The following is a 72,089-nucleotide window of genomic DNA, read 5'->3' as shown; positions in this document are numbered from 1 at the left end:
AAATATGTATAGAGATGTACGTGCCAAGTAGGGTGTACCTCTCATGCAGTTGGAGTTAAGTGCTCCAGGTTGACTCAGCGGCCTTCTTTGGCCTTGTCTGTTGACGATCAAGCCGAGATCGAGCCGAGCTCGATAGTCGATGGAGATCGAGCCGAGCTCGATTAGTCGATGGAGATCGAGCCGAGCTCGATTAGCCGATGGAGATCGAGCCGAGCTCGATTAGCCGATGGAGATCGAGCCGAGCTCGATTAGCCGATGGAGATCGAGCCGAGCTCGATTAGCCGATGGAGATCGAGCCGAGCTCGATAGCCGATGGAGATCGAGCCGAGCTCGATAGCCGATGGAGATCGAGCCGAGCTCGATTAGTCGATGGAGATCCTGAAAATAGATAAAATATTGAAATTATTTGAAGCCAAAGTGGCGTCCTGTACCTTTTGGAGATATTTTGATGGCTCCTGAGCTCCAAAGTCCCTCAGGACTTGGCTCAGCACCGGCCTTCTTTGGCTCGATTTTCTGGGAGGTGTTCTGCGCTTGGGCTTCTGAGCTCGCGCTTATGAGCTCAGCAGCCTTCTGGTCTCGGCCTTCTGAGCTCGGCCTGCATGAGCTCGGCCTGGATGAGACTACTGCAGGTCGTGGCTGCAGCATGTGGATGACGAGCTCGGCCTTCTGAGCTCGGCTCGGCCTGCATGAGCTTGGCCTGGATGAGCTCGGCTTGCATGATGAGCTCGGCTCAGTCTTCTGAGCTCGGCTTGGCTCTCTGTGCACGGCCGGGGCTTCGGTGGTGGCGACGCTCTGAAGGAGAGCAACGTCACGAGCGCCGTCGTAAGGACTTACACCCATGAGGAGGGAGTACATAACTCTCCTTCTCCAGACCTCAGCTTTTATTTCTCTTTTCCTCCAACTCGTTGATGTGAGACTTGGGCTACTACTTCTCACTAGTTGCCCCCACGTACGTCGTTGTAGCGGGAGCCATGCCTGATTCGAGATGGCTCGGGAGAAAGTTTCTTTCTCTGCTTAACATGAACCCGTGGAGGCGGCGCAGGAGGAGCCTCCACTTGCTGCAGGCTTTGGGCTGCAATGGCTAGCGCTTGGACTTGCTGCACTAGCGCGTCGAAGTGCTCGGTTTGGACTTGTGGAGCTTGATCTGCCGGAGGTCTTGGTGGTGGATTCTGGACTGAGCGCCCGGGGCTTGGAGCATGATGCCGGGAGGTATCAGAGACTCCTCTGCTCCTTAGTTTCATGGCCACAACTCGGGCCCTTCCTCTAGCGCCAACTGTTGCTGGAATTTGGACCCGGGCACCAGCCCGCCACCAGCCGAGCAGGGAAAGCATCCGCGTCCCTTCTAGAGGTATTGTCCGCTTTGGGGATCGGGGATCGTCGACCGCTCCCGGGGGTCCGCGCTGTTCCGGCGGCGCCTCGGGTGGAACCACCCTTCCCACCCCTCACGGTTTTATCCCACAAAAGGGCCCTCTGGAGGAAAGATTTACACCTCCTCATTATAAGGCACAGACCTTTCCATTGATTAGAGCATGATGCCGGGAGGTATCAGAGACTCCTCTGCTCCTTAGTTTCATGGCCACAACTCGGGCCCTTCCTCTAGCGCCAACTGTTGCTGGAAATTGGACCCGGGGGCCGCCACGAAGCCAGAGGAAGGAGGGGCTCCGCCGCAGGGACAGTGGATGACCGTGCGCCGGCTGGTGGCGTCCTCCTGGAGGGGTGCAAGTCCGCCGTAGGAGCGGTGGTCGATGGCGTGCCGGCGGGTGGCGTCCTCCTGGGGGGCGTAAGTCCTGCAAGAAAACCGGTGGCCGGGCTCCCCGACGCCGGCCCTCCGATGCTTAAGTCAGAGGGGGCAAATATGTGGAGAGAGCAGGGAAGCGAGTATGTAGAAAATCCCCTTGGGAGGAAGAGGCCTCCCCTGTTGCTGGAAATTGGACCCGGGGGCGGCCGCGAACCGAGGAGGAGGAGCTCCGGTGGGAGAATCGGCGGATGGCGGTTCGTCGTCTGGCGGCGTCCTCCGGGGGGGCCTGTGAGCGAGAACGGTGGGCGGTGGATCGTCGGCGTGCCGCTCCTTCCGGGGGAACCTGCAAGAAGCCGGTGGCCGGGCTTTCCGGCACCGGCAACTGTTGCTGGAAATTGGACCCGGGGCGGCCGCGAACCGAGGAGGAGGAGCTCCGGTGGGAGAATCGGCGGACGACGGTTCGTCGTCTGGCGGCGTCCTCCGGGGGGGCCTGGGAGCGAGAACGGTGGGCGGTGGATCGTCGGCGTGCGGCTCCTTCCGGGGGAACCTGCAAGAAGCCGGTGGCCGGGCTTTCCGGCGCCGGCCCTTCGATGCCTAAGTCAGAGGGGGGCTTAATTTTGGAGAAGAGAGAGGGACTGTATGTGAAGTCCGAAAAATCCCCTTGGGAGGAAGAAGCCTCCTCCCTTTTAGAGGGAGAAGCTCCGGCGAACACTGGCGGGCGGCGATCCGTCGGCGGGCGGCGTCCTCGGCGAACACTGGCGGGCGGCGATCCGTCGGTGGGCGGCGTCCTCCGTGGGGAGGCCTGCAAGAAGCCGGTGGAGCTCCAGCGAACACTGGCGGGCGGCGATCCGTCGGCGGGCGGCGTCCTCCGTGGGGGGCCTGCAAGAAGCCGGTGGCCGGGCTTTTCCGGCGCCGGCCCTCCGATGCTTAAGTCAGAGGGGGGCTTAATTTTGGAGAAGGAGAGAGACTGCATTTTCAAGTCCGATGCCTCCCTGGGAGGAAGAAGCCTCTCCTATCTCAGAGGAAGAAGCTCCCCTTTTATAGGGAGAGTGGCAGGATTACCTGTGATGTGATTGGGCGAATTAATGGGTTACCGTCACTGTCAGGGAGCTGTCACGATTGATCGGACCCGTTGGGGTGGTTGAACCGCCGACCGTGGTGGGCCTGGGGTCCGTAGATGACAAGTGCATTGATTGCTGAGTGAACCGGTGGTCAGAAAGAGCCGTACGCTTTGATGGTTCAGTGATCCGGAGATCATCTTGAGCCGTGTTCATTTAATGACTGAGTGCATCGGAGGCCTGAGGGGGTCTCATGCATTAATGATAGGGTGTGCCGAATGCCTGCGGAGATCTTGTGCCTTAATGACTTGGGGATGGTGGCAGATTGAAGTGGAGTCATATATTTAGTTGTCAGATCCTTTGGAGGGTTAGGCGGAGATTGGATATTTGGCCAAGGCATGGGCTCGGCGGGGTTGCCTTTCTGGTCGGCGCTCTCTGGTCTTGGCCTTCTGGTCTCGGCTCTCTGGTCTCGGCTCTCTGGTCTCGGCCTTCTGGTCTCGGCCTTCTGTGGTCGGCCTTCTGTGCTCGGCCTTCTGTGGTCGGCAGCCTTCTGTGCTTGGCAGCCTTCTGTGCTCGGCAGCCTTCTGTGCTCGGCCTGCTGTGCTCGGCTCGGCCTATGAGCTCGATCACTTAGAAGAGCCCGATCACTTGATGAGCTCGAGAGCGAAAGAGCTCGATCACTTGGATGAGCTCGAGAGCGGAAGAGCTCGATCACTTGATGAGCTCGAGAGCGGAAGAGCCCGATCACTTGGATGAGCTCGAGAGCGGACGGATTTGGGTGCTATAATTGCATTTGTGGGGTGGTCCATTTTTCCACCAACACTACCCCCCGACTTCCGAGTTCGAGCTGCCTTTTGGCTCGGACGAAGGAAGTAGTCCAGTCGTCGATCATCCTGTAATATAGCCAAATATATATATGGAGATGTGCGTGCCAAGCAGGATATACCTTTCATGCAGTTATAGTGCTTTAGGTCGACTCAGCGGCCTTCTTTGGCTTGTGGTCAACTCAGCAGGGTGCCCCCACTCAGATCGGGGCGTGTTGTCGTAGGAGGCATCGAATGGCGTTGAAAGGCGTCGAATGGCGTTGAATGTCGTCGAATGGCATCGAAATATCGTCGAATGGCGTCGAAGTGTCGTCGAATGGCGTCGAAGTGTCGTCGAATGGCGTCGAATGGCGTCGAATGTCGTCGAATGGCGTCGAATGGCGTCGAATGTCGTCGAATGGCGTCGAATGTCGTCGAATGGCGTCGAATGTCGTCGAATGTCGTCGAATGTCGTCGAATATCGTCGAATGTCGTCGAATGGCGTCGAATGTCGTCGAATGGTGTCGAATGTCGTCGAATGGTGTCGAATGGCGTCGAATGTCGTCGAAAAGTCCGAAAAATCCTCTTGGGAGGAAGAAGCCTCTCCTATCTCAGAGGGAGAAGCTCCCCTTTTATAGGGAGAGTGGCAGGATTACCTGTGATGTGACTGGGCGAATTAATGGGTTACCGTCACTGTCAGAGAGCTATCACGATTGATCGGACCCGTTGGGGTGGTTGAACCGCCGGCCGTGGTGGGCCTGGGGTCCGTAGATGACAAGTGCATTGATTGCTGAGTGAACCGGTGGTCAGAAAGAGCCGTACGCTTTGATGGTTCAGTGATCCGGAGATCATCTTGAGCCGTGTTCATTTAATGACTGAGTGCATCGGAGGCCTGAGGGGGTCTCATGCATTAATGATAGGGTGTGCCGAATGCCTGCGGAGATCTTGTGCCTTCTGGTCTCGGCTCTCTGGTCTCGGCCTTCTGGTCTCGGCCTTCTGTGCTCGGCCTTCTGTGCTCGGCCTTCTGTGGTCGGCAGCCTTCTGTGCTCGGCCTGCTGTGCTCGGCTCGGCCTATGAGCTCGATCACTTAGAAGATCACTTGATGAGCTCGAGAGCGGAAGAGCTCGATCACTTGGATGAGCTCGAGAGCGGAAGAGCCCGATCACTTGGATGAGCTCGAGAGCGGACGGATTTGGGTGCTATAATTGTATTTGTGGGGTGGTCCATTTTTCCACCAACAGAAACAATGAAATTTGCAATTAGAATAATCAAATCCTATATGGATAGATAATGCAGAAAGACAGTGTGTCCAGCTCATGAATGTTCAGAGTCATTTTTTATCCCAACCTTATTAGAATTTACATTTTAATTCAACTAGTTATGCATCCTGATTATATTAGGATCCATATTAGAATATGAGTCTAACTTATGGGTTTAATTAAAATCTCTTAGCTACAAAATTATAGCATAATATCCAGCCTAACTAATAAGAACCTTATTCGACTTAGAGTAGACGATGGAAAAAAAAATAGAGTATTGTTTGACTTGGAGTAGGAGATAGAGTCCTATTCAATTTGGAGTAGATGGACTGATCCTCCATGCCAATTTCTTACAAGAGCTATGAAATTTAGCCTCCAACGGTTATTTAAAGACCCCCACACTTTTTTTCGCCTCACCGTTGATAGGTTTGATTGATCGCCACCCCAATTGATTTCTTTTCTTTCTCCCCTTGACTTCTAACGATCTTGGCTCATGATGCTCATTCGAGATTTCAGTTAAACACTCACCGGAGTTTAGGTTCTAAAAGAGATTGTCGAAATTATTTGGACCTATAATTTTATTTCACTCAAAAAGTAAGTAATGTGACCATTTTTTTAGATTTATCAACAAATTATAAAATTATTATATTAATAAATTGAAATCATACTATTCATGATGCAACCATCCATAAAAATACAAGAAACACTCTTACTCAATCATAGCCCTATCCAATTCTCTCTTATATTCTTACTAATAGGATTCAACCAACTAGCACCCTATATCAACTATTAGATTTATTACTTTTCCACCCTTCATTAAATTCTAACCCTTAAACCACTTCTTTTCCTAAATAAATACCCCTTATTCCACCTCAAAGGTGAAAAGAAAATAAGGAAGATTTGAAAGCCTATAGGTGACTTAGCAAGAATTCATAAAAAAATACTAGACCTTCATCCTTTTCCCCATGTCATATCTTTTATCTCTATTCGGTCCAAAACTCTAATCTTATCACTCATATCTAGCCTTTGCACCTAAAACAGGAAGAAGACCTCCTTTGTTCCCCTTGGTTGGAGGCTTCTTTGATGAAAGGCTTGATACCTAAGAGATAGGGAGAGGAAGAGGTAGCTACAGGCAAGCCTAAACTGCTACATCTTTTTCTCCCCCTCTTTTGGGCTTTTTATTTTGTTTTCTTCTTATTTCTTTATGTTGCCTAGCTATGCAGCCCAAGAAAGGGGTGAATAGGATTGTTCAAAAAATTAAAGTAAACTGCAGCAGACTGAAGATTTACTAAGTGCGATTGGAAATATAAACTATGAGCAAGTAAGAATGCAAGAGAATGATACATACAATCAATCACTACAAACACAAGAATTTATAATAATTCGGTGTCAACCTTGCTTCTACATCCACTCTCCAAGACACCTTTCTTGAGAATTTCAACCTAGTTGATTTTTTCTAAAAATCAATCAAAACCACCACCAGGCCTTTTCTAGGCTTAACACAATCCAATTCCAGATTTGGATGAAGCTTTTTTCAAGTTTCAATCCTGAAAACTTGTTACAACAGAGTATAAGAAGAAAAAGTAACAAAAAGAAATTACAGCCCCTTAAAGACAAATAGACAAAGAATCAATAGAGCTTTGGAAGTAGGTGGTTAGCCTTGAATGAGCATGAATGCTCTACACCAACTCTTTCTGACAATAAAAGATGTGCTTGTTTGCCTCTCAATGAATGTACTTGAAGTTGTTCTTTTTTTTTTCTTATCTCTCTTTTCTTATGTTCAAATTCTTTTCTTGTTGTCTTTCTTCTGTTATTCCTATATGTGGAGTGATTGATTAAAACCCCATTTGATTTTGATGAGCTCAAAGCATTTGAGTATATCTTGTGATTACTAATGAATTCAATTGAGTGTTTCAGTGAAAATCCTGTCCAAGTGTCTCTAGATTTGGTTCATAGTATTTTGGATAAGTTAAGAAGTCTGCTGAACCAAAGTCTGAGACTCGAGTCGACTCCCGAGTATCACGAGTCGACTCCAAGCGTATCAAGTTCACTGGCACGAGCTCGAGTCGACTCCAGACTAGTACGAGTCGACTCCGACTGAGAACAGAAAGAAGAACAGAAAGCCTCATCTCAGAACCTGTCAACGAGTCGACTCCTGAAGTGCGCGAGTCGACTCCAATGTTCAACGAGTCGACTCCAGGGTAGTAAGAGTCGACTCCAAGAGGTACACAAAGAAAAGTCAGAGAGCAGTTTTTCGGGTCTGAGATTCGAGTCGACTCCAGTGGAACGCGAGTCGACTCCGATGGTTGGCAGGTCGACTCCAAAGAAAGCATGAGTCGACTCTCAGCGGAACACAAGGAAAAAGTCAGAGAGCATTTTTGGGACTCTGAGATTCGAGTCGACTCCCACATTGCACGAGTCGACTCCGAGACTCCGCGACCATCGACAGACAGAAAACCATGTTACTGCCTCTGAGATTCGAGTAGACTCCCAGACAGCTCGAGTCGACTCCAAGACAAGCTTCACGTCAAAAGGCAGAAGACCAACTTTCGGAAACTGAGAGCCGAGTCGACTCCAAGGAAGTTCGAGTCGACTCCAAGACTGGATGAGCCAAAAGATAGAGGATCGGGAGTTCGGGCTCTGAGATTCGAGTCGACTCCAAGGACAGTCGAGTCGACTCGAGTGGACAAAATTCAAAATTGGATCCACGGACTTCTGTGGATGAGCCGACTCCAAAATTGCCAGGTCAGCTCCAGAAGTTGGCGAGTCGACTCCGGGTCAAGACGAGTCGACTCCCAGTCGTGACGGCAACTTTAATTCAAATTTGGAACAGTTGCCGAGTCGACTCCGGAAAAGCTTGAGTCGACTCCCGCTACAGCCGAGTCGACTCCTGATCGCGCGAGTCGACTCCAACCCACCAACAGTCATATTGTCAGACTGCGCAGAGTGTGCAGAACGGACAGAAAAAGCAGTGTAACGGCTAGTTTCCGTGGGGGTTGGCTTAAATAGCCACAGAAGACTGTAGCAAGGCAGAGAACAACCATTCCACTCCAAGCATTCAAGCTTTCAAGCTCTGCAACGTGCTCTTCAACGAAAAAGGAGAAGATCAGCATTTACTGCAACCAACTACATCTTCCCAGCAATTAAAGCCTCCTCCTCCTGCATTCAAGTCGACTACTCATTCGAGAGGAGATCGGAGTTCAAGAAGCCATTCCTCTACTTCAGCTTAAAAGCGTTTGAGGGCTTCTAGACTCCTCTTTTGATTATATTGTTTTACATCTGCTTTTGAGAAGCTTATTTTCCTTTCTTTCTATAACTTGTATTTACTTGGTTCAATCGGAGGATTGAATCAAGGGGACTAAGGTTGGTTGGTGAGCCAAGTTAAAAACCAACGTGTGTAAGGGTTTGATTGTGAGCCCGGAAAAACAATCGGGGTTGGTTCTAGTCGGTGAGCCTGGGAAAACCGACCGAGTTCGTTGTGAGCTCGTAAAACAACAAGTTTGGTTGTGAGCTTGCAAAACAACCGGCTGTAATCCAAGGGGGTTATAGTGAATTCCCAAGAGAGATTTGGGGAGTGGACGTAGGAGCAAGGGGTAGCTCCGAACCACTATAAAACTCTGTGTTTGCATTGGATTGTCTCTTCTCTTCTTCCTCTCACATCACTCACAGCACTTAGCATTAATTAAATAACTTGCAATAGTTTTTAATTAATCATCCATAACGTTTTAATTATCCAAATTAAGTTAAAACCCAATTCACCCCCCCTCTTGGGTTGTCTATCTGGGCAACAAGTGGTATCAGAGCCAAAAACTCTTCCACTCAAGAGTTAAAAGATCAAAATGACAACCCCATTTGGATCTTCTCACATTGAGGGTCAGTCCACCCAAAGACCCCCTTTCTTCAATGGATCCGACTACTCATACTGGAAGGCTAGGATGAGAATATTCATCCAAGCCCAAGACTATGAGATGTGGACCATTGTAGTGAATGGCCCATACATCCCATCCACATATGTAGAGGGTGTTAAGGTACCCAAATTAGAAAAGGATTGGGATGAACATGACATGAGGAAGGCACAATTAAACTCTAAAGCTATGAATGTGCTATATTGTGCCTTAGACCGTAATGAATTCAATAGGGTTTCAACTTGTAATTCTGCAAAAGAAATTTGGGACAGACTTGAAGTGACCCATGAGGGCACGAATCAAGTCAAGGAATCCAAAATAAACATCTTGGTTCATAAATATGAACTATTTAAAATGGATTCAAATGAAACAATCACATGCATGTTCACTAGGTTTACTGATATTGTCAATGGCCTAAAAAGCCTTGGCAAGAACTATACTAACAGTGAGCTTGTCAGAAAAATCCTTCGGTGTCTACCAAGGTCGTGGGAAGCTAAAGTGACGGCAATCCAAGAAGCCAAGGACTTGAACAAGCTACCACTTGAGGAGCTTCTTGGATCCCTTATGACGCACGAGCTCACCATGAAATAACACAACGAGGAAGAGTTCTCCCATAAGAAAAAGGTAATAGCTTTAAAATCTACTTCATCTAACAAAGACTTATCTTGCAGTAGCAGCAGTGAAGAAGAAGAACATGAGGAAGATGATGGTGAGGCGCTTCTTGTGCGTAAGTTCAAGAAATTCATCAACCACAAGAAGGCGTATCATCAAAGGAGAGGCCCCTCAAATTCCTATCGAAAGGATAAGGGTAAGGAAAGGGAAAATGAGGGGATAGGATGTTACGAGTGCAAGAAGCCGGGTCACATAAGAGCAGAGTGCCCCTTACTGAAGAAGGGGAGTAAGTACAAGAAGAAGAAGGCTCTTGTCACTACACTATCCGACTCCGACTCATCATCCTCCTCATCAGATGATGAACAAGAAGAGAAGGCCAATTTCTGCTTCATGGCCAACGAAAACGAGGTAACTTCCGATACGCATCTTGATTTTTCTTTTGATGAACTTTATGATGCTTTTAATGAATTAATGGTAGAATATAAGGCTATAAATCTTAAGAATAAAGAACTAAAAATAGCTAATCAATCACACCTACATAAATACGATAAATTAGTTAAGGATAAGGATTTAATCACCAAAGAAAATATAGAACTTAAAACAAGCAACCAACTTTTAACTCAAAAGACTAACACCTTAACTAAAGATAATAAAAAACTAACTAAGGAATTTTCAGAACTTAAAAAATATAAACAAACCTTAGATAAGGATCTTACAAAAGAACTTAATGATCTAAAAGCTGAAAATCAAACACTAACTAAAGAACTTAACAAATACAAACCCTTAGTTGAAAAATTTACATATAGCTCTGAAAAATTAAACATGATACTAAATAGTCAACGAGCCGTATTTAATAAAGCGGGTTTAGGGTATAAACCAAGAAATAAACAAAAACTTCTTAGTAACTTCTTTGTTAAAGCTGGAGAAACTAAAACTAAGAAAATAACTTGCTTTTGCTGTGGCACAGTAGGTCATAAAGCAAATGTGTGTAATTTTAGGAAAAGTATAACTAAAAGAAAAGTTAAAAGGGTATGGGTTCCAAAAGGAACCAACTTGACTAACCATGAAGGACCCAAGAAAACTTGGGTACCTAAGATGACATGATTTGTTTGTGTAGGAGTGTCTTGCAGCCAAGGTCAACAAAAACTGCTGGTATTTGGATAGTGGCTGCTCAAGGCACATGACGGGTGATAAAGATCAATTTTTCACCCTTGAAGCTAAGAAGGGAGGTGCTGTGACTTTTGGAGACAACAACCAAGGTCACATCATTGGTATTGGTAAAGTTCAAATCACCCCTTCTACTTTTATAGATAATGTTAGATATGTTGATGGTCTTAAGCATAACTTGTTAAGCATTAGTCAATTATGTGATAAAGGATATGATGTTATGTTTAAACCATCACTATGCATTATAACAAATCCTAATGATAATAGTTTAGTTTTTAAAGGAATTAGACGTGGAAATGTATATGTTGTAGACCTAGAAGATCTTGCAAAACATAACCAATGTCTAGTTGTAAATGAAACTAAAGATAATGATGCTAGTTGGTTATGGCACCGTAAGTTAGGTCATGCAAGCATGGACACAATAACTAAACTAGTTAAAAGAGACTCCGTGATAGGTTTGCCAAAATTAAAATTTGAAAAGAACAAAATATGTGAAGCATGTCAATTTGGCAAACAATCTAGGAACTCTTTTAAATCCATAAAATGTGTCTCTACTTCTAGGCCTCTAGAATTACTACACATGGACCTATTTGGTCCAACTAGAACAACAAGCCTAGGTGGAAATAAATATGGTATAGTTATAGTAGATGATTACTCTAGGTACACATGGGTCATGTTTCTAGCGCATAAGGATCAAGCATTTTCTATGTTTAAGAAGTTCCATAAGGAAGTAACAAATGCTAGAGAGTCTTCAGTCATAGCCATTAGAAGTGACCATGGTACCGAATTCGAAAATCAATTATTTGACGAATTTTGTAGTAAAAAGGGGATAACCCATAATTTTTCTGCACCTAGGACACCACAACAAAATGGAGTTGTGGAAAGGAAGAATAGAACACTAGAGAAAATGGCTAGGACTATATTATGTGAAAGTAACCTCCCTAAGTACTTTTGGGGAGAAGCCATTAATACCTCTTGTCACATATTAAATAGAGTTTTATTAAGACCCATTATAAAGAAAACACCTTATGAACTTTGGAAAAACAGAAAACCAAAAGTTAATTACTTTCATGCCTTTGGATGTAGGTGTTTTGTACATAATAATGGGAAAGATAATCTAAGAAAATTTGATCCTAAATCTGATGAAGGAATATTCTTAGGTTATTCTACAACTAGTAAAGCCTATAGAGTCTTTAATAAAAGAACCCTAGTTATAGAAGAATCTATACATGTTGTTTTTGATGACTCTAGTGACATCTCATCTAGTAAGAAGGTTAATTTTGATGATGATGTTGAAATACTTGAAGAAAAGATAGATGAGATGGGATTACAAGATGATAATCAAAAATTGATTGAAGAAACATCATCAAGCCAAGAGCCTATTGTGGATCATGGGCTAACAAAAGCTTGGAGGTATGCTCACGGGCATCCTAAGGAACTCATTCTAGATGATCCATCTCAACCGGTTAGGACTAGAGCTTCACTTAGAAATTTGAATAACCATCTAGCTTTTGTTTCACACTTTGAGCCCAAACATATAGAAGAAGCCGAAAATGATGTAAATTGGATAAATGCAATGCAAGAAGAACTAAACCAATTTACTAGAAACAAAGTGTGGGATCTAGTAGAGAGGCCTTCTGAATATCCAATTATAGGTACAAAATGGATATATAAAAATAAGCTAGATGAAAATGGAATTGTTATAAGGAATAAGGCTAGACTAGTGGCAAAGGGTTATAATCAAGAAGAAGGCATAGATTTTGATGAAACCTTTGCTCCCGTAGCTAGACTTGAGGCTATTAGACTATTATTAGCATATGCATGCTCTAAGGATTTCAAACTATTTCAAATGGATGTAAAAAGTGCATTTTTAAATGGGTATATTAATGAGGAAGTGTATATAGAACAACCTCCTAGTTTTGAAAATCATCAATACCCTAATCATGTGTATAAACTGAACAAAGCACTTTATGGATTAAAACAAGCACCTAGAGCATGGTATGAGAGACTTAGTAAATTCCTATTAGAACATGAATTCTCTAGGGGAAATGTAGACACAACATTATTTCTGAAAAAGCAAAACAAAGATATGTTATTAGTACAGATTTATGTTGATGATATCATTTTCGGTGCTACTAACAATCGCCTCTGCGAAGAGTTTGCTGATTTGATGCAGAGTGAGTTTGAGATGAGCATGATGGGAGAGCTGAACTACTTTCTAGGGCGTCAAATCAAACAATCTGAAGGAGGAATCTTCATCAATCAAGCAAAATATATCAAGGAGATGCTCAAGAAGTTTGATATGGAGGAAAACAAGTCAATCAGCACCCCCATGAGCTCATCATGCAAATTAGATCAAGATGAATCAGGTAAATCTGTAGATCAAAAACTTTATAGAGGTATGATAGGATCTTTACTGTATCTTACTGCAAGTAGACCTGATATTATGTTTAGTGTGTGCATGTGTGCTAGATATCAGGCTAATCCTAAAGAATCACACCTAGCTGCAGTTAAGAGAATTTTTAAATACTTAATAGGAACTAAGAACATAGGGCTATGGTACTCTAAAGAATCTAGCCTAAACTTAATAGGATACACAGATTCAGACTTCGCTGGATGTAAGCTTGATAGAAAAAGTACTAGCGGGTCTTGTCAATTTCTAGGAGAAAATCTTATCTCATGGTTTAGCAAGAAACAAAACTCGGTTGCATTATCCACTGCTGAAGCTGAATATGTGGCAGCCGGAAGTTGTTGTGCTCAAATCTTGTGGATTAAACAACAATTAGAAGATTATGGCATTAAACAAGATAAAATTCCCATTAATTGTAATAATACAAGTGCCATAAATCTAACTAAAAATCCAATTCAACATTCAAGAACTAAACACATTGAGATAAGACATCACTTCATAAGAGATCATGTATTGAATGGTGATGTGACACTCCAATTTGTTTGTACTGATAATCAATTAGCAGATATTTTTACAAAACCCCTAAGTGAAGAGAGGTTTAGTGTGCTTAGGAGGGGATTAGGAGTGATTGATCCATCCTAGTGGTGGTTTTCACTAGAATAATTGATTTTGATGATTACAATGTGGTTAAAATAGAGTTTCTTTTCAATGATCATCAAATCAGATCATAATTAGGTGATTTTTCCTCATTTGGCACGATTATAGCATGAGTTTTAGGTGCGTGCCAAAGTTAGAGACGACTCGAGTAAGTTTCAGAGCCGGCTCCTAAGGGGGAGTCGACTCGCGCATTTGCGGGAGTCGACTCGCAAAGATGGCAGCTGAGGGGGAGTCGACTCGCACATTGTCGGGAGTCGACTCGAAGTCTACAGGCGCATAAGGAGAGTCGACTCGCGCATATTCTGGAGTCGACTCGAGGTCGAGTCGACTCGCAACTCAGGGGAGTCGACTCGCAGTCGGGATCCGACTTTTTAACCCTAGGTTTGTCGTTTCGCAAACACTTTTCTTTCAAGCCGCCACTGTTCAAAAAGCCCTAGAGCCGACTCCTAGGTCGTCCCCGATCGTCTCCAACCTCTGTTCGGTCGATTTTTCACCGGTTCTTAGGGTTTTTGTCCGTTCCTAGGTCGTCTCCTGTCCGTCCCGAGTCTCCTCCGTCAACCTTTCTCCGTCCTTTAGGTGTTTCTTCCCGTTTAGGTCAAGATGCCTCGTAAGACCGTGGTTAGGAAGAGGTCCCGTCCCGAGGCCGGTCCCGAGCGGCGCTCCAAGGCGCGGCATGATCCCGCGAGGGAACCACCTCCGGCTCGTTCCCCGCCTAGGGCGGTTCCCGCAAGGCCGTTGGCCGGGAAGGCCGTCACCACCGGGAGGTATGTCGACTTTGACTATCTCTCCCGGGAAGGGTTCACCATAGGTGATAGGCTTAGAGCCCAGGGCCTAGAGTACTTCCTCACTTTGGACCTTCCCACTTACCCTGGCCTTGTTCAAGAGTTTTATAGTACCGTCCATCGGGGAGATGGAGGTATCGAGGGCACAGTAGTAGGTATCCCTGTGCGTGTCACGGAGGATCTCATTGCCCACATCCTCCACCTTCCATTAGTAGGGGTGGCTCCCGCACACCCTGAGGATAGAGTTGAGGCCTTTACGGTCGTCTTAGGGCATCCACCTCAGTCCCCCCTAGACGAGGTATCTGCTAGCTCACTTCCTATTGAAGTGAGAATCCTTTTGAGTATTCTGTCCAGGTCCATCTTCCCTAAGACAGGAAGATTTGATTTTGTAAATGAGAGGGACCTAGCTATTATGTCTTACATTCTTCAGGACACCCCGGTCAACTTCCCCAAACTCATCTATAGGTATATGTGTGAGCCCCTAGATAGACCTAGGCTCAACCTCCCATACGGCATGATTTTTACTCTTCTCTTTAGGGAGTACGAGATTTCCATTCCTGAGAGGGAACCCTCTCGTGCATTGCGATGGACAGATCGCTTGTGTACGGGGACCATGCACAGGATGGGGTTTCGGAAGAGAGAGGGGGTATGGGTTAGGAAGTCTACCCTCACCGCTCAGACCACCAGACCTTCACCCAGTCCTGAGCCCGATTCAGACTACCCAGACCTTCCAGACCATCCAGACCTTCCATCCACTCCTCCTGCTCCTACCACCTCCGCCGGACCTTCCTCCTCGGCACCACCCTCTATGGCGGTCCGGATTGATCCTGAGCAGCTCCGGGAGCTGCGACAGGAGATAGTCAGAGAGGTGAGGGATGAGCTGCTTCGAGAGCTCCGAGGTGCGGTGCTTGCTCCCACTCCTGCACCCGTATCTTCTCAGTTGGTCCCTTCCTTGACAGCCGTGACTGACATGACGGCTCATGTACGGAAAGAGATCTACAATGTCCGGAGTTTGGTCCAGGCCCAGTTCCACAGCATGAGTGAGGTCACGAGCTCCACTCGACAGATGCGAGAGGAGATAGGTCGTGACATGCACACCACCACCGAGGGGGCCGAGCGCTTGTCGAATGTACTCATCGACAAGCTGGACGCACTTCAGACATCGGTGACTGGGCTTCAGGCGTCGGTGACAGAGCTCTCCACTACACATAGCAGAGCCACCACGTCTATCATCACACAGCTTGGCCATGTTACAGATGCAGTCACCCTCCCCATGGAGCAAAGCCGATTGAGTGGAGGAGCCACATCCTCGAGAGGAGGAGCCACATCCTCCAGAGGAGGAGATGCATCCTCGAGAGGGGGAGCTTCATCCTCGAGGAGGACATAGATGTGTTTGAGTTCTGTTTTGTATTGTTTTGCTTTACTTAATGTATGCTCAAATGTATTCACATTCATATCAATACAATGAGTAGACATCTTATCTTCATTTCTGTGCCATTTGATGATTGGTTGTGCCATTTGTGCCATTGATTGTGTGTGATTACCTCCTTTTTGGTATGATGACAAAAAGGGGGAGAAATATGTATAAAATGTGTAAAAGGGGAGAAATATGAAAAAATATGTAAAAGAAATCAATGGAAATAAATAAAAAGATAAACTCTTAAAAACACACACAAATTTGTTCTAAGTGGATTCGGTACCTCGAGGCTCATTATCTCTCTTTTGGGGCTCCTAATGGAGTAATCTCCAGAATCTATTCAAGGGATATTCGGAGATTAGCTGAATCCTACTCAAGAACAAATTGACAGATTTTCCCTCTAAAAACAAAAAATTCAGTTCAAAAACGTCAAAGCATTAAAAGGAAATTCAGAGAATCAAAACATAGTTGAATGCATATGTTGAGGGGGAGAATCTGAATTTCAATCAAGCTAAATCATTAATGACATATAAGCCAAACAATTGATTGCATAATATGAAGGCTTATATAATTCCAAATGAAAGGGGGAGCTTTAACTCCGAAATTTAATGTTTCACTCCTTTCAAACTTGGATAAATTAAATTATCAGACATTTGAATTCATTTATGGATTTTATTTTATTATTTATTGAGCAAGTCATTTTACATATACTCAAAGTTTTGTCATCATCAAAAAGGGGGAGATTGTGGAGTGATTGATTAAAACCCCATTTGATTTTGATGAGCTCAAAGCATTTGAGTATATCTTGTGATTACTAATGAATTCAATTGAGTGTTTCAGTGAAAATCCTGTCCAAGTGTCTCTAGATTTGGTTCATAGTATTTTGGATAAGTTAAGAAGTCTGCTGAACCAAAGTCTGAGACTCGAGTCGACTCCCGAGTATCACGAGTCGACTCCAAGCGTATCAAGTTCACTGGCACGAGCTCGAGTCGACTCCAGACTAGTACGAGTCGACTCCGACTGAGAACAGAAAGAAGAACAGAAAGCCTCATCTCAGAACCTGTCAACGAGTCGACTCCTGAAGTGCGCGAGTCGACTCCAATGTTCAACGAGTCGACTCTAGGGTAGTAAGAGTCGACTCCAAGAGGTACACAAAGAAAAGTCAGAGAGCAGTTTTTCGGGTCTGAGATTCGAGTCGACTCCAGTGGAACGCGAGTCGACTCCGATGGTTGGCAGGTCGACTCCAAAGAAAGCATGAGTCGACTCTCAGCGGAACACAAGGAAAAAGTCAGAGAGCATTTTTGGGACTCTGAGATTCGAGTCGACTCCCACATTGCACGAGTCGACTCCGAGACTCCGCGACCATCGACAGACAGAAAATCATGTTACTGCCTCTGAGATTCGAGTCGACTCCCAGACAGCTCGAGTCGACTCCAAGACAAGCTTCACGTCAAAAGGCAGAAGACCAACTTTCGGAAACTGAGAGCCGAGTCGACTCCAAGGAAGTTCGAGTCGACTCCAAGACTGGATGAGCCAAAAGACAGAGGATCGGAAGTTCGGGCTCTGAGATTCGAGTCGACTCCAAGGACAGTCGAGTCGACTCGAGTGGACAAAATTCAAAATTGGATCCACGGACTTCTGTGGATGAGCCGACTCCAAAATTGCCAGGTCAGCTCCAGAAGTTGGCGAGTCGACTCCGGGTCAAGACGAGTCGACTCCCAGTCGTGACGGCAACTTTAATTCAAATTTGGAACAGTTGCCGAGTCGACTCCAGAAAAGCTTGAGTCGACTCCCGCTACAGCCGAGTCGACTCCTGATCGCGCGAGTCGACTCCAACCCACCAACGGTCATATTGTCAGGCTGCGCAGAGTGTGCAGAACGGACAGAAAAAGCAGTGTAACGGCTAGTTTCCGTGGGGGTTGGCTTAAATAGCCACAGAAGACTGTAGCAAGGCAGAGAACAACCATTCCACTCCAAGCATTCAAGCTTTCAAGCTCTGCAACGTGCTCTTCAACGAAAAAGGGGAAGATCAGCATTTACTGCAACCAACTACATCTTCCCAGTAATTAAAGCCTCCTCCTCCTGCATTCAAGTCGACTACTCATTCGAGAGGAGATCGGAGTTCAAGAAGCCATTCCTCTACTTCAGCTTAAAAGCGTTTGAGGGCTTCTAGACTCCTCTTTTGATTATATTGTTTTACATCTGCTTTTGAGAAGCTTATTTTCCTTTCTTTCTATAACTTGTATTTACTTGGTTCAATCGGGGGATTGAATCAAGGGGACTAAGGTTGGTTGGTGAGCCAAGTTAAAAACCAACGTGTGTAAGGGTTTGATTGTGAGCCCGGAAAAACAATCGGGGTTGGTTCTAGTCGGTGAGCCTGGAAAAACCGACCGAGTTCGTTGTGAGCTCGTAAAACAACAAGTTTGGTTGTGAGCTTGCAAAACAACCGGCTGTAATCCAAGGGGGTTATAGTGAATTCCCAAGAGAGACTTGGGGAGTGGACGTAGGAGCAAGGGGTAGCTCCGAACCACTATAAAACTCTGTGTTTGCATTGGATTGTCTCTTCTCTTCTTCCTCTCACATCACTCACAGCACTTAGCATTAATTAAATAACTTGCAATAGTTTTTAATTAATCATCCATAACGTTTTAATTATCCAAATTAAGTTAAAACCCAATTCACCCCCCCCCCCTCTTGGGTTGTCTATCTGGGCAACACTATACATTTATATTCTCAAAAAAAATGGTTGAAAGATATTTTTAGCCATTAGATAGGGTGAAAGAGTCATTGGGAGGTCAGAACGGCCATTCTAATTTATAGAAAAACTAGTCGTTACTGTTCTCAGGCGTAGATGGATCGACTTAACTTCTTCAGGGGTCGACTCATGATCTTTAGAATTCGACTCATGATCTCAGGGGTCAAAGGTCACAAAAGGTATAAAATTGGGTTCAATTAATATAGCCATAGGATTCATATGGTGAGGAAGCAAGGATCCATTCACTCATCTCTACTTATCGATCGACAAAGCAAATATAGTATGAAATACATACTACAATAGAGCTCTCTTTTCCAAAAAGAGTGTAAGTCTAATCTCTCGCCATACAAATCTTACTCTAGTAACATAAGAACCTAACTTGAGTTCTCTATTTGTTCGCCGCTTAAAGTGCCAAATTAAGATCTCGCATTCAGCTATCTACAGGCTAGATGAATTTTGGGACTATTCATTTTAGTCAACAAAAGAAATGTCCTCATCATGGCTCCAACCAAGAGACATGCACGAACATGTGTCTCATATTTGCTTTGTATGCAAGCACTAAAGACGATCACTTGTGCGAGTAAGCTAATCAATGCCTGTTGAGATATCTTTATCATGGGCCCAATTGCATATCGAGTGTGTGCTAATTTACCAAATAATATCATGCCATAATAATGAAATAAAACATCATGTGCATTAATCATAAAATAATATCTCAATATATATTACATTATGAAATAATTAATTAAAACAAACACAATTATAATCTATGCAGTCCTTGTGCCCTAACTTGAGCCAAATGTATATCTCTTGTTATAGGTTTTGTCTGGGGATCAGCTATCATACAACTCATAGATCTGTGTTCCAAGTTTACTTCATTTTTGTGCCACAATATCTCGAATGAAGTTAATTAATTCCTGTGTTTGATTATTCGATGATATTTGGGGTCCTTTTCATGGGCATTGCCAATGCTGCCATGATATCATAATGAATCTTAACAAGCACTAAAGCCTATGCAAAAATTCATAAGTGCTAAAGGAACCTCCTTAACCAAACAATTTCTTGGACCGCTGCTAAATATGCAATGAATTTAGCCTCCATGGTGGACAATGCTATACATGATTGCTTCTTGCTACTGCAAGTATCAGCATCATCATTAAGTAAGAACACATATCCTATTGTCGATTTGCACTCCTCTGGGTCACTACTCCAGTCAGCATTACTATATCCGACTAAGTGCAAACCCGACCCCTAATAGCAAAGCATGTAGTGTGTTGTCCCTTTTACATACCTAAGTAGCCTCTTGACCACTTTCCAATGAGCATATCCAAGGGTTCTATTGGAGCTTATTGACCTGTCTAACTGCAAAATAAATGTTGGGTTGAGTATACGTCATAACATACACCAGACTACCAACAGTACTTTCAAAGGATACTCGAGCTATCTTTTCCATTTCTTCTGGCGTCATGGGATACATTTCTTGGCCCAACATTTCACCTTTCATAACGAGTGTATATGGGCTTGTATTTGGAAATGTTCAAGGTTCTTCTCAATGTAAGTATTTGGCACTAAACCTGATGAAGTTCCTTTATCTAGCAGGTAAAGGAACTTCATCTTGATTCTCTACTAGGCTATTAGGAGCACCTATGTTTGGATCCTCCATCTTATAGAGATCTACTTCCCTAATTACCACTCCTCTCTTTGGGAAATCCTCCTCTAAGAAATCCACATCCCGTGAACATACAACCCTTAAAGCACTTAGGGTATCAAACAAAGATGCATTTCTTCTCTTGGGCCTAACTTTCTATGACTATGAGAAGTGTTGTGAGCATAAACTATCGATCCCAAGGGCATAATTTGCCTAGGTCAGGCTTTCTACCATTCCATAACTTATATAGGGTGGAAAGTACTGATTTAGAGGGCATACGATTAAGAATATAAGCAGTATACGATTAAGAATATAAGCAACATACAATAATGTGTCCCCCCAAAATGAGATAAGCAGGTTGGTTTGCATCATCATTGACCTCACCATGTCTAACAATGTACAATTCCTCCTTTTAGCAGCACCATTATTGTGATGTGGCTGAAATCGTTAATTTTCTAAGAATTCTTTTTTAATCATAAAGCTTTTTAAATTGCTGAGAAAGATACTCACAACAACAATTAGCTCTAAGAGTTAATATTCTTGTCTAATGGATTCTTAACCTCTTTCATATGTCGTCTAAATCAATCCAATACTTATGACTAATGGAAGATTAAATAGACATGACTATAGCGTGAAAAGTCATCTATGAATGTGATGAAATGGGATGCCTCTTGTCTAGCCCTCATATTCATTGGGCCAAAGATGTCTAAGTAAATTAACTCTAAAGGATTAGATGCCCTTATAGTTGTACCAAATGATTTTCTAGTTGACTTCCCAGCTAAATAATCACATGTTGGTAGGAAAACTTTGGTAAGATTATCTGAAAGGCCTTCTCTAACTAAATTAGCCATCCTATCTTGCCCAATATGGCCTAAACTAGCATACCATCTAACATAACCAATAGCAGCATTATCACTAGACATCAATAGAGAATATGAACTTTGATTAAAACCAGATGGTCAATGTCCTACCATAAAGTCATCTAAAACAAAACCAGAACCATAATACATAGTACCCAAATACATATAAACATACTCAAACTCAAAAATAAACTTAAATCCCAAGCTAAGCATGGTATTTATAAGGAAGAGATTCCACCAAGTTTCTGGAGCATGTAGAACATCAGGAAGAAATAGCGTGCAACAACCAAGCATGTCCAGCTTGTAGGTACCAACCCTGACATCTCTTTTACTAGATCCATTTCCCATGACAAGTTTTCAACTTCTAGTAGGAATCTAGTGCTACTCCATGAACCCAACTCAGTCCCTTGCTACATGTTCTATTGATCCCGTATGTACAATCCACGTAGGGAGAGATTGAGTAATTAATACTTGACTGCATAGCAAACACTATAGCAAAAATGGGTTTTCCCAACTCTTAGCTGCCGACGCAAAAAAGGAGTGTCTGCAATTTGGTCACCGTGCTAAAATTTACCGACGCTTTTTAGTGGCATCGAGTGGAATCCAGATTAGATAATGCTTATGAGTGTTGTCGGAATCCTATAAAAAATTACGCTTATAAGCATCGTTACAGATCAAGCTTTGGCCTCTGACACCAAAGTTGACTATGGAAATGGGGAGCCTGGGACTAAGACGACGCTTATAAGCATCGTCGAAGACCATTTTCCCTCCACCCAAATAAGATATAGGTCGTCCTACTGCCATTTGGTGCCCTAAAGCACAACCCAGCTGCTGCCAGAGAGGAGAAGCGGCGAGTTGAAGTCAGTCGGTCGGTCCCTGTCTACAATGATGACGAGGTCCAGGTCGTACGTGGCACCCACAAGGAATAGGAGGGCAAGGTCGTACAGGTCTACCGCAAGAAGTGGGTCATCCACATCGAGCGTATCACCAGTGAGAAGGTGAATGGATCCACCCAGCTCCTCCAAAGTACAGCCAGCTCCTCTGCGGTGATGCGCTAGGCGGACCAAATCGGCCGCCTCGGTGCTTCTTGGGCCACCGCAAACCATGTCGGATCCGGCCCGGTCATTCTTGGAGGAGGTCCCGCCCTCCCCCCTTTAGACACAAAGGGTCGTCGCCTGTGTTGGCCTCCAATCCGGCCGGCACAATGGCTCTGCGATCCGCCAAGTGTCGTCCAACAAGTGTTTGAAGAAATGCCCACACAGTAGCCCGGTCACACCATACATCTCCCTAACTTAGGATTCTTAGTGTTTGTTGTCTTTGTTATTGTATGTTCTGCAGCTTCGGTGATTGGGAGGACTTTTGAGGGTTTCACTTTTTTCTTCCTATTTTGATCTAGATAAATCTCATGTTTTAGTGCCTTATAGATTATCTCAGAAAATGTGGTTTGGGCATTGGCTTCAGACAAGAATGTGCTTCTATCATATTAATCCTAAAATCGGCTTGATGAGATTGCATTGATAGTGTTCTCTCCGTTTTTAAAGTTAATGCTATGTTTTTTTTCTTTTTTTATCATCCTTGTGGAAGAGGGGATTTTCTGATGTTCTGAAAATTTATTTATTTTGATAAATTTTGATTTTATAGCTACTCTACTGACAGTTAGCGACGCTAACCGCCGACGCTAAAAAGCATCGCTAAAAACCGACGCTGAAGTGTGCCTTCTTTCCATAATTGAAAGAGACCATTTAGCCTTGTGTTTTCTTCCACCATGCGCCCCTCTTGCGCTTGGACTTCACCCTCCTGGGCACATCCCCAGCAGATCCCTCATCAACAACATCTCTTTTGCGCTTGTTGCTGGATGCAACATGAGCTTGATTCCACCACATAAGCGTAACCCTCAAGCTGTGCGGCCCCACGGTGCTCATCCTCCAGCTCAAGATGACGCGCCAGATCATCGAGTGTCTCGATGTTCTCATTATATATGTATGATGCGCATCCTCATATCATCCGAGGAATTGGAAGGGGAATGGCGGATTACTTGGATTTGCTGTTCGTCGGTCAAGACATTTCCAGCTGCCCTAAGATCGTGAATCATAGATAACATAATCCATAGATGCTGTTTCATAGTGTTCCATAAATAATTAATCCATGCCAATTAAATGGAATTAAATCCAGGAAATAATTATGCATGCCAATTATACCGTAATATGCTTATGAAAACATCGAACCATGCTTGCATGGTCATCATAATTAAGCATCAGAAAATATTTGGAGCTTAATATGAGATTATCAAAACATAATTTCATAAACGTGTAAATATAATATGGCTGCTAATCCGGCAATTTTCGAACTTTTCTTTCCCACCCTCCCATAAAGGACTTTCAAATTTATCCATGCACCTCTGTCCATTAATTATCCACTCTTCGTCTGGCCCAAAAGGCACTAAAAATGGGCCATCCTGGTGCGCACCACGCCCTCCTACTTGGCGCAAAAAAGAACAATTTTGATTAAATCTTAAAAGATAATCAAAAATTAAATAAAATTTAAACATTGTTCAAAAAAATAAACTTTGCCATATAGACGAATTCTTTGTAAAAAATAAAGCATCGTGCTGAAAACCACTTTTAAAAACCATCTCTTTCTCTTAATAGTGATGGTTGTACTCATGTCAAATTAGTGTGAGTAGCCGGTGGAGCATAAAAAAAAAAACAACCTCTTCAACCACTGCAGGCGCCCTATGCGAAATCAGGCGCGCGTGGGCCTCCAAGCCTCGGATTGGCACGTTCCAGCGCCGCAGCGTGCATGTGACGGGTCGTGTCAGGCATTTGGTGCCGCACGCGGGATGCATGGCGACACGTCGCTGTGGCACGCCGGCAAGGCGCGTCCAGGTCGTGTGCCACCCTGTACGTGTCCGCATGTCATAGCAACATGACCGTTGGACTCATCTCAATGGGGCCGTCGGCGATCGGCAGTGGGAGGAAAGTGGTGTGTGCGTCACATGCCCCTCTAGGTAGGACTGGGAATTGTTTTTGAGATACTCTCAATTAGCCACAATTAACCCACACAACCAAATTATGCAAATTAAGTACCAATCAAAATCTTATCAAGAGTAAAATCTTTGGTACTGATTTCGTAAAAATAAAATGCTAGTATGAGAGAGAAAATGGTAGTTACAAGTCACGAAATAGATTTGCAGTTTTCTCTCAAACTACGCAACCATTTATGCTCAAAGCTTCCGGTGCACAACATACATGAATTTCATGGCCTCAAAAAAAGCTTACAAAAAGTTGCCATGAAAGACTATTGGACATGGTAAAAGTGCCATGTTCATGTACATAGGCTTGAATTCACGACCTCCATGGATGTCATATATCAAAATGAACCCCTAGTGCATTTCGGGCGATAAGAATAACCATATATAGCAGGCTCTAATACTAATGAGAAAACTAAAAATTCCAAAACAAAAATTACATAAACGAAACTATAACTTGTATACCTTCAAGTAAGCCCAAATGGATCTTAGACTAGTTGTTTTAACATCTTCTAGAATGAAAGTGCGCTATGAAATCCGTACTAGAAGAGTAAAGATAATGGTTCCACAACACAAAAGCCTTCAACTATGGTGAGAGCTTTTTCGTTGCGTCATGCGTGTTTCTACATGTTTTTCTTCTTCTTATGTGTTGTTACAAAAGACTCGCTTTATAGGGGAAAACTAACTGGTTTTTCAGCCTCGCAGGCCCATCATAGATAGAGTGGATAACTCCCACTCTCTCATCCCATATATCTTATTTCTCTAACTAGGTCGGATCCACTAATGGGAGACCCGATTTGGATCCAAATCCAGCAGATATTGAGGCTGCTGGGGAAAGAAACATGGGTTGTTAGTATCTCTGGCTTGGCTAAGGGTTGCAAATTAATTGTCCTAATTCACCCATTAGTAATTGGTATTTCATTGTTTGGACTAGTATGTCCATGTCACACTATTATTTTACTATAATATTCTCCTACAGCATACTTTGTGTATCTTATATGATGCACCGGTGAGACTGATTTAGATAACCCAACAGTGAAAAAGAATTGGATATATTGACCCAAAAGTGAATTTTGTGAACTCTTCTAACCGGTCAATGGATTTGATAAATGAGTTGATTCAAGATGAATGTTACCATATATCAATAGAAGTTAAAATAATTAATGGTCATCATACATTATAGACGCCAATATAATGATTTTAGAAACCCCCATTATGTTTGATATATTTATGGTGGAAAATTAAATAACAATCATTATTTAGCCGTTAATATTCTATTACAATGGACATTCTTTCACTACAAGAAAATACACTTTCGGCGACCATTTTCGGTGACTAAATGAATAGTGGTCGCTGCAAATAAGGCTATTTGCGACCAACATTCTTGTTAGTTACTGAATAATTATCCTACACCGACTAAATGTATATTTGGTCGCGAAAAATCAAAACCAAATTGGCGGAGTGGAGATAAAACGTTTGGCGACTAAAGTTTGGCCGCTGAAACTAAGGCTATCTGCGACCAACATTCTTGTTAGTTACTGAATAATTGTCCTACACCAACTAAATGCATATTTGGTCGCGGAAAATAATACCAAGTTGGCAGGGCTGGAGGTAAAACTTTTGGCGACTAAATTTTGGTCCTTAAAGGTTCACCTCCAACGACTAAAAAAAAATTAGTCGAGGAAAACTTTTACGAATGGCGCCTTTTTTCGATGAAAAAAATTAGGCAAAAAGTTTGAGTTTTTTAGTGACCAAACTTTTGGTAGTGGAAGGTTTCCATAAAACCGAACGATGTTGTACTAGCCCCTGTAAGATGCTAATTTCTAAGTTCAAAAAAAAAACCTGCTTATTTTCAAACGGTGTCGTTTAACACCTTAATTCACTTAGGCATATCCTCGTCTCTTCGGCTGAATCTCAATCCCATAACTTTTCTACATACTTAAATTCTTTTTTATTTTTATTATTATAATATAATTTTAAAAGCTTGAGCTCGGTGCTTGACTCCTTGTCAAATAAATATACTAATCGACAGGATACGCGGCATGCGGACGTGGGAACGGGAATCCGCTTAGAAATATATAAAATTCTTGGACATCCTACGGGCATGATCGAAAATCCGCTTAGAAATAAATTTGCATGCATCCTTGTTAGTTACTGAATGATTGTCCTACACCAACATGAAACTAAGTGTGCCCGCTGTCCCGCCCAAATTCCTTCGATAATCCAAATTCCAATCGCTCTCCAGAAAACCTAAATTTCTTCTTCTCATTTTCAAATCTCATGGTGCGAGTCATGACCCATTTGCATCCCTACTACTACTTTCCTACAATGGGATTGGATTTTGGAAGAAGGTCTGGAATTTTTTTTTGTCCTCGTGAGTGGGGAGCTGGCAGACATCAAGTTCCGTCCAATTAGTCTTATAGATAAAAAAATAGTTTGATATGAAATTTGGCTTGTAGACCGACTTACTTAGTCCATCGGCGATTCTAAGTATTTCCCTATCAGCCCAGTCCCGATTAAATTTGGGCGTCGTCCTGATTGGAGAGTTAGGGCTTGTGGCATCGCAGCTCCCCCTTCTTGTCTCCCCTCTCCTCTCCTCCGCCTCCGCCCTCTCCTCTCCAGCTCCCCCTTGCCGACCCTTCTGCCTCCCCGTCGATGGCGAGCACGGCTACATCACGCCCCCCGATCGGCCTCGCGGCTACATCACCCTGTCAACGCCCCCTCCTTCTTGCTCATCGGCTAGGGTTTTCAGAACCCACAACTGATTCTTCCCGGAGCGAGGTAAACCCTAACCCCGTTTCCTTTTACCCCATGATAACAAAATAAAAGAAAAGAAGAAGAGGAAGAGGAAGGGGGAAGGAACCTACCTAGGGTCTCCGCCTGTGGATCCAGCGCCGCGCTTGATCGCTGCCGTGGCCGTAGTTGTCGATAGCCGTGCTAGGATTCTTCCTTCCATCCTCTGAGGGGCTCTTTTCCTTCCCTTGCTGCGGGTAGGCAAGGCAGAGAGGGTTCTTCCTCCCCCCTCTGCTGAGGCCGCGAATTGGTCGTAGGTGGAGCCGCCGCGATGAGGTCCGGAATCATTTCAACACTCATTCCGGGATTGTTTCCACCTGTATTGTTGTCTTTTAGATTTTCCTCTTTAAGCATGAAAACCACATTTTGATCACACAGCCCCCTAAGTGTTTGCCCGTTCCCCTATTTATAAACTCAGGAGGCCATGGTTCTTATAATGACCAAACTCTAATTATTTTTCAATAATTAAAATCCTGATGATAACCAAAGCCTACATTGTAGTCAGTCCATGATACTTGGTTATTCGATAATCACACTGAATCACCGCTAAGTAATACTAATTGTGATTATTCAGCAGATGCCAACTTAAATTTCAAAATTATTTATTAATTACAATACTACTCTAAATACTATATATCTTTTATGGGAATTTGAAATCCATGAATCAGACAGAATGTATGATTTACCTTTGAGTCGGGAAGCAACACTTCCATTGGACATATTAGGATACGCTCCAAGTTTCTCGGTAGCAGTCATACAGAATCCATACAATCTGAGGAGGTTTCTGTGCACTGCCAAGCTTATCATCTCCACTTCAGTCTGAAACTGGATCTCTCCACCCGCAGCATTTCCATCCTTGAGCCTTTTTACCGCTACTAAAGTTCCATCAGGGAGCTGACCTTTGTAGACATTTCCGAAGCCACCTTTTCCTAGAATGTTTTTGCTACCGAAGTCATCTGTTGCAATCTGGAGCTCCCTGAACTGAAACCTCTTTAAGTTTCCCAGGCAAACTTCAGTAGCATGTGGGTCTGAAGAAACAAAAAGATGGAGAATTTAAGCCAAAGAACTAACAATGTTGAGCTCAGTCATCCATATTTGGTGCCGTGATTGATAATCTTAAGAAAGGACTTGTAGGTTTTCAACCTATCTTTATTACTTTACTAACCATCAACATCGAAAAGGATCTGTCAGTTAATATCCCATGTCCTATGCATTTAAGAGTTCAAGTAAATCCAATGATACAGGAATTCATAAAAGAAAAGGATCAATTAACTGTTGTTATACAATAGTCCAAAAGTGGATCAATATCGAGAGTATGTTTTTTTAACTTGCTTATTAAGGTTCAGCTATTGTATATTTAGTTGTTTTAGTCTTATATGTTACTTATACATTACGGAATGTCGAATAGGGAACACAAGAACTACATACAAGTTGAGAGTGAAGTTGACATCACAAACAGACAACGTAAAGAATTTTCCAAGTGGTTCAAAGATCGCGTAAGCAAAATTAATTAACATGTAGGCACCTTGAGTTATCCTTGTATTTGAAAGTGAAGTAATATATTGTCACTTTTTTGTTATAGATGACTCAACTTCGAAACCAGCGATCACCGGAAGCTACTGATGAATTATGGTCATTGGCCAACGGTCCTTGTCCGATAGTCAACATATATTCAGGGTGCTTTTGTAACAGTGTCCGATTCCATCATGATGGGGCCACGTATTCAACTAGTGGTACAAATACTCGTTGGTATGTATTCTCATTTATATTACGTAGGTTATTTAGAGATTTTGACCAAATTAAGCGAAATATTATTGTGAACTTATACTTGAATTTTAGTTTATTATTTTTCACATGTGGTTATTGATTGTGTATTCTTTTTTACTTTCTCAGATATATGGTGGAGTTATGAGCACGTGAAATCTAGTTTCTGATACATGGATAGCTTTTGTTCAGATGATCATGGTGGAGTTGTCTACAAGCATAATCCAGTTTTTGGTATAAGAATATTTTTGTCTACATGATGGTTGTTTGGATGAATAGCAAGATCGGATATTTTGGGATTTTTAATTTACATTTTGATGTGTTTGGTGATGATTATCACCTTAACATATGGTATGGATGAAACATTGTGATGTATGGGTAATAGGTATGCTTGACTTTAGACTTATAGATGATATTTATAATGAATGATTATGGATTCTCCAACATTGTGTATACTTCTATTTGGATGAGCAAATGTATTGTGTAATATAGATATTGGATAGGCTGTGTTGGTTATACAGGATTTGGAACGAGCCCAAAAATAAATATTAAGCTTATAATTTGAATTGTTAATTAAATACAGGTTAATACTTTCTGCCACCGAAAAATGTTTATTGCCAATGTATTCCAATACATTCTACGACCAAACTATTGGTGGGGGAAGATAGACATTCAGTGACCATTTTTTTGGTAGCGGAAGACAAACCTTCCACGACCAACTATTTGGTCGGCGTTGAAATTAGCGACACCAGATTTGGTCGCTGATAATTTTCTTCAGCAATCAAACGTTGGTCGTTGTTTGTGTACCTTAGGTGACCACACAATATTGGTCGCCAAAACCTTTCAGTGACTAAGGTTCGGCGACGAAGGGTATGCTAGTCGCGAAAAAGTTTCGACGACCAAATATGGTTATTTGGCGACTAGAATCTTAGTAGCTGAATATGTATTTTCTTGTAGTGTTTCAAATGTTCGCCCGTTCATCTAAATATAATATTTTTTATCTTAAATGTCTATGTCAAATGATAACAATATGATAATATAATTATTTTGAATAATTCATTTGATTGTGACAAGCGACTTTTGTTATGTATGTAATTTTTGTTATATGTGTATTTGGTAAATAATGTATATATAATTTTTAAAAAAATAATATTTTTTTTAAAAAAATAACTCTAACTATGCTTTAAGCGTCAGCAATACCAAAATTTTCGATGCTTATAAGCGTCAGTAAAAAAAATTTCTACACTCATATTGCCGACACTTTTGCGACGCTTTAGAAAGTATCGGCAATAAAATAATCGACGCCGGTATATGCATTAAAAAACGTCGAAAAAAATAATTTTTTTTTGTAGTGGCCGTTTTTGTCCATTCAATAAGCAGTTGCTTAAGCAAATAGCATCATTGTTTTACTCTTAACCAATTATTTCATTGGAACAGCGAATAACAGCCATTTGCGATTTATTTTAAATATTTTTTATATTGCATAATCTTGATAAAATATTCGACCATGCAGCGGAGTGGTCGGAGTATTTATATTTTTTATCGCTACAGCATTGTTCCATGCAAAGCTATCACGCTAATTTCTTTCGAACAAATGAACAAATATTACATCATCCCTACGAAAGCATTGTGTTGGAAGCATGCTTGGCTGCAATCAATCGGTTGACGGCAACCGTGCACAGGCGTGAAAGTCCCGAGGATGTAACGTTATTCTACTGACTCTGGAAGTCAACTAATTCGTAGAGCGCTGGAGTGCTATTTGGTTAACAACAACAACCACTCTGTCCGCTTCTGGGGATCTGGTATGGTGACTGGCATCACAGTAGAATTGGATTACATCAGAGGCCGTTGAATTAATTGTACACGCATACTATCTTGACTTGCACTAGTCCTGCCTAAGCTCTGGACTTCATGAATGGAGTTGGTGTCTCTTGCAGAGCACTTGGTTGCCTCGCCAGTCCCCAGGACCAGAACAGAAAAGAAAAGAAAAAGAAAAAAAAAATCTCCTGTTTGGCCTAGAAAATCAGAAGAGAACAAGGCTCTGATACATGAAGGATAGAATAGCCGCCCATATGAAACTGGGTCATGCATGCAGTCAGTGCAAAAAAGTTTTTAGAATATATATTATGCTTGAATCCGCATTCAAACGACAAGCCTGAGTTTGGCTCTCACAAGTCGGAAGATTGTAAGCAGCATCAATTTTGTACGCAAAGGAAAAGAGAAGAAATCTTGCTGATGAATTCTGGGATCAGATTGATGGCTTTAGAGCATCATATAATATAACACCAACGATCAAAGCTTCCAACTTTTTATGTTTGCGTGATTGAAGAAAGCATATCCTTCGATCGACAAGTATTCATAATCGTTTTGCAATGATGGACACAAGAAATTTAACTTTACAGACAGCTCACATAAAGGTATGCAATAATTATATGAATTAAGAGCAATTTGTGGGAACAAATCAACCGGAGCTGAGGTTTATTTTATGATCTAGGATCACATATCTGGCACTCCCCATCATTAACATTGATGAACAGTCAAAACTACAACAGCATGGATTTCAGAACAATTACTTCCATTTTGTGATTACTTCCATGGCTGAAATGGTGCTGCTCATAACAGTGCTCTCAGTTATGTTATCTTCTACCTACATACAATTTTGGAAAGCTTTATTCTCCCTTTTCAATCAAAAAGCACCGTTAAAGTTGACATGAGCCATTCATCAAGTTTCAGAAGATCTCCGCATTATCTCCATGAAAAGGACGCTGACCGTCCATAATATTCTCAGCAGATAATCACTATATACGGTCAACATCTTATATTAAACTATCGTAAAAGGAAATTTAAAAAACAACATTAATATAGCAAATAAAAAAAGAAAAATACGACAAAGTCCCAACTCGGCCCCACCACATGTACATCACATGGGAAATCGTGCGCTGTACAAATCACATCCATCGGATCCGTATCAGACGTCTGATGAAAAAAGTAAGGCAAGGAAAATATATATAATTTTCTCCGTTGTCAGATCACGCTCCACGACTCCAGAGTGGGGAAGCTTGCTAAGGGGTCGAAGTCGAACGCCGGGGCCTCGACCGCCGCCGGCCCGAACGACAAGCCGTGGGCCGCAGCGGCGTGTCCTACCAAACCGGCCCGGTCGAGCAAGAAGGCGGACGTGTCGAGCGTCGGCAGGCAGCTCTGCGGCTCAGGCTTCAGCACCGGCTCGACCGGCAGGCCGGCGTCGCCGAGCTGGATCCCGGTCACCTGCTGGACCATCTGGCGGAAGTTGGCCGGGTCGGCGTTGATGTAGGTCGTCGAAGTTCGCTTCGACGACGCGCGGGACTTCCTCTTGGAGACCTTCGAGCAGGGGGAGCAGGGGATCGGATTCCGGCGGCGAGTGGAACCGGAATCGATATCGGCGGCGGCGAGGTGGCGGAGGAGGGAGGAAGAGGCGGCGGCGGAGAGGGTTTCGGGGGAGGAGGAGGAGGGGAGGTTGGGGGCGGGGGAGTCGTCAGAGAGGGAGATCTGGAGGGCTCTGGTGAGTTCTTCGCTGTCGCGGGCGAAGGCATCGGAGATCCAGGACGCCCAGGTCGAGCAATTCTCTGCCATCTTGGACGGATTTGGATTAGAATTTGTGGGAAAATTTTGTGAAGAAGAAATGTTGCCGAGTGGAGTTGAGAGAAGGGTTTTAGTAGGAGGAGGAGGAGGAGGAGAGGAGGGGAGAAGTGATGAGGGAGGAAGAGAGGGGAAAGAGAGGCGGTTTTAAAGGGGTTTGGGATGCTCAGCTCTCCAAAAGGGTCTCATTCAATAAGGCGTTGGGGGAAACCGCGTTTCACGGGCCACGTGTCTCATGGCGGCCAAAACTAAGTGTCGGAGCGATGGTTTCAGATTTATTTTTATTAATTTTTTCCTGTCCAAAATATTTTCTCTCATTTTTTTCACACAAATTTTTATTTTATTTTATTTTATTTCTTAGAATCAGACAAAAATGAGCAACGAAGCATATGCAGGAAAATCTGGACCCTTTTAAAATGGCAACCCAATTAGCAATTTTGTTCGTCTTTTGATACATATGCACAATTTAAAATGTACCGTACCTCTCCACCAACCATCAGATGTCGCTAAGCTGCTAAGGGTCTACCGCCTCTCTCTATTCTTTCTTTCATATCCAATTAATTACTGTAGCTGTATTTTTCTCAAGTAGAATGTGCTCGGCCTCCAATATCCGTTTTGCATAGGTCTTGCATTTTCATAATATTTTTAAGAAAAAAAATGAAATTTCAGGGAAGATGACGCGTTGACGCTCCGTGCCGCGTCGTCGGTGGACCCATGCGTGGGGGCTGGGCCTGTTGGTTAAATCGCTCTCATGCTTGCTGTCCAAGCGTCAACCATGGTTAAATCGCTCTCCGGGTTGGGCCCTGTTGACAGCTTCTCGAAATTTGACGCCTTTATTCTCTTATTTACTTGCAACAGGCGGCTGCCACCTAATTAACCCACCAAACGAATAGCACCTCTGCTTTAGATTATCTACATGACTATGCTTATCCAACGAGCCCATTCATAAAAAAAAATTATAGCCCACAGCATGCACCATATGACCATGCACACTATTTATTAATCATAATACTTATTTTTGTAAACATTATTTATCAAGCGATTATTTTGATTCACTGCTAAAAAAATGAAGGATTATGATAAACGATTTGTATGGGCATGTGATGCATGTACATAGAATTAATTTTTTTTAGTTGGATGGATTTACATATCATACATAATATTCATAAATATGTTCAGGTCTACCAATACATCATCCGTCTTTGAGCTCCCCACTAAAAAAACCAAAAAGGTTCAAATACTGACCAAAGTGATAAGCCAAGTGCAACGCAACCTAATCCACAGACATATTCTACTTTTTGAATATACCTAGATGTCTAGAAGTATACTGACCTATGAGATATACGCCAAGAAGACGACGAATTGATCTCAGTTATTTATGTTATGATATGAACCACGGTTTGGTAACATAATGAAATCGTCAACCTAATTTTGCGCCCTGAATGATGAGAACGTCTTGAGGGTACGACAGTGAATTGCGGCAGTGGACTGCGGTAAGATGGGGATGGGAGGGGAAGACGAAGAGCCAGAGTTGTTACGTCAGCGATGACATAATTAAATGAGCTGAAGTGGCGTCGGGGATGCGTGTCGCATGGTCCTAGAGGGGAGGTGACAGCTGGATTTTGAGAAGAAGGATTGACCTTTTTTTTTTTTTTTTTTTTTTTTTTTTTTTTTTTTTTTTTTTTTTTTTTTTTTTTTTTTTTTTTTTTTTTTTTTTAGCGGCGGCTCATTTTATATAGCTCTAACGTAAGTACAGCCTGTCAGATCACAAAAAAATAAAAAATATAAATAAGAATGAACGTCTGATATAGACGTCCACAAAAAATCTTCGAAATGCCGGACGATAAAGGAGACGACCCAGCCTGCTGCCCGATTTGCCTCTCTGAATACGTGTACTACCTGAAAGTCATCCATCAACTAAGCCATCCTGCGAGTCTTCCGGATAAGAGGATGACCATCGCCATACCGATCCGCCCCACAGATCAAATCGATCACCACAAATGAGTCTCCCTCGAGGTACACCCGATCGACACCAAGTACCTACAAGGATTGACCGGTTGAGTCTCAGGCTAGAACACCGTATAGAAAAAAGAATCATCGCCGTTTGTTTGGACTCCGGATTAGATTTAGAGTCATCTAGACCGTCCATAGAGAGTCAAATCGGATTGACGGAGGATACTTGTAGCCCCGTTTGGCACGGTGTCGCCCTATAAGTGGATGTGACTTGTTCTCGAATCTGGACGCTCCTTCTAACAAGTTTAAAATTTAATTTTATTTTACAGGCTAGTCAATTAGGATAATTTTGTTTATAGATGAAGATTTTTTTTTATTTGTGCTGCGATAGAGACGAAGAGTTTCAAAAGTAGAGATTGCGCTAACTTGGAAGTTGAGCTAACATCATAAGAAAATTTAAAAAAGAAAAAAAAAAAAGACGTTCCAATATATTCTCATTACAACAAATAAAATATTAAGATCTCGGTAATACTCTTAGACTTCTCAAGCGAAATATGCAGCTTGTGCTTCATTAAATGAGTCCCTATCATGAAAAGATGCATCATCATGAGGAGATAGAGAAGAAAGAATAGGAGTTGTGATAAGTTAATGCATGTACATGGTTATAGTACTGCTTTAGAAATTGAAATGTGCTGTTATGAATTGGCCCGCTGCATTTGCGCAAAAATTATCCGGTAATGAATTATTCCTGCATAATCCAAGCATGCATAAATCATGAAAAAAATATTTTAAAATTATTAAAAAAATTGTGATATGGTTCGGAGTAGCTTAGCTCGTTAACCAAACGACGACCGATGTTCAGTGAAATCAATAACCAATCAAATTTTTAAGTAATTAGCATGATTGATTATAGGTTGCACAATTTCAATAATATCCACACAAAAAAATATCGTAACCGATCAGATCAGCAGATAAGAAAAGGGTCGGATCACAGCACACCTAAAAGAGAATATCATAACTACTCTGATCAGTAGATATGGAAAGAGCTCAACTGCTCGTCTGCGAGTTGCATGATTTTAACCATGCAGATTCGTGTCCTTTTCTCCATAAATACCAAGCATAGAGACCCCTCAAGTATGAAGAGAAATACGAATACCATACTCTCGTACTTCTCTCTCTTTCATCTATTCTACTTAATTCTTCACGAAACTCTGCCTAACTTAAGCATCGAAGGGTCTCCAACCGGATACATTTTAGTGACCCCATGTGGTTGCAGAACAACTCCAGTACTATGCTATGCCCCTCCAACTCAACCAAACAAAATGGCTTACCTGTCAGCTCGTCTATCCATTAGGTCGAGTTTTGAATGACAATATATTGGCACTAAAGGAAGGGGGCCCTCTTCTTTTGCGGTTTTCCTAAAGATCTAAGAGAGATGAAGTGTCACACCTCGAACTAAGCATGTAATAGACACTGCATATTTATAGAAAAGACCATACAAGCGTGCAACCTTACTGATCAAAGAGCAATAATAATAATTCATCCATCTTCGAAAAATTAATTTAATAAAGATCCAATCAAATTATTCTCATAAGTAAATATCTAAAAGTAACGAGTGTCATAATATTCCAACCAATTATTATTGTTCAAACCAAATAAAATATCCAAAACTAATTATTATTATGGCTCCTCGCCCACCAGAATGAGAGCGAAACTTTTCTTCTCATACTTCTCGTGAAAAACTAACTTCTCCTGCATGACCCTGATTGCAAACCCCTTCATAGCCACCACCTTGGCGTTGTAACTCACCATCGCATGTGCCACATCCGTCACCATCCTTTGGAACTCTCGGACAACCTTATCGCTAGCAACAGTCTTGTTACGATTGAAGAATGCAATAAATGATGGATAATTAAGATCTAGAGATGCATGCGAGCAATCGAAAGAATAGATCTTGGTGATCATCTTTATCTGCTTGCTGATATATTTCATGGCACATAAGAATCTCACATAATCGTCGATGCTAGCATCACAGACAAGACCAGGATCGAGTGCCCTGTTGGGCTCAATGTGACCGGACCTGATAGCCAGCGGAGTCGCCGCCGGCCGACCAACATTCCCCATGTGTCTAATTGGCATCATGGTGTTGTCCAAATTGTTAGCGGTGGTCACCAGCGCAGATCAAATCGCCACAGGGCTCCAATCCGGCCTTGCACCCTTGATCATTGCAGCTATGTCTGTTGTATGAGGGCAGGCCATGGATGTTCCTGATATGATGTTGAATGGGTTACACAATTCATGAGACCTGTCGAGCCCTACCGATGAATTCTGCGCCCAAGATGCTAGGATCAAGGTTCCAGGAGCCACAATAATAATTGTTTTTTTTCGTATTCCCATGTTATACTCTTTAGTGAAGGCTGGAACACTTTTCTAGCCGTTAGAAAGGTAATAGAGTTGTTTTGAGATGAAAACAACTGTTCTAATTCCCAGAAAAACTAGTTGTTACTGTGTCAGGGGTAGAGGGATCGATTTGCCATTTTCTAGGGTTGACTCGAGATTTTTCAGAGTTGACTCGTAATCTTCATGAGTCGCCCAAACTTGTTTTTATTTTTTTACACTCTATCTTTCTTCCGCAGTATTTGTAGAGTCAACTCTCTTAGTTCTAGGGTCGACTCGTCAGATGATTGGGATCGACTTATTATTTTCGGAGGTCACTACCAGAAAACACGCGTATAGTGACGGGAAATTAGTGACGGACCGTTATCAGTTACTATTTGTGACGGATTAGTGACCGACAGAAATTTGGTCACTGTGGTGTAAACTTAGTGACCGTTTAGTGACAGACCGGTCACAGAATGCGCGGGTAGGATGGGCGCCAAACCTTAGTGACCATCATAGTGACGGGGTATCTGTCAGCAATATGATAACCAAAATTGCAACCAGACAGTGACAAATGCAGCCGTCACAAATATAGTAACCCTAGTATTTATAAATTTTTAAAAGATTATTTTTGGCAGTAACAGATTATTGACAAAAATTTCTGTCACCAAATTTAATTTTTAATTCCAAAAATATTAAAAATATTATTTTTGAGTAAACCTAAATTAAAAGAAAAAATAAAAGGAGGAATATCCAAAATGAAACTAAGTGTGCCCGCCGTTCCGCCCAAATTTCTTCGATAATCCAAATTCCAATCGCTCTCTATAAAACTCAAATTTCTTCTTCTCATTTTAAAATCTCATGGTGTCGGCCATGACCCATTTGCACCCCTATTGCAAGTTTCCTGCTTTATAGAATTTTTTTACCATACTTTATAGTTCAAAAATATTTTTGCCTTGCAAGTCCCATCCAATCAGCCTTATAAATAAAAAAAAAAAATTGATATGAAATTTGGCTTGCAAACCGATTTAGCCCAAATCACGATTTAGCCCAAATCAGCTTGCAAACCGACTTAAATAAAAAACCCTAACCTTTCTTTCCCTTCCCTTCCCGTCCCGTCCCTCGCTGAGAGCAGCCGCCGCCCCCCCCCCCCACTCCCTCGCCCCCCCTCCCTCGCTGAGAGCCGCCGCCGCACCCCCCCTCCCTCGCTGAGAGCCGCCGCTGCCTCCCCTCCCTCGCTGAGAGCCGCCGCCGCCGGCTCCCCTCCCTCGCTGAGAGCCGTCGCCGCCCTCCCTCGCTGAGAGCCGTCGCCGCACCCCCTCGCTGAGAGCCGCCGCCGCACCCCCCCTCCCTCGCTGAGAGCCGCCGCTGCGTCCGCTCCCTCGCTGAGAGCCGCCGCCGCCGGCCCCCCTCCTTCGCTGAGAGCCGCCGCCGCCGCCGCCCCCGCCCCCCCTTTTCCCTCGCTGAGAGCCTGATAGCCGCCTCCTCTCGGTGTCGTCGCCTCTTCAACGACCGGCCGGCGGCTCTTCGCGTCCTTCTCCCCCGGACGGCAACCTCCGCGGCTCCGGTCACCGACTCACAACCTCCCCGGACGGTAAGAGTTTTCTCCTCCTCCTCCTCCTCTTCAAGCTCGATCCCGGTAGATTTTGCCCAAGCCCGGAGAGAGAAAGAGAGAGAGAGAGGGAGAGGTGTGGAGAAACTTCTAATCTTAACCACACATTGAATTGAAAAGGATGCAATGCCAATTATATTCTAGGCAAAACGTCACAGATGAATGCTTTCTAATCTTAACCCCATCTAATGATTCCTGCAGATCATGCTGTTCTAGGGAGGACATAATGTGATTATTCTGCTTCTCTTATGAACTTGCAGGATCTTTACTTAGCGGGTCCAATTCTGTAGCAAAATTTGTATTCTTCTTAGAACATAATGAGATGCACCATTCATCCTAACATGGTTACATAGATGCCATGAAGCTAGGGGCTCAGTTGCATATTAGATCTCAAGTTGATTGGACAAGGCATTCCATTTGTAAGAGGAAGCCATTTTACTTCTGGGACAATTTTCAGAAACAAGATCCCATTTTTGAAGGACATAGATTTAGCAAGACTTATACAACGTAGATGGACAAGAGATAAGAGAAACAACTTATTTCCCTTGTATCCATTTCATAATTTTTGCTTCAGCTTGACCTTTTAATAAATTATATAATAGAACCTAACGCATCAAGCGCTGCTAATTTTTTCCTAGGCAATTGAGCACTACTAAATTCTTTTAAGTATTGGCTCAAACTACTCTATTTTTGGCTTTAGAAGCCAACCCAAATCTTTTATAGTAGCTGTAGTTGAGACACAAGATGTGATCACAAAAACTTATTTTGATAATATAAAGATCCAGTTTCTCATATATTCTATGATGTTTAAGCAGAACAATGAACCAGCAAACTCCAGAAATAAAGATAAGAGGATATAAACATGTGGTCAAATAAAAGGTTCTATATATAGCCAACTGATTTAGCTAAGTGGCTGTTTGATATATCATGGTTTCAATTTTTGGTTACCCATATATTAGATACAGTCACTACAAAATAGATCATATTTGATCAGGAGGGTCATAACCAAAATATGACATGATGCTTCATGTCCTATACCACAGGACAAAGAGCCAAAGGAAATAAGATGAGCATCTCTTATGGAAAAAATGTGAAATGGATGGATGTTAAATTGTAGAATAACATGAACTGTGTGCAGTGTTGGGTATATAATTTAAGAGAAACATTGTTAGAGTTTCTGCATAAGCAATGCAAAGGAGCATTAAAAAAATTTGAGGATAGCATGGTAAGAAGAAGAGCTGACACAAGTTTGAAGGATCGATTACTAAACAATCGTACTGCCGAGTAGTTACTCGGATAGCATCATCTCTTGCCATTTGCGCAAGAAGTCGGTAGTTCGGTTCTGGTTAGAGTGAGCCCCTAAGGTTGTATAGAGTAGAAAAGGTGGGGTGTTAGCCCCTACTTGTCTTGGGGGAAAATAATAAATAAATAAACATGCCATCTAAACAAAAATAGACAGAGAAAGAGAGGAGGGATTTTTTTTTTTTTGCTAAAATAGACGAAAGCAACTATGATATATCTGAGTAGCTGCTTTTATTATGATACTTGGACACATCACTTGGTTGGATAAATCATGATACGGGCACTGTGTCGAATTTACTGTTGCTAAAATAGACAAAAATAATGTTGTACTTGAGGAGCTCCTTAATATTATGCATTTTTATTCTGACACATTTGTTAGTCCTACCAATGGTTTGCATATATTTAGACTGCTTCACTGATTATTGTTGTAATTTTGAGGGTTGATGGGTTGGGATTATGTAAAGTTCATGGATTTTAATTTTTTCGTCATGTTATTCATTTTTACAATCATTGTTCATCTGCAAGGAATAATGGAAAGTGGTGGAAAGTGGTGTTGCTTCATGGTTGTGAGTTATTTCCAGTGTGCAATCAAGAAGCTGGTCAAAAAGCTTGCTAAGAAGTACCATGCTTTCCTAGCATTAGAGGCGATCATGTATATTCACATTTGTTCTATGTGAAGCAGATAGTATTCCATATGTAAATTTGGATGATTTGACTTGTATTCCTTGTCTTTGTAAAGATTAAATGCTTTTTGAATATTGCTGGTATTAGATGAATGAACAGATAACTTGTAAAGGTTAATTCCTTATGTTCAGTTTTTTGTAAAGATTGAATGCCTTCTTAATGTCAATGATGCTGGGACAAGATTGAATGACTTATTTTTGTCATGCTTATGATAACTTCTCATCTTCATAAATATCATACCAGTTTTTGTTTCTTTTACATTTTTTACGATCTTGCCTTTCGTGTTTTTAATGGTTCGGTTTTTCTTATGTTGTTTTCTTTTTTTATCATCTCTCTAATATTTTCTAGGCTTTCTTATGTTGTTTTATTTTTTTGATTTTTAGAGGAACTATGTCAGTTGATCGTAATTGGATGTACCACCGACTTAGTGAAAATGGTTATATAAGAGCTGAGTTCTGTGATGGAGTTAAAGGCAGTTTGATTGATGAACTTAAAATATTATGGGAAGTAGGAGTCACCACTTATGACATCTTTAGAAAAGAGAATTTTCAAATGAAGGCAGTTTTATTATGGACTATCAATGATTTTTCTGCATATGGCATGCTTTCAGGATGGAGTACGCATGGAAAGTTGGCCTGCCCGTATTGTATGGAGAACTCAAAAACATTTACACTACAACATGGTGGGAAGACTTCTTTTTTTGACTGCCATCGTCAATTCTTGCCCATGGACCATGCATACAGATACCAAGTTGATAGTTTCTTCAATGGTAGAATAGAGACAGACCCCCCACCTCGTCGACTGTCTGGTGAGGAGTTGAAAAATAGGATCTCTGCTTTGCCTAATATAACTTTTGGTTTGAAAGCTCCTAAGCACACCATTTCTGGATTCGGTAAAGATCATAATTGGGTGAAAAGGAGCATATTTTGGGAGTTGCCCTATTGGCATACACTACTTATTCGACATAATTTAGATGTCATGCATATTGTTCGGAATGTGTTTCTCAATATATTTTACACTTGTATGGATGTAAAAGGGAAGACTAAAGATAATGTGAAAGCAAGGCAAGATTTGGAGTTGTATTGCAAGCATCCTAAGTTGAGGATTCAATTTGTTAATGGAAAGCTAGTTAAGCCTCCAGCTTCCTATGTATTGTCCAAAGACCAAGCAATGGAGGTCTGCGAGTGGGTGAAAGGGTTAAGACTGCCTGATGGATATGCTTCAAACATATCGAAGTGTGTTAACCTGGATGATTATAAGTTTTACGGGTTAAAAAGTCACGATTGTCATGTTTTCATGCTGAGATTGCTTCCAATTGCATTCCGTGAAGTATTGCCAGCACCAGTGTGGGATGCATTGACAGAATTAAGCTGTTACTTTAGAGATTTATGCAGCACAACTTTGCGTGTCCAAGATATGGAGGTTCTTGAGAAAAATATTGTGGTAACTCTCTGCAAACTTGAGAAGATATTCCCTCCTGCATTTTTTGACTCAATGGAGCACTTACCTGTTCATCTAGCTTATGAAGCTAAGGTTGGGGGGCCCGTGCAGTACAGATGGATGTACCCCTTTGAAAGGTAACAATTTCTGTAAATCCATTAATATAGTTTCTTTGTATCCATTAAATTTGAGAAATTAACATATTAATCTTATTTATAGGCTTATGCATGATATAAAGCAGAAGGTAAAGAATCGAGCATCGATTGAAGGTTCTATTGTCGAGGCTTACATCATAGAAGAAATATCAACTTTCTGTTCGCATTATTTTGTGTAATATCCGGGCCCAATTTAAGCCCAATACCTTTTTGGGCCCGTACTTGAGCATTGGGCCAGGACACCTAATGGGCCCAACTGGGGCCCATTGTTGGCAGCCATTTGATGGCTGCTATCTCATAGCCTGAGGATGGATGTGACTAGGGTAGGGCCAGCTGGGAAGCTGTGGAAGACCCAGCTGTTAAGCCTTTCATGAGGAAGAAGCTGGGCGTGACACCTCGCACCCCCCCCAAACCACTTAAAAACCTACTAGTTCTCCCTTCAAAAATCTCAAGAACCTGTGAACCGGCAGAGGAGGTGTTGGAATGGAGGCACCGGAGCACGGGACACTGCAATCCCCTTCGGAAGCCAGGTAAGCCCCCTGCCTTCTCTCCCCCTATTTTGTGCAAGACAACAAAGAAACAAATAAAGAAGGGAGGAAGGGGATTGTTGGCTGGCCGAGAGCCACCGGCGACGGCCATCGGCTTCAGCCGTGATCCCGTCGGCGCGGGCGTCGGCTGCTGGCAGACCAAGGGAGCGGCCGCGGGCATCCCGCAGTGCCGCCGGCTTCTCCCGGCATCTCTTCCCCGTGGGAGAAGAGAAGGCTTTCACGGGGAAGAGAAGGCCGCCGCAGGCGCGGCCGAGGGCTCAGCCGCAGGCGCGGCCGTGGACGCCGCGAGCCCGGCCGTGACACCGCCGACTGTGGCTCGGCCCTCCCAAACCCCCCTTCTTCCTTCACAGGGGAAGAATGGAGAGAGGAAGAGAGAGGGTTTGGGAGTGAGAGAGAGAGAATATGGGGTTGGTGAAGGGAGGTTGAAGAAAAGAAGAAGAATGAAAGAAAGAAAGGAAGAGGGAAAAGAAGAGAGGAAGAGGAGACTCATCCTCCTCGTCGTGTGCGGCGGCCGCCGGCTTCGGCCGCGAGCACCGTCGTCCCAGGCTCGGCCGAGGACGCCGCGGGGCCTAGCCGTGGACGCCGCCGGTTGTGGCCCGGCCTTCTTCCGCTCGCCGTCCTCTCTTTCCGCTCGTCGTGCTCCCATCATCGGAGAAGAGAGGAAGGGGGAGATCGAGATGAAAGAGAAGGGAGGAGAGGAAGCTTCGGGAAGGAGAAGAAAAGAAGAAGGAGAAGAGAAGAAAAAGGGAAGAAAAAGGGAAAGAAAAAGAAAAAAAGAAAGAAAAAAAAATATAATATAAAAAGAGGGGGTTTAGCCAAATTTGACTAACCTAAGCTCAATTAGACTGGGCAAGTCTAAATCCGAGCTCAATTAGGTTGGGCTAAGTCTGGACGAGCCCAAACTGCAAATTGGGTCAAATCTGAACCGAATTAAGCCCAAATTAAATTGGGTCCGAATCCAATTAAGCTGATTTGGTCTCAGCAGACCTAATTGATTGTAAATCAGGCCCAATTCAAGCCCAATTCAACTGACAGAAGGTCGAATTGACCTTGGGCTAATCCTGACTCAGGCCCAAATGAGCCACATTGACCAAATCAGAGGATCCAATTGGCTAGAAAAGGTTGGACCCAATTATAAACGAGGCCCAATCCTTTAATTAAAAACCCAATCAACCCATGTGGACCCAATTTGGTTTTAAATCGAACCCCAAAGGCTTCAAATTGGACTTGGGCTAAATCCTTGGATAGGACCCAAGCAAGTAAGTTCATAGTATTATGAACTAAGAGATTTTATAATAAATAAATGGGGAATAATGTAAACCCTATGATGTTGTTTTAGGTGATTAAGGATTTGTCACCTGGACTTGAGCAATTTGGAAAGCGAATTGATGTAAGTAATCTGTCTTAATCTTATCGTAGATCTTGTATTATATTTTATAAGATGAACCAGTGTTTTTCATACAATTTGAATTGTATATATGATTTGTGAAGAAAGTAAGTAACCTGTTCTAATCCTATTATAGATCATGTCATGTTATTAATGTTTTCCTAAGCATTTATTTTAAGTACATATGTTTCATGCATGATATGTTACAATGCATAAGTAACTTGCATGATCCCAGAAGCTATGGCTATGTATGCAACCTGATGATATTGATATTTTAATCATGCATGTAAGTTTATAAAGTCTTAGCTAGCCCCAGAGGCACTATAATGGGCTCAAAGATGCTACTGAGAATGACTGAGCCGCCAGTGGCTGAATAGTAACTGAGCTTGCCCCGCCAGTGGCTGAATAGTAACTGAGCTGCCCCGCCAGTGGCTGAATAGTAACTGAGCCTGCCCCGCCAGTGGCTGAATTGGAATTGGGCCTGCCCCGCCAGTGGCTGAATAGTAACTGCGCTTGCCCCGCCAGTGGCTGAATAGTAACTGAGCCTGCCCCGCCAGTGGCTGAATAGTAACTGAGCTGGCCCCGCCAGTGGTCGAGTCTGACTTCGCAGTAGCATCCGAGAGAAAATGGACCACGGCATGCCGGGGGCACGGTTTCATATGCATATTTTATGAAAATTTTTGTGATTTGCACTACTGCTTGTTTAAATTGCATACATATTATGCCATGATGATTATTAGATAATACGCATGTCAACTTCTCAAACCCTGCATAAACATGGTTACCATTATGTTCGATCCGGTAAGATTATGTATGATTACTTACTGAGCCGTGTAGCTCATATCCGTTCATTTACTTTTTCTTTCAGATCCTTACCACTGATAGCTGCCAGAGACACGTTAATCTGGTATCAGGGCTTCTTTCTTTTGGGGTGAAGCAAGTATACTATTGTGTACATAAACTACATAGAAGCTCTGTATTTGGGTACTGACCAGTAGGTTGTACTAAGAATGCTTTCATATGAAAAGATTCGGTTGGTTTGACTACCCTGTTACCCAGGTATGAGGCTGCGTGCTATTATGGACGGTAGTCGGCAATAGCACGGCCGTGTCACGGATCCGGGTCCGGGGCGTGACATCTAGTGGTATCAGAGCTCTAGGTTTAACAAGACTATAACCGTAAAAAAAAAAAATTTGGGGTAATGGGTAGTTAAGAGTATCATAATATGTTAAGATTGTCATAATACTTTAGTCGAAGAAAGCAATTTATTTCAGTTTCACCCTAAACTCTTGACTGCTAGGTAGCTATAAGAAATAGGGAATACTCAGACATTTACCCTGATGAATTACCGGAATTACCCCTGGTTGAGAAATCGAATTCACCATCGATCTTAGGAGAGGGACCCATCATCAAGGCCCCCTACCGGGCGATTCTTGTTAAGCTATGAGAACTGAAATTTTTGGAGGGAAACTTTGTCTACCTAAAAATGTTCTTTTCAAGGGTGTTGCCCGATTTGGGCGATACGGCAAAATGAGTCCTCACTACATCGGTCCACCTGAGGTATGTTTAATTTCGAGGACGAAATTTATTTTAAGGGGGGTAGGATGTAATATCCGGGCCCAATTTAAGCCCAATACCTTTTTGGGCCCGTACTTGAGCATTGGGCCAGGACACCTAATGGGCCCAACTGGGGCCCATTGTTGGCAGCCATTTGATGGCTGCTATCTCATAGCCTGAGGATGGATGTGACTAGGGTAGGGCCAGCTGGGAAGCTGTGGAAGACCCAGCTGTTAAGCCTTTCATGAGGAAGAAGCTGGGCGTGACACCTCGCACCCCCCCCAAACCACTTAAAAACCTACTAGTTCTCCCTTCAAAAATCTCAAGAACCTGTGAACCGGCAGAGGAGGTGTTGGAATGGAGGCACCGGAGCACGGGACACTGCAATCCCCTTCGGAAGCCAGGTAAGCCCCCTGCCTTCTCTCCCCCTGTATTGTGCAAGACAACAAAGAAACAAATAAAGAAGGGAGGAAGGGGATTGTTGGCTGGCCGAGAGCCACCGGCGACGGCCATCGGCTTCAGCCGTGATCCCGTCGGCGCGGGCGTCGGCTGCTGGCAGACCAAGGGAGCGGCCGCGGGCATCCCGCAGTGCCGCCGGCTTCTCCCGGCATCTCTTCCCCGTGGGAGAAGAGAAGGCCGCCGCAGGCGCGGCCGAGGGCTCAGCCGCAGGCGCGGCCGTGGACGCCGCGAGCCCGGCCGTGACACCGCCGACTGTGGCTCGGCCCTCCCAAACCCCCCTTCTTCCTTCACAGGGGAAGAATGGAGAGAGGAAGAGAGAGGGTTTGGGAGTGAGAGAGAGAGAATATGGGGTTGGTGAAGGGAGGTTGAAGAAAAGAAGAAGAATGAAAGAAAGAAAGGAAGAGGGAAAAGAAGAGAGGAAGAGGAGACTCATCCTCCTCGTCGTGTGCGGCGGCCGCCGGCTTCGGCCGCGAGCACCGTCGTCCCAGGCTCGGCCGAGGACGCCGCGGGGCCTAGCCGTGGACGCCGCCGGTTGTGGCCCGGCCTTCTTCCGCTCGCCGTCCTCCCTTTCCGCTCGTCGTGCTCCCATCATCGGAGAAGAGAGGAAGGGGGAGATCGGGATGAAAGAGAAGGGAGGAGAGGAAGCTTCGGGAAGGAGAAGAAAAGAAGAAGGAGAAGAGAAGAAAAAGGGAAGAAAAAGGGAAAGAAAAAGAAAAAAAGAAAGAAAAAAAATATAATATAAAAAGAGGGGGTTTAGCCAAATTTGACTAACCTAAGCTCAATTAGACTGGGCAAGTCTAAATCCGAGCTCAATTAGGTTGGGCTAAGTCTGGACGAGCCCAAACTGCAAATTGGGTCAAATCTGAACCGAATTAAGCCCAAATTAAATTGGGTCCGAATCCAATTAAGCTGATTTGGTCTCAGCAGACCTAATTGATTGTAAATCAGGCCCAATTCAAGCCCAATTCAACTGACAGAAGGTCGAATTGACCTTGGGCTAATCCTGACTCAGGCCCAAATGAGCCACATTGACCAAATCAGAGGATCCAATTGGCTAGAAAAGGTTGGACCCAATTATAAACGAGGCCCAATCCTTTAATTAAAAACCCAATCAACCCATGTGGACCCAATTTGGTTTTAAATCGAACCCCAAAGGCTTCAAATTGGACTTGGGCTAAATCCTTGGATAGGACCCAAGCAAGTAAGTTCATAGTATTATGAACTAAGAGATTTTATAATAAATAAATGGGGAATAATGTAAACCCTATGATGTTGTTTTAGGTGATTAAGGATTTGTCACCTGGACTTGAGCAATTTGGAAAGCGAATTGATGTAAGTAATCTGTCTTAATCTTATCGTAGATCTTGTATTACATTTTATAAGATGAACCAGTGTTTTTCATACAATTTGAATTGTATATATGATTTGTGAAGAAAGTAAGTAACCTGTTCTAATCCTATTATAGATCATGTCATGTTATTAATGTTTTCCTAAGCATTTATTTTAAGTACATATATTTCATGCATGATATGTTACAATGCATAAGTAACTTGCATGATCCCAGAAGCTATGGCTATGTATGCAACCTGATGATATTGATATTTTAATCATGCATGTAAGTTTATAAAGTCTTAGCTAGCCCCAGAGGCACTATAATGGGCTCAAAGATGCTACTGAGAATGACTGAGCCGCCAGTGGCTGAATAGTAACTGAGCTTGCCCCGCCAGTGGCTGAATAGTAACTGAGCTGCCCCGCCAGTGGCTGAATAGTAACTGAGCCTGCCCCGCCAGTGGCTGAATTGGAATTGGGCCTGCCCCGCCAGTGGCTGAATAGTAACTGCGCTTGCCCCGCCAGTGGCTGAATAGTAACTGAGCCTGCCCCGCCAGTGGCTGAATAGTAACTGAGCTGGCCCCACCAGTGGTCGAGTCTGACTTCGCAGTAGCATCCGAGAGAAAATGGACCACGGCATGCCGGGGGCACGGTTTCATATGCATATTTTATGAAAATTTTTGTGATTTGCACTACTGCTTGTTTAAATTGCATACATATTATGCCATGATGATTATTAGATAATACGCATGTCAACTTCTCAAACCCTGCATAAACATGGTTACCATTATGTTCGATCCGGTAAGATTATGTATGATTACTTACTGAGCCGTGTAGCTCATATCCGTTCATTTACTTTTTCTTTCAGATCCTTACCACTGATAGCTGCCAGAGACACGTTAATCTGGTATCAGGGCTTCTTTCTTTTGGGGTGAAGCAAGTATACTATTGTGTACATAAACTACATAGAAGCTCTGTATTTGGGTACTGACCAGTAGGTTGTACTAAGAATGCTTTCATATGAAAAGATTCGGTTGGTTTGACTACCCTGTTACCCAGGTATGAGGCTGCGTGCTATTATGGACGGTAGTCGGCAATAGCACGGCCGTGTCACGGATCCGGGTCCGGGGCGTGACATTTTGAGCCTTCTATACAAACGAGGTTAAATCAAGTTCCCCGTAATGAAGATGAAGGGGAGTTTGATCTCGTGGATCGTCTATCCATTTTTACTCATCAAGGTCGACCTTTTGGAAAACCTTCTGCAAGGCATTTGACTACTCAGGAGTTTAATGCTGCTAAGTTATATGTTCTTCTTAATTGTGTAGAGGTTCAACCTTTTGGAAAGTAAGTTACACAAGTACTTAATTATAATTATGCTTAAAAATGCATATGGAGTACAATATATGTGATTATAGCTTTTGTCTTGTAGGTATTTTGATGATTATATCCGTCAATCTTGTCCAAATATAAGCCAAATTGATTTGGAAAGACGACGCGAAATGGAGTTTCCGGCTTGGTTTAGATCATATGTGAGCTGTAAATTCATAAATATAATAATAAATTAGACTTTCACTTGATTTATTCTTACGATATTATTTTTATCATGCTAGGTTAATGACAGTAAAAATCATGTTGATGGGCGCTTAAAGGACCTATCATATGGCCCTGGGAATAAAGTTAAATGTTATAAAGGCTACTTTGTGAATGGGTACAGATTTCACACCAAAGAATATGGAAAGGATAAAAGAACCTTCAACAGTGGTGTGTGCATTAAGGGAAGCAGTTACAATGACTTTGAGAGTGACTATTATGGGATGTTGGTTGACATTATCGAGTTAGACTATTTTGGGATTGGTAATAAAGTAGTGTTATTCAAATGTGACTGGTATGACAGAGATAAGGGTATGAAAGTGCATCCTCAACATGGCCTCGTTGAGATCAATTACAAACTAAGACTTCCAACCAATGATCCGTTTGTATTAGCTCAACAAGCACATCAGGTGTTCTATACTGGTTACCCAGGTAAGAAGAAGAATCGAAGATTGTGGTGGGCAGTAATTAAGACAAAAGCTAGAGGTAGGTTCCTTCCTAGTGGGACAGAAGAAAATTTTTCTGATTTTTATCAAGAAGAAAACTACAGGATTCCTACCCCAATCTCGATGACAGATGAGCTTGATGACCCAGACATTTTGGTTGGTGTTAATAGAGATGCAGAAGATATTGATGCAGCAGAAATTGAGTTGACAACTAACCAAATGGAAGAGGATCTTGAGGATGAAGAAGAAGATTTTGAAGATGAACAAACTGAGGAAGAGGAGCATGAGGCTGAGGAAGATTAAAATACAACATGCATATTTATGAATGCTAATATAACTAATTTTAGACTTATAAATTATAGTTGTGCAGACATGAGAAAGAGCAAAGGGAAAGCAACAGGTCCACTGATTGTTCTTTACTTTGATTGAATTTGTTGACATTTACATTGTGAAATAACTATAACTTTTTATTGTTGTGCAGTTATGGCCAAGAAAAAAGGGAAAGCAATAGGTAATGGAAAAGCAGCTTTAATACTGGCTGCTACTCAAGTTCCTCCTCAACCTCCTAGGTTGCCTGAGCGTGTCGAGGAATGTCATGATGATGATGATTACATTCCTGATGGGGACATGATTGAAGAGTTGGATGCAAATGAAGAAATAAATGATGAAGAAATGAATGGTGCAGTGCAAAATCATGAGGATACAATGAATGAGGATCAGATGAATGATGAACTTGGAATTGATCCAAGACAGAGCAATGGCCCAGAACCAACCCTTAAAGCCCCTGTTGATGCAAATGGAAAAGTGATTGTTAGGTGCAAAAGAGGAATGTATGAAAATATCACTTTCTTATATCACTAATTTGAATTTATGTGTTTGTTGCATTTAAAGTATTTAATTTATTTTCTAATGAATATTTTTTAAATTGCAGGTTTCTTGATTATGAGGTCAGTCACAAAGCTGTTGCTATCATGCGCCAATTTTTTAATGGTCCGTGGTTGTCATGGAGGGAGGTCCCTACACATGCTAAAGTTGGAATGTGGAACAAATTTGAGGTGATGTAATTAATTTATATTTCTTATCATTAACTTTTGCCCTTAACAAATAGTAAGTCTGATTACTTGCGATCTATATATTGTTAGGAGATACACACAATTCTTCCAGGACAATTGCATCATGTGCATGAAGTTTGGAACAAGCATTGTCAGCGACGATTGACAACCTCATTAGGGAAGGTCAGAAGCCAAAAGCTTCTGGAAGCAAAAGGAGATTTAAACAAAGCCCGTGATAAACCCCCTAATTGGATCTCTAGAGAAAATTGGAATAAGCTAATTGATATTTGGATCTCCCCAAAATGGAAGAAGAAATCAGAAGCCAACAAAAATAATAGAAACACCATGAAGAACGGTAGCATCTCTAAACACTGTGGAGGATCAATCACATTTGTCAATCATGACGAACGATTGGTACATATCTTTATTCAATTAGATTTCTATAATAATTTTTATATTATTGTTCAGTCATCTTAAATTAGCCCATTATATGTTAATGAATTTTTTCTTTTCTCTTTTGTAGAAATTAAAGTTAGGCAGGGAGCCAACAATAGTTGAATCTTTTAATCGGACGCATAAGACAAAGCAAGGCATGGGAGGATATGTAGATAAGAGAAGTGAAGCTGTCATGGTAAGTATAATTTTTTTATGATTCATAAATATTATTGAGCTTGCTCATGTTTATCTCTTGTTTGATCCACCATAATGTTTTTCTCTTCTTTTAAATCAACTGGCAGGCAAAGTATTCAGCTGAATACTCCAAAAAATATGGTGATGCCTCCACCTCAGATGCTCCTCCACGTGATTATGACTTGTGGTTTGAGGCAACTGGTGTCCCAACTCATGGCCATGTCTATGGCTTTAGTCCCCTAGAGGATCTCACTGGAATTATTGGGCAATCATCATCTGCTTCCACCTCTACAAGTCAAGCTCCAGAGCTGTACACTAATGAAGACCTTCTACGTATTCTTGAGCAGGAAAAGAAAAAATGGCAAGAGGAGGTTCTTCAAAAGATGAGAGAAGAGATTGGCTTTGGACCAAGGCATGCAGATCGGGGGAGTAATGGTGATTCTGGTTCTGCTGATCATGCTTCATTATAATTGTTTTTGCCTTAGATGATAAGTCTTTGCATTCCTAGGAGGAATGAAATCTCTGTTGATCTTTATGACATATTTTTAGACTTTGATTTTGATGGATTCAGGACATGTTGATGCCAATTTTGAATGACATTTAAAATGACTTTTGCGTAATGTTGAATGCCTTTGCTATTAATGATTATTATTATTATGTGCCAATCAATGTACCAAATGTACCAGGTTATTAGATTGTGATCGGTGACCAAATTTTGGTTACTAAATTGTTTACCAACTATTGTGACGAGCAGTCATAAACTTAGTGACAGGATTTTGGTCAATAAAAATTGATTTTGCTCAGCGCGTTTGTAACCAATTAGTGACCGTAAACTTATCACTAGGTCAGTGACGGGATTAATGACAAATGTAGTGACAAAATGTGTGACCATGTCTGTGACGACTAAATCTGTCACTAAAGGTCGTGACAGATTAGTGACCAAACTTGTGACCGCATTCTGTGACAAAATCAGTGACCAAGTTGCCTTCGTCACTAACTCCGCAACTCGATAGTGACGGAAAATACATAATTTCTTAAATATTTAATTCTGGAATTTGTAACGGCTTAGTGACGGCGGTTCTGTCACGGAGGTTAATGACGGAAATCGCCGCCGTCACGGAGAATTTAGCGACGCGTGTTTTTGCAACGTAGTCAGTGACGGGAGCTCCGGTCACAAATTCCATATTAGTAACTGGAAACACGGTATAGTGACGGGAATCTCCGTCACTATACGCGTGTTTTCTGGTAGTGGGTTGACTCTTTAACAGACTAAGTTTCACTACTTTCTGTCTTTTTATTGTGGCTGTTTTAGGGTCAACTCATCTATTTTTTGGGTCAACTCTAGTCTGACTAGAGTTGGCTCATGAATTCCATAGGTCAACTTGCCAATGCGACGATTGTTTTAGCTCTATATCTTTTCTCTATAGCTATTCAAAAGGCCGACTCTTGCTAAACTAGGGTCGACTCGTGTACTTCATGGGTCAACTCATTAATGTCATGAATTTCTTAGATTTCTGTCTATCCTCTGAACTATTCTAGTGTCGACTCGCGATCTATGGAGTCAGTTCGTGAAGGCATATCAATCGGCGATAGTGTGCGAGGGTTGACTTGTTGCAAAATTTGGGTTGACTCGTTACAAGCTTTGGATTGACTTGTTGAGGTAGCTCCAAATAAAATTTTCTGTGTTTGTATGTGAGCTTCTAAAGAATGGCCTTTTGGGGTTCAGCTTCTTGATGTGGAGCTTTAGATAAAATATCTTCTTCTGAGAGTAACTAAAGGCTTTCTTCTTGCTTTCTAAAATTAATTAATTAAACTCAAAGCAATAGATTAGTTAACTTGTGACTCAACTATTTTGTATCATCAAAATTAACTCTTTAGGGATAACACTTTCTTCTTATTTTCTGAAATTAATCAACTTAAACTCAAAGCAATGGGTTAGTCAACTTATGACTCAACTATTTTGCACCATCAAAATCGATCCTTTAGGGTCAACAATTATACCAATATCTGATCTATTTTCAACCTTATATACATATTTGATTTTCTAACTGTCTAATATTCTATACCCTAAAGCATAGATGGTCTTATAGTTGTTCTAAAAAAAATTTCTTCAATTTGGAAGTATCCTACGATCATATAATATCCCAGTTGCACATCTCCATTTTGTCTAATCTTCTTTAATTCTAAAAATAATATGCTCTTCAATCTTTCTTTCTTTATAAATAATTAATTCTAGATGTTGACCCAAGGATTGATTTTGACGATTACAAGATAATTGAGTAAGTTACTTGTTGCTGGAAATTGGACCCGGGGGCGGCCGCGAACCGAGAGGGGAGGAGCTCCGCTGCCGGGATAGTGGGTGGCGATGCGTCGGCTGGTGGCGTTCTCCTGGAGAATCCTGCAAGAAAGTCGGTGGTCGGGTTTTCCGGCGCCGGCCCTCCGAAGCTTAAGTCAGAGGGGGCTACTATGTGGGGGGAGTAAAGGAGGAGAATGTTTGTTTCTGTATCCGTTGTGTGTCTGTTGTGTGTCTGTCGTGTGTCTGTCGTGTGTCTCTCGTGTGTCTGTCGTGTGTCTCTCCCCCCTTCCTTTCTCCCCAGGTTCTTTTTTATAGAAAGATATTATGTTACCTGGGAGGTGACAGGGCAATTTGTCCTTTTCGTGATAATTGGGCACGATCATGCTCATTAATGGCATTGTGGAGAATAAGGCCGGATCAAACCGGAGTCAGGGAGCTGTCATGGCTGATCGAACCCGTTGGGGTGGTTGAACCGCCGGCCGTGGTGGGCCTGGGGTTCGTAGATGGCAAGTGCATTGATTGCTGAGTGAACCGGTGATCAGGAAGAGCCATACGCTTTGATGGTCCAGTGATTCGGAGATCATCTTGAGCCATGTTCATTTAATGATTGAGTGCATCGGAGGCCCGCTGGGGTCATACGCATTAATGGTCAGGCGTGCCGAAGGCCTGCGGAGATCTCGTGCTTTAATGGATAAGGATGGTAACAGAGTATGGTGGAGTTGTGTATTTGGTTGTCAGGTCCTCTAGAGGATTAGGCGGAGGTTGAATATTTGGCTAAGGCACGGGCTCGGCACGGGTGCCGAGCCGAGCCGGTTGCTCGGCGGGGTGTCTCGTTGTGGGATCGGGCGTTTTTCTGGTTGACCGCTGGTTGGTGCTCCTTGGTTGGGTGCCTTTCTGGTCGGCGCTCTTTGGTCGAGTGCCTTTTTGGTCGGCGCTCCCTGGCCGAGCACCTTCGGACTGGCACGACTTGGGTTTTTCCCCCAACACTACCTCCCGACTTTCGAGTTCCAGCTGGCCACCAGCTTGAGCGCGGGAAGTAGTTTTAGTCGGGCCATTATGAGTTAAAGAAAATTTTGAATTATCGCGCGTTTCGAATTATCATGCGCTTCGAGGTGCTTTTGATAGGCGGCGTCTCTTCTTTCCCGAAACGTCTCATTATTAGGGTACCTTCTCCGAAGCGTCCTCGCGTCGTGGGCTCATGATAGGGCCGCACGATCCGACGAGGCGCCTCTGTGTTCGAAGCGTCCGCCTGGATTAAATGCGGTGCTCCGTCTTTCGGGCCAACACGCGTCATGATCTGAACGGGGAGCAGCGTTTTTCCTTACTGATCTGGACCGGTGGAGGGATCTATATAAACCCCCACCTGGCCTCCAGCTCCCTTCTTATTGTCTTCTTCTTCACTTTCTTCTCAGTCCGAAACGACCGTTCCGCCATTACCTCCGGCGAACTCCCTAAGGTGTTCTCTCTTTTATTTGTTCGGAACTTTCTTTCCCTTTTTTCTGTTTCCAATGGGTCGTGGTCCGAGTGAGTCTGGGTCCACCATGAGCGAGCTAGAGGTTGAGATGGTCGAGGAATGGTTTTTTCCTCTGCAGGGGTTCCGTTTGGAACCCGCTGGGTTGGGGGACTGGGTGACGAACCCCCCTGTAGGCCGGATCAGAGTGTACTCAGAGGCACTCTGGGCTGGCCTATGATTTCCCCTTCATGGGTTTGTGAACGAGTTGCTTGGGGAGTACGAGATTGTCCCTGCGCAGCTCGCTCCAAACGCATGGAGGACAATTATCGGGTTCCTGTCCCTGTGTATGGCGTATGGGATTCCGTCTTCCATGAACGTCTTCCGGCGACTTTTCTCGCTCAAATCTAACCCGGGAGACGGAGAGTGGCTCTATATTGCCTTTCGGGGTGGTCGGCCACTCTTTCACGGCGCCCCGTCATCCATTCATGGTTGGAAGGAAAAATTCTTTTTCTTGAGTTCCGAGCGACCATGGGGGTTCAATCCTAAATGGAGGCGGAGCCGGCTCAAGGTCGCTAACCAACTCCCCAGGCTTTTCTCGCGCGAGCAGGGAATTCTTGACACTATCCGCAGCCTCGGGGATGGCATCCTTCTGAATGGCCTTGTGAATGAGGATGCTTTGATCAATGTTGGTTTGAGCTCGGCGCGCTCTCCGGGTAAGGGTGGTAACTAGGGAATTCTCCTTTGTCCTCCCTTTTGCAATGTTTGGCTAACTTCTTTTGTTCGTCTTCGCAGATATTGCGAAAATGGTGACCAAGAGCGACGTCTTGTACGCCCGCTTCCGGAAGAGGGCGGCCGAGCTTGCGGGAGACCCGCCTGAGCTTAAAAAAAAGAAGGCGAAGACCTCGGCTGCCGTGGCTGCCGAGAAGGGTGCTTCTCGTGCCGAGCATTCCGAGGCTGGTCGGGGCGCGAGCTTTGCTGGAGCTACAGTGGCGCTCCCGTGCCCGGTGCCGATTTCGCAAGTTCCTGGTCGGCAGGAAGTTCCAAGCGTCGATCAAGGAGGGGTGAATTCTACGGCGGTCTTCGCGCTTGCGTGCCCCGCCCCAACTTTGCGGCAATCAGATCGGCCGCCTGTCCGACCCCAATTCCCTAGTCCCGATCCGGGGAGCAGCCAGGAGGCTGCGGAACCGCGCCCAGCGAGCCCAACAGGACCCAGCCTACCGGGCCCGTCGGGTCATCAGGAGAAAGTGCCCTACGCTCCCGGCTGGGCGATTTTCGAGGGCGATTCGGCTCTCGATAATCCCCAGACGGCGCGTGAAGTTCTTTGGGTCGCGCTGCTCCCGGCCGACCAGGCCAAGATCCAATCCATGAGCTATGGTGCCTTTATGGACGCGACCGTCTGCTCCGCCGTCCGGGTAAGTTAGCTTTCATTTTTGTACAAGTTCGTTTCGAGTTGGCTTGGATCTTGTTTCTTATTTTCTTCTTTTACAGCACCTCCATGAGACCGAGACGCTGATGCACATAGTCCAAGACTACCGGGACCGGGCCCGAAGGCATCAACGCAGGCAGGAGGAGGCCGAGGCAAGGCGCCTCGCATCCGAGGCTGAGCAAAAAGTGCTTCAGACAAGGGTGGAGGCGGCCGAGGACGAAATTCGGGCTCTGACCACCAACCTCGAAGAGGAGAAGGGCGCACACGCACTAGTCAGATCTGAAGTGCGCGCCGCGGAGGCTCGTCTGGCGGAGGCCGAGTCATCGCTCGCTATCCGCGAGCAGGAGGTGGGGGAAGCTCACCTCAAGGCCCAAAAGTTCGAGGCCCGTCTGCTTGACGCGCAATCTTTGCTCGTCGATCGCGAACGGAAAATAAAAAATTTGGAGCGGAAGGCCGCCTACCACGAGGCTCGGGAGGCGGAGGCTCGGGAGCAGGCCCAAGACGCTGTTAAACTCTTCCGTGAATCGGAAGAGTTTCGCGACTTACTGGAAGAGGAAGGCGTAAACGGGCTCATCCAGGGCTTCAAGGACTTCTGCAACCAGTTGCGGCGACTTCTTCCAGACTTTGACCTTAACCTGCTTCAACCTGGAGCGGGGGTCGAGGAGTCCGAGGCGGAGACGGGAGCTCCGGCATCTGACGGGGCTAACCAGGAGGGCTCGGCCGAGGCGGGCGAGGCTGCTCTTGAGGCCGCTCCTAAGGTTGCTCCTGAGGTCGCCGAGGCTACTGAGGTAGAGGCCTCGATCGCAGAGGAGCCAGCCGTTCCTGAAGTCGCCGAGGATAGTAGGGCTGAGCCTTAGAGTTTTTCGTTTTTTTCTTTGTACCTAGCCTATGGGCTTTTTTAAATGAATATACATTTTTTGTAAATTGCAACTGCCTTGCGCTTTGATTTTCGGTAGACCTAGGCTTCTTCACTTGGATCCACTTTAGGCTCCAAGGAATTGGGCTCTGCGACCCCAACTTCGTCCGCTACATAGTTAGACTTGCGTTTAGGCTCGGCGTCTTAATCCGGTCCGAGCTCAGATAACAGCTTCCGTTGCTTGGACCTTCGACCAGTAGTATCGCCACGCTTATGTCTAGGATACGCTTAGGCTCGGGAGGTCTTTTCGAGCTTAGCTCAGAATTCGGCCGAGCCCTAGGGCCAAGGGTCACTAGACTTGGAATTTCTAGTCAAACTTTGAACCCGGACCTCCGGTTGCCGAGGCAGATGATTGGACTTTTTCCGACAACCGGGTTGAACGTCCGGCAGCTCGTGATGGGGATTCATGGAGCCGCCGGCATAAACTAAGCTTACTATTGAACGGTGCATGTAGGACGGGTGAGGCTGAGCGATGATTGGCCCGACCAGGTACCTCGACGCTGTCGGGGGTTTATTCGGGTAATTAATCAACCGAGAATGAAAATAAATGAATAAATGTAGAGACAATAATTGAACAGGTATCTGGTACCGTGAGCGTTTTACGCCGAGGCTGTGAACTCCGCCCGGCGATTTTGAGGACGCTCTTCTGCTCGGAGTCCGTTCTTTGGGGACGCCGGCATAGTAGAAGGATCCAGTTGTCGTTAAAGACGTTTGTTGCCAATCACGGACTTTTCGTTGATCGCGAACAGGAGATCAAGTCGAGCTCTATGATCGATGGAGAACGAGCCGAGCTCGTTGGCCGATGGAGAACGAGCCGAGCTCGTTGGTCGGTGGAGAACGCATTACGAACTCACGAACATCTTCAGAGAGTCCACGTAGGTACTCCGTCATCCCGAAATATCGGGGCATCCCGACCGTGGTCAGGGTAGGAGAACGAGCCGAGCTCGTTGGCCGATGGAGAACGAGCCGAGCTCGTTGGCCGATGGAGAACGAGCCGAGCTCGTTGGTCGGTGGAGAACGCATCACGAACTCACGAACATCTTCAGGGAGTCCACGTAGGTACTCCATCATCCCGAAATATCGGGGCATCCCGACCGTGGTCAGGATAGGAGAACGAGCCGAGCTCGTTGGCCGATGGAGAACGAGCCGAGCTCATTGGTCGGTGGAGAACGCATCACTAACTCACGAACATCTTCAGGGAGTCCACGTAGGTACTCCGTCATCCCGAAATATCGGGGCATCCCGACCGTGGTCAGGGTAGGAGAACGAGCCGAGCTCGTTGGCCGATGGAGAACGAGCCGAGCTCGTTGGTCGGTGGAGAACGCATCACGAACTCACGAACATCTTCAGGGAGTCCACGTAGGTACTCCGTCATCCCAAAATATTGAGGCATCCCGACCATGGTCAGGGTAGGAGAACGAGCCAAGCTCGTTGGCCAATGGAGAACGAGCCGAGCTCGTTTGTTTGGTGGAGATCAAGCCGGGTGAAGTCTGGTACCATGAGATAATTAGGAGAATTGGTGAGTTCGCCGGAGGATTCCAATGTGCTTTCGCTGAAAAAAATCGAGTCAATCCTTCGTGAACTCCATTTTGCTGCAAAAGTAAAGATGTGATCTTAGAGCTCGCTTACACTAAGTATACCATCAGTGGGAACTTTGCTTTCTGGTTGGGATCGAACAAGTGTATATAAGCTGTTATAAAATGAAATTTATGATTAAAGAGTGGAGAACCTCTCGGGGTTCTACTGGTAGTACACGCGGAGATTTTCAGAACTCCAGTTTCTTGGAATGGGAGTCCCATCTAGAGACTCCAGCTTGTAAGTTTCGGGCCGCCTGATGCGTGTGACTCGATAAGGTCCTTCCCAATTTGGAGCCAGTTTTCCTTGCTCAGTTGGTCGGGAGGCCTCGGCTCTTCTGAGAACAAGATCTCCTGCTTTGAAGTATTTAACTTTGACCCTGGCGTTGTAGTACTGTGCTGTCTTTTGCTGGTACCTCGCCATGCGAACTCGGGCGGCCTTCCTTGTTTCCTCGATCAGGTCAAGGTTGTTCCTGAGCTATGAGGAGTTGGAGCTGGCATCATGGAGTTCTACCCTCGGAGAAGGGAGTCCAATCTCCAACGGGATGACAGCTTCCGTTCCATACGTTAGATTGAAGGGAGTCTCACCGGTGGGGACACAGAATGTAGTCCGGTAAGCCCACAGGACATTGTATAGGTCTTCGACCTACTGTTCTTTAGATTTGTCGAGCCTGGCTTTGAGCCCCTGCAAAATAGTACGATTTGTTACCTCGGTTTCTCCGTTCGTCTGAGGGTGCGCGACCGAGGTGAAGCGGTGGTCGATGCCGAGCTCGGAGCAGAATTCTCTAAAGCAAAGGTTGTCGAACTGGCGGCCATTGTCTGATATGAGGATGCGAGGGAGCCCAAATCTGCAAATTATTGACTTCCAGACAAAATTCCGCATCTTCTGCTCGGTGATCTGGGCGAGTGGCTCGGCTTCCACCCACTTGGTAAAATAGTCGATGGAGACGACCAGAAATTTTCTTTGCCCGGTAGCCAGAGGGAATGGTCCCAGAATATCAATTCCCCACTGGGCAAAAGGCCAAGGGGAGCTGATAGAAGTTAACGGAACCGAGGGTCGGCGTTGAATATTGGCATTTCTCTGGCATCGGTCACATCTTCGGACGAAGTCCACAGCATCCTTCTGGAGTGTTGGCCAGTAGTACCCTTGGCGCAAAATCTTATGGGCCAATGCTCGTCCTCCCAGATGATTTCCACAAATCCCTTCATGGACTTCACGCATTGCATAGTCAGCCTCTGTCGGGCGGAGACATCTGAGGAGGGGAGAGGTGAAAGATCTCCAATAAAGCTTTCCCTCATGCCGTATGTACCAGGTGGCGGAACGCTTTACTCGGTGAGCCGCACGTTCCTCACTGGGGAGGACTTCGTTTTGCAGATAGTCGATGAGCTCGTCCATCTAGCTTGGCTCGAACTCAATGCAAAGGGCCTGCTCGGGCTCCTCCGTACTGGGCTTTTGGAGATACTCCAGTGCCGCCGTTTTGGGGAGCTCACTCATACAAGAGGACGCCAGCCTTGACAGCTGGTCGGCCCTAAGATTCTCTGACCTGGCAACATGTTGGATATGGAAGAAATTCAAGGTCGAGGCGAGATCCCGTACCTTCCGAAGATATTCCTGGATTGTGGGGTCTCTGGCTTCGAAGTCACCCAAGATTTGGTTGACGACGAGCTGAGAATCGCTGAAGGCCTTCAGGTCCTTCACTCCTAGCTCTCTAGCTAACTTGAGCCCGGCGACGAGTGCTTCGTATTCCACCATGTTGTTGGAAGCAGGAAACTCGAGGCGTAAGGCTTGCTCAGCAACCACCCCCTCCGGGCTGGTGAGGATGAGACCCGCTCCGCTACCCCCCGAGTTTGAAGAGCCATCGACACGCAAAGTCCATGCCGAACTCGGGGTCTGCTCGGTTGATGTAGGCTCAGGTTCGGGCTCGACCTCATCCGGTATGGTGCACTCGGCTATGAAATCGGCGAGTGCTTGCGCTTTGATCGCCGGTCTGGGTCGGTACTCGAGGTCAAATTCTCCGAGCTCGACGGCCCATTTAGTAATCCGGCCCGCGCGGTCTGATCTTTGCAGGATCTGCTTTACTGGCTGGTCGGTCAGCACGACCATTGTGTGGGCTTGAAAATAAGGTCGGAGCCTCCGAGCTGAGATGACTAGGGCATAAACAGTCTTCTCTAGCTTGGAGTATCGAGTCTCAGCATCCCTCAAGATCCGGCTAGTGTAGTATACTGATTTTTGGAGCTTGCCTTCCTCTCAGACCAGGACCGAGCTTACTGCTACAGAGGAAACAGCTAAATACAGGTAGAGGAGTTCACCCTGTTGAGGCTTTGTGAGCAGGGGAGGGGAATCAAGAAGGTGCTTGAGCTCTTCAAAAGACTGCTGGCACTCGTCCGACCATAGGAAGTTTTTTGGCTTCTTAAGAGTCGCAAAAAATGGAAGGCAGCACTCGGCCGAGCGGGAGATGAATCTCCCGAGAGCCGCAACTCGGCCCGTAAGCCGTTGTACCTCCTTGACTGTCCTCGGAGGCGTCATCTCCTGGAGCACTCGGATCTTTTCAGGATTGGCCTCGATTCCCTGCTGTGTGATGATGAAGCCAAGGAATTTGCCCGAGGTGACTCCGAATGCACATTTGGCTGGGTTGAGCTTCATTTGGTACCTTCGGAGTGTGGAGAATACTTCATCAAGGTCGGTCACGTGATCTTGCGCCGCCTTGCTTTTCACCAGCATGTCATCAACATATACCTCCATGTTTCGGCCTATTTGGTCTTTAAAGATCCGGCTGACCAGCCTCTGATAAGTTGTCCCGGCATTCTTTAAGCCGAATGGCATTACTTTATAGCAGTAGGTACCCCCGTCGGTGATGAAGGCCGTCTTTTCTTCATCTTCTAGCGCCATACGGATCTGGTTGTATCCGAAGAAGGCGTCCATGAATGCCAACAGCTCGTGCCCCGAGGTGGAGTCTACGAGCTGGTCGATGCTGGAGAGTGGGAAGCTATCCTTTGGGCAAGCTTTATTCAGGTCGGTGTAGTCCACGCACATACGCCATTTTCCGCTAGCTTTTTTGACGAGGACCACGTTGGCGAGCCACTCCGGATAGGATATCTCCCGGATGAAGCCAGCCTCAAGGAGTTTGTCAACCTCCTCGGCTGCTGCTCGTTGTCGTTCAGGGGCGGCGCCTCGCTTCTTTTGTCGCACGGGCTTGCAGGTTGGTTTTACTTGGAGCCAGTGGACCATGATATCTGGATTTATCCCCGGCATATCCGCAGGCGACCATGCGAAGACATCCATGTTGTCTCGCAAGATGTTGACGAGGCGATCCCTTTCGCGCTCATTGAGGCCAGAGCCGACCTGCACGATTAGCTCGGAAAAGTTTTTGCGCAAAGGAACTTGGATTAGTAGCTCACCAGGCTCTACCCGCTCCTTCTGAGGGCCGACCCGTGTCTCCAGGATTTTAGCTGAAGGCTGGTCAGTTGCTGGGACTGGCACCTCGGCTGGTCGTTTCGCCTCATGGGTCGCCAGGTAGCATCGTCTTGCTACCACCTGGTCCCCACGAACTTCGCCAACTCCTTGGCTAGTGGGGAATCGCATGAGCAGGTGGCGAGTTGAGACTACTGCTCGGAGGGCGTTGAGACCTGGTCTTCCGAGGATGGCATTATAGGCCGAGGGCAGGCGTATCACAAGAAAACTCATCCTTATGGTACTTTCGCGGGGGGCGAGCCCGACCGTGACCAGAAGGTCGACCTCGCCCTCTACTGGGACTGAATCCCCAGTAAATCCGACCAACGGAGCATTCATCCTCCGTAGTTGCTCTTCTGCCATCCCCATTTTACAATAGGCATCAAAATACAAAACGTTTGCCGAGCTTCCATTATCGATTAAAATGCGTTTTACATCAAATCTATTTATAATCATGGAAATGACCACAGCATCATCGTGGGGAGTTTCGACTCCTTCCAGATCATCATCTGAGAAAGAGATGGCTTCCGAGGCGCGTAGGCGCTTCGAGGAGGTTCCTTCCCCTGAAGCTTCTCCGACCGAGGCCCCGCCTCGGATGGTGTTGATGGTGCCGGCGATGGGCCTGTTGGCGTTTGAACCTTCAAGTTGTGCGGCTCCCTCGGCTGGCCTCTTTTCTTCACGCCGGCCTTGCACAAATCGATCGAGCACCCCTCGGCGGATGAGCGCTTCGATCTCGTTCCGGAGCTGGTAGCAGTCCTCAGTATCATGGCCATGATCTCGATGGAAACGGCAGTACTTCCGGGGATCACGCCGGGCTCCGGAATCTCGTTTCGGGGGTGGGAGCCGGATATAATCCCGACCCTCAATCTCCATGAGGATTTCAGCCCGAGGAGCGGTAAGGGGAGTGTAGTTTTCATACCTCCCTTCGGATGCACGGGCCCGTGGTGGAAACCTCGGGCGGAGTGGTGACCTCTGCTGAGGCGGTCCCCGTAGTCGGGGTGGACTCTTCAGGTGGGGCGGATTTTTGGCTCGGCGCGGGGACGGGCTTCTGGGCTGGCCACGCTCCTCGCGGCATCTTTTTCGTTTCTTGGGAGTCTGCTCGGCCCCGCTCCGCCTAACAGCCACAGCTTCCTCGGCCTTGGCGTACTTCCGCGCCCGAACCAGCATTTCAGTGAGGTCCGCAGGAAAATTCTTCTCGATAGAGAAGAGGAACCTGTAAGACCGGGCTCCAGTCTTTAGTGCCGACATGGCAATTGACTGGTCAAGCTCCCGGACTTCCCATGTTGCGGCAGTAAATCGGTCCAAGTACTCCCTGAGGGACTCTCCCTCCTTTTGTTTGATGTCAAGGAGAGAGTCCAATGTCCGCCGCTGGGGCTGGCTGGCGGCAAAATTACTGGCAAACTGCCTGCCGAGCTGCTCAAAGGAAGAAACAGTACTCGGCTTCAGCCCGGTAAACCAAAGCCGGGCTGGTCCTCGGAGCGTTGCTGGAAAAGCTTTGCACAGCATGGCCTCCGAGGCTCCTTGTAGGGCCATTAAGACCCGATAACTTTCCAGATGGTCAAGGGGGTCGGCCCTGCAGTTGTAAGGCTCCACCTGCGGCATCTTGAACCGCGGCGGGACTGGCTCGTCTTCAATCTGCTGGGAGAAGGGGGACTTCGTGGTGAACTCGAAGTCACCATTACGTCCTGGTTTCCTTCCGTGGAGTGCCTGAATCTGGCGCTCCAACTTCTCGACCTTTCTGTCGAGTTCATCATTCTGGGGGATCGCTGCAGCGGTTCGCTCCGGTGCAAGTTGCCCTGGAACTGACTCAGCCTCCGAGGGCTGTGGCCAGCCACCAGGGCCTCTTGCTGGATGTTCTCTCCAGAGGGAGGCCTGGACTTGAGAGTCCTGACCTCGAAGGAGAAGTCCGCTTGTAGGAGGTACCGGTTGAACTGGGGCCAGAGGGAAAGGTGCCGTCGGGATGCCCCTGGGTTGCAAGCCTTGGACAGCGGTGGCCAAGGCCTACACCTGTTGCACCAGGGCATCGAACTGTTCCGGCCGAACTTGAGGAGTTGACTCGGCCGGAGGCGGCGAGTTCTGGACAGAGTGTCCAGGACTGGGTGGAGGACGTCGAGAGGCATTGGAAACCCCCTTACTTCTCAGTTTCATGGCTGCAACTCGGCCCTTCCTCTAGCGCCAACTATTGCTGGAAATTGAACCCGGGGACGGCCGCGAACCGAGAGGGGAGGAGCTCCGCTGCCGGGACAGTCGGTGGCGATGCGTCGGCTGGTGGCGTCCTCCTGGAGAATCCTGCAAGAAAGCCGGTGGCCGGATTTTCCGGCGCCGGCCCTCCGAAGCTTAAGTCAGAGGGGGCTACTATGTGGGGGGAGTAAAGGAGGAGAATGTTTGTTTCTGTATTCGTTGTGTGTCTGTTGTGTGTCTGTCGTGTGTCTCTCGTGTGTCTGTCGTGTGTCTCTCCCCCCTCCCTTTCCCCCCAAGTTCTCTTTTATAGAAAGATATTATGTTACCTGGGAGGTGACAGGGCAATTTGTCTTTTTCGTGATAATTGGGCACGATCATGCTCATTAATGGCGTTGTGGAGAATAAGGCCAGATCAGACCGGAGTCAGGGAGCTGTCATGGCTGATCGGACCCGTTGGGGTGGTTGAACCGCCGGCCGTGGTGGGCCTGGGGTTCGTAGATGGCAAGTGCATTGATTGCTGAGTGAACCGGTGATCAGGGAGAGCCATACGCTTTGATGGTCCAGTGATTCGGAGATCATCTTGAGCCGTGTTCATTTAATGATTGAGTGCATCGGAGGCCCGCTGGGGTCATACGCATTAATGGTCAGGCGTGCCGAAGGCCTGCGGAGATCTCGTGCTTTAATGGCTTAAGGATGGTAACAGAGTATGGTGGAGTTGTGTATTTGGTTGTCAGGTCCTCTAGAAGATTAGGCGGAGGTTGGATATTTGGCTAAGGCATGGGCTCGGCACGGGTGCCGAGCCGAGCCGGTTGCTCGGCGGGGTGTCTCATTATGGGGTCGGGCGTTTTTCTGGTTGACCACTGGTCGGTGCTCCTTGGTTGGGTGCCTTTCTGGTCAGCGCTCTTTGGTCGAGTGCCTTTCTGGTCGGCGCTCCCTGGCCGAGCGCCTTCGGACTGGCACTTGGGTTTTCCCCCCAACATTACTAATAATTATATGTTTTGGAGTAGCTCAAGTTATTTTTCAGGAAAGCCTTAGAAGCTTGAATGTCTAGAGAAGTATGAAAAAACTCAAGAGATTAAATTTCTAGTTGGGGACAAGTTTGATAGGGTTTGGAGACTTCTAAAGCTTGCAAGAAGACCCTACATGGCCAAGAGTTGACTTTGTAGTGTCCATCGGATGAAACGACGAAGACTCATCATGTTGAACATCAGGTGTCGACCCGCACGTCGACTCCAGCATGCTGGGGACGAGCGACATGCTTGGCACAAATCAAGTGTCGACCTTCAGGTTGGTTCCTGATGTGCCACAGGCGAAAAATGGAGAGGTGGTATTTTAGGTTCCCTCTAGCGTCGACCCCTAGACCAAGGGTCGACCCCAAGGTTGACCCCTCTACACTGGCAGGCTGTAAGGCTAATTTTCAGCAGGAATGAAGTATATTAAATGACCTCTAACCTTTCTCCAAGGAACTTCAACGGCTAGTAATCACTCTCCAGCAGCTTCTCTCCATAAATAGGCCTCCAAAAGGTAGAAAACAAGTAGTGAACTCAGGGGCAAATCAAGAAGAATTAAAAAAAATTAAGTGAGAAGAGCATTCAAAGTAAGAAAGGCATTCATTAAGTGAGGAGCGTTCAATCCAACTTCACCAACCACTTCAAGCACATTTATTGACCATCCCCAACTGAAGTGGACATCAAGAGGCTTCTCTCATCATTTTAAAAGTGCTTTTAATTGGTTTATTTCTGCTCATTAAGGAGCTTTGATTGTATTCATTGTATATTGATCATTGTTACATTGTATTTCATTGTATTTGTGGGACAATTTTCAGTTGAGCTGAAACTTGGAGAGGTTGATCTGTACCTTCACACAGAGTGTGTGAGGCTTGCTTGTGCTCAAGAAATGAGTGGCTAGCTTGGTGATCTAGGGTTGTTTGGTCGGTTGTATCCGACATTGTAATCGTTTGGGAACGATTAGTGAATTGAAATTCCCAATTAGGAAGTTTGAGGAGTGGATGTAGGTGCTGGGTTTGGCACTAAACCACTATAAATCTTTTATATTTGTAGTGCTTTAATTGTATGCCATGTTCATTTGGCTTATCACTTTATTTATTGCTCCTATTCTCTCATTGCACATCACATACACATTAGTAAGTTATCATTTCGCTATACTTGTAGTTTAAAATGTTGAAAAGCCCAATTCACCCCTCCTTCTTGGGTTGCATAGCTGAGTAACACTAGATACTGAAAATGATCAATCTTAGGAACATCATGATTCTCTATTTCAATACTGTTACCGATCTCTTTTTACATGGTATTGATTTCTCCATCTAGATATCATTTTTCTTCCTTCAACATTTTGTTCTTAAAGGTCATTTAATTCTCTCCTCGTTCCACCATGAGATCCTTGAGTTTTTGTTTTCTTTAATTTTTCTCTTCTATTTACTAATACATACATCCAAAAGCACCTAAACATCAAGTAGAATTATGAGACAAATTTTGCTTCAACAATTCAAATGTTTCATTTTAAATAGTTTCCATGACACCTCCTTTCATGTTTTCCTTCCTATTCGATCTTACCTCCTTTTATGATCTTTCCAACCAGTTAGCAATCATATCCTAGAGGAATCTACATCTTTTTGCTTTGTTAAAACTATTACCTTGTTTTCTTGCATCACTACTTACTATTGGAAATCGTTTTGATAGTATTTTATAGCCGTCCATGCAATCATTCTGGTCATGCTGTGGCCATACAAAACAACAACGAGCTCAGCTTAACCGAGTGTATAGGTTTAAGTCAATTACAATTGGTTATACGTTTATAATATTAGCCGTGTCTTATAATTGAGGGCTCCAAGACTTCGAGCTAAAGCACTTAATTATTGTCACTTGCTAATAAATTAAGATATGTAGTTCTCAACCTGTGCTTTTTCTTTCCCAAGCCCAACTTACCTTGATAGAGGGAAGGTTGGCACCTTTAAGAAGCCTATAGCTATAATGTCACGCGGTCTCCTGCACTCTTTGAGAACGTAAGAACGCATAAGTGTGGTCCCTAACTGATTTGGCTCTTGTTGTAGGACGCAGACATGCAGCTAAGATACTTGGTAAGTGCAAATTTGAGTGTACTTGGATTGATGTTCCAGATTGGCTTTCTGAGCTACAACAGGTCTTGTAAATATGAGAGGAGAGAGGCTGGGGTGGCAGGTGTATGTGGTTGAAGAATTAGATCTATGATTATATTAATCATTGGTTGCAATAGGTATCAGTATGACCTAGTTTAACTTCTTTGTAAAGTTTCTTAAGCAAAATAAAATGTTCAAGTTTGCAGTGATGAGAGTTGTCATGGAAACATTTAACTAGTATACAGGAGTAGGAGTGATAAAATGAGTATATCCAAAGTTTATGTACATGGGAGTTTGGATCAGAGTGCATGGGATGATAGCCAAATGCTCAGAGTTTGAGACTAATGCCAATGAACTAATTAATGCCGAAAACCCAATTTATTAGGGAATGGATCACTCTTTGGCTTAATGGGCTAATTGAGCCCGACAAATTCCGTGAGTGCCACCTTGGCACATTCAAGTTGAGGCTACAACCTTCTCCAGCTCCAAGCTCCATAGTTTTCCTCATACAAGATGCTAATTTCCTGTTTGCATCATGCCATCATTCCTAAAATGTTATTCACACCAATAAGGAATTAAGAAAAGATCTGGAGACCAATACCTGACATGTTTTCATCATGACCTTAGAAAGTTAATCAATCATTTTTGTTATCTCCAACCCCAAAATCACAATGTTACAATTTGGCTTCCAAAATGATCCCCCGCAGCTAGAATCCTCCTTTTTCTCTGCCAAAAGGAAAAAACAAAAAGCAAAAAACGCAGTACTCATCCATTCTATAGAATTCAAAGATTGCATGCGTGACTCAAGCACCGAGCTTACGTTTTGCTGAGATAGACCTCATTAAACTATAATTTCTCCCTAAATGATATGACTTTATTTATGCTAAGCAATGACACTCCCAAGTTCTAGAGACTCGTCAAAGGATAACCGAGGACTTTATCAATGTTATATTTGACTTTCCACATACTACGCTCATGTCTTAGTTTTAAATGATATCGTTTTGATACCTTGCATGATCCGGTTTTAGATAGTTTATTTCTCTGGACCATGCGTCAATGGAGCCGTTGGCTACTAATTAAACACCATTGTCTATGCCGCAATGAAAGAATAAACAAGGAGATCTCTTTTGTTTCTTGTGTCTCTAACTCTGATTCCATTTGTCCAGAGATGCTTTTTATTGAGACTTCTACCCAACACGAGTCCCAACGGCCAAAGCTACGTGATTCGCCATAGGTCAAGCGGCATTAGTTGAAGGTGTCCAGATATGGTCCTAAGGGATGGCAAAATCATCCTAGAAGAAGACTCCACTATGGTGATCAATTGGATTCGAGACGCTGAGCAATATGTCGATATCATTCTCTCCTTAGCGATATACAGTGGATGGTGAGAGATTGTGACTCCTTTTAGGTTGCTCATGTGTACCGGAAGATGAACAGGACGGCTGATTGAGTTGCTTCTGTGAAAACCAGCCCATATATAGTGGGCTAATGGGCCAAGCCTAACGTGGCCGGCCCATCTGGAGTCCCTGATCACCAGCTGAGGCGGTTACAACCGCCTGACAGCCACGATCACCACCACCACCCTCCTCTCTTCCGACCAAGAGCTATAAAAGCTCAGGGATTCCTCAGCGAGGGACTCAGTAGATCACCCTCTCACCGCCCTCACTCCCTCTTTCTTCTGCTACAAAGAACTGAAGCATGAGTGGTGGCGCCGGAGGAGGAGGGAGCTCATCACCACACTGCATCACCGGAGCTAACATAGTAGCGTGCAGGAAAAGCTTCACCGCTCCCTGGAGATAGGTAAAACCGTTGCCTCCTTCCATTCGTGATTTAACTGTTGTTAGCCTAGATCTAATCTGGCTAGGAGGTAATTAACAGAGGAAGAAGGAAGGGGGAAGATCTAACCTGGGGATGGCCTTGAGCCGACTCCAGTTCGATCGACTGAGATTACGGCCGGCTCATGCTGTAGATCTCCTCCCTCCATTCGAGCACAGATCTTCTTCCCTTGATTAAAACCCTAGATCTAAAGATGTAAAGAAATCAACCTACCTTTGATGCACGGAAGGGCCCTCGGCTCGGACAGATCTGGTTCCCAGGGGTGGAACCGGTGTGATCTTCGCCGGAGGGGATCGGAGAAGACGGCCGAAGGGAGATTCCCTGTTGACCATGGGTGCCGCCGGCTCAGTGCACTGCGGACGCTATCCGGCCAACCACAGACGTCGGCCGTGCACCATGCGAGCACCCCTGGCTTCGGCTGGGCCTCGCTGCTCCTCGATGGGTGTCGCACCCCATCTCTTCCACCGGAGGAGGAGGAGAGCGGCCATTTGGGCCGCGACCACTGCAGGAGGGGCCACGGCCTCCGTAGCTGCCACCGGTTGGCCGTAGCGTCACCGGCCTCGGGCCGGCATCCTCCCGAGCGCCTCTCGAGCTCGCCTCCCAGTTTCATGGGAGAAGAGGAGAAGAGGAAGAGGAGCTCGAGGAGGGAAGAAGAAAGAGGAGGAAAGGAAGGTTCGGGAAGAGAAGAAAAAGAAAGAAAAAGGAAAAGAAAGGAAAAGAAGAAAAGAAAGAAAAGAAAAGAAGAAAGAAAAATAAATAAAAAAAATAACTGTGGGCCGAAATGGGCCTGATTCGGAAGTGGGCTTCAAATAAACTTGGCTTTAGAAGCCTGAAGCCAGGCTGAGCCCTGATTCAAGCCTAGTGTTCTTAAAACCAAAACTAACTGGGCTTGAAGAGCTCAAATTTTAATATAGAGACTAAATTGAATATATTTTGAGACTAGGTTCCTTTTAAATTAATTAGAATTGATAAGGTTTAATTATAAATTAACTAATTGTGTTTCTGGGCCTGAATACAAACGGGCCCAGTGATTGAACCAGGCCAAGGGCCTAATCCAGAACCTAATTAAACTTTGGGCCTGAATGCAAATGGGCCCAGACTTGAACCAAAAAATGGTTAGACCAAAATCAGACATTGGGTCAGACCTAAATTGAGGATTTGAATAGACCTAAATCAGAAACTGAACCAGGTTAGAGATCTAAGAATAAAAATTGAGTCCTATGGATGGGCTGTAAATGACTTTAAGATTATAAATAAATAGAAATTAAATGTGCAAGTGACATGTAATTTAATGATCTTGTTAGGTATTGAAGAATGGGCAATTGGTGTGCAAATTAAGGTAAGTAACATGTCTTAATCTTATTATGGATCATGTATCACATTTTATAAGATGAAAAAGTATTATTTATGCAATTGGAATTATGTATAAGAATTGTGAAAAAAGGACCTGATATAATCTTATGCTTTATCAAATACTTGTGATTACTTGATTATGAAATTATATATGATTATTTATGTTTTTACAAAATTAAGATCAAGCATGTGTTAGTAAATGATTACATGATTTTGGATACATAGCATCCATCATTATTATTATTATTATATTATGTACACATGATTATGATGATGTAGAAAGATGCATGGAAAAAATAAAGTTTTCAGCATGATCATGAGTTTGATTTAGCATGATGCCATTATTCACTTTCCAAAGTATCTATGAGAAAAGATTTATGAAAAACATGATATGTTTTAAGAACTCTCAGATCGCTATGTATGACCCCCGCCAGTGGGTAACAGTAACTAGGCATACGACCCCAGCCAGTGGGAAAAAATAACTTGGCTTTATGACCCCCGCCAGTGGGTAATAGTAACTGGAAGAAGACCCTGCAGTGGTAAAGGCCTTGCCGTGGGAATAAGAGCGGCCATAACTACACTACCATCTGAGAGTATGAATTTCAAAGTATGAAATAATGGCAAAAGTTTTATGATGCATAAATGGCAAAAGTTTTATGATGCATAAATGGCAAAAGTTTTATGATACATAAATGGCAAAAGTTTTATGATGCATAAATGGTAAAAGTTTTATGATGCATAATCATATTTATGAAGTTGCATAAATGGACTTGCATAGTTTTGATAAGTGCTGATTAATCTATAATTTAATATTCTTTTTCCAGCACTTATCAATGTTCTTAAACGGATAACTACTTGTTTTACCATGAAATTGAATAAACAATGAAATAAATTTAAATTATGAGGTAAATAATACTTTTCTTAAAACAGACTCTGAATTGTCTCTCTTCTGGTTGAGATCTTTCATAAAAATATATAAGGAGGAGATTGTGTTGACCCGAATTATTAACCTGATGGAGTTGCAATCAAGCTAAGGGTATAATTCAATGGGCCTTGGTCCTGGTTAGATTGAAAGTTATAATTATATGGAAAAATATTTGATTAACCCTTTTATTAAGTCACGGTCTGATCTGGTTGAGTTCAATCTGAAGCGGTATGGTAAGAATTAAATGTCATTGGGCTCGAGAACAAATTCAAGCAAATCAACAATCATGACCCACCTCAAACCCAAAGTCAATTCCCAACCAATGCCTTGCGTGCCTTCATATAAAATTTATAATTTTAAAATAAAAAAATAAAAAAATAATAATAATAAATAATAATAATAAAATAATAAAATAAATAAAATAATTTCGGGAAGAATTACTGGAAACACTGTTCATATGAACAGTATCCCGTGAAAACACTGTTCATATGAACAGTGTTTTTACAAATACATATATATTTATGTATATATATAAATCAAATAATAAATAAATTAATAAATAATATCCACTGTTTATCTTCTTCTTCCCGATATCCCACTGTTTATCTTCTTTCCCCCCCTCCCCCGCAGTGCATCCGGGCCGTTCCGCTTCTTCCCGTTGATCCCGCGTCGATCCGCCGCCCGTGCCAACTCCCAGCAGCCAGCGATGCAAATCCTCCACGCGGTACAGCCGGCGACCAGCTCCTCCGCGATCACCGTGCGTGCAGCC

The 72,089-nt window shown here is 44.4% G+C and overlaps 2 protein-coding genes and 1 long non-coding RNA gene across 3 annotated transcripts; 1 reads left to right on the top strand and 2 right to left on the bottom strand.

The window, feature by feature from the left end:
• Window positions 1-31,680: 31,680 nt before the first annotated feature.
• On the bottom strand, window positions 31,681-31,932 carry LOC120108018 (calmodulin-binding protein 25-like). Its single transcript, XM_039121536.1, has one exon. It carries the CDS (start codon window positions 31,930-31,932, stop codon window positions 31,681-31,683), a length of 252 nt encoding a protein of 83 aa, XP_038977464.1.
• Window positions 31,933-35,904: 3,972 nt separating this feature from the next.
• Window positions 35,905-36,348, bottom strand: LOC103696868 (subtilisin-like protease SBT3). Its single transcript, XM_008778592.1, has one exon. The coding sequence runs from the start codon at window positions 36,346-36,348 to the stop codon at window positions 35,905-35,907; it is 444 nt and encodes a 147-aa protein (XP_008776814.1).
• A 1,676-nt stretch (window positions 36,349-38,024) lies between these two features.
• Window positions 38,025-40,331, top strand: LOC120108017. The gene is made up of 2 exons (XR_005509562.1): window positions 38,025-38,197; window positions 40,043-40,331. It is a non-coding gene; the product is annotated as an uncharacterized LOC120108017 (long non-coding RNA).
• The last annotated feature ends 31,758 nt before the right edge of the window (window positions 40,332-72,089 follow it).

This window comes from Phoenix dactylifera, unplaced genomic scaffold (assembly GCF_009389715.1).
Source record: "Phoenix dactylifera cultivar Barhee BC4 unplaced genomic scaffold, palm_55x_up_171113_PBpolish2nd_filt_p 001125F, whole genome shotgun sequence".
In the NCBI taxonomy this organism is placed as follows: domain Eukaryota; kingdom Viridiplantae; phylum Streptophyta; class Magnoliopsida; order Arecales; family Arecaceae; genus Phoenix; species Phoenix dactylifera.
This window is presented reverse-complemented; position numbering and strand designations above follow the sequence as displayed.

Coding starts and splice junctions, on each gene's coding strand:
- LOC120108018 (XM_039121536.1), bottom strand. CDS start 31,932: ATGGTCCAGCAGGTGACCGGGATCCAGCTCGGCGACGCCGGCCTGCCG.
- LOC103696868 (XM_008778592.1), bottom strand. CDS start 36,348: ATGGGGAATGTTGGTCGGCCGGCGGCGACTCCGCTGGCTATCAGGTCC.